This window comes from Schistocerca cancellata, chromosome 3 (genome assembly GCF_023864275.1).
Source record: "Schistocerca cancellata isolate TAMUIC-IGC-003103 chromosome 3, iqSchCanc2.1, whole genome shotgun sequence".
NCBI classification, from domain to species: Eukaryota; Metazoa; Arthropoda; class Insecta; order Orthoptera; family Acrididae; genus Schistocerca; species Schistocerca cancellata.
Window position 1 is genome coordinate 253339596 of NC_064628.1, and position 72089 is coordinate 253411684.

At 39.2% G+C, this 72089-nt stretch overlaps 1 protein-coding gene across 1 annotated transcript; it reads left to right on the forward strand.

Annotated features, from left to right (window-relative positions):
* The first annotated feature begins 739 nt into the window (after positions 1-739).
* Positions 740-59288, forward strand: LOC126174899 (E3 ubiquitin-protein ligase parkin). Its single transcript, XM_049921323.1, has 10 exons — positions 740-1220; positions 24698-24869; positions 25858-26048; positions 26161-26309; positions 31986-32184; positions 39487-39624; positions 52944-53069; positions 57997-58081; positions 58463-58583; positions 58741-59288. The coding sequence occupies exons 1-9, from the start codon at positions 963-965 to the stop codon at positions 58570-58572; spliced, it is 1428 nt and encodes a 475-aa protein (XP_049777280.1). The 5' UTR covers positions 740-962; the 3' UTR covers positions 58573-58583; positions 58741-59288.
* Positions 59289-72089: the final 12801 nt, after the last annotated feature.

A 72089-nucleotide genomic window follows, 5' to 3' on the forward strand; every position in this document is an offset into this window, starting at 1 on the left:
ATAAGCCCTGAAGTAGATAAAATGCGACCCCTGGTGTGTATGTCAGATTTAGCTGAAACATTTTTCGATGCTTGGTTTTAACAGATGGAAGAACCAGCTAGGACATTGTAATGTTCATCGCACAAAGACAAGGCATAGAGAGAAAGAGAAAAATAATATATGTACGAAAATTAAATCGGAGGAAAGCTCAAGTGTATAGGGCAGTGAGTGGTGCGATGCAAGAGGTACAAGCTATTTCTTTTGAAGAACTTGAATTTATTCTTTGCTCTATGTGGCGCAGAGCTGGGTTTTTTTCTCTTTTTAAAAAAATCATTTTTCTGCTAACCTCAGTAAAAAAGATCTTTAGTATTTCGAGAGCCAGTAATATGCAATAAAAAGAGGCTTCGTGTTACTCAATTTTGAAATAAGCTTTCTCACTAGCAGGGAACAAGTATTTAATGTATTATACGTAATAGGTGAGTCCCTTTTTAAAAATGCGTTTAATTTTACTGCGTTTATATATTCTTCTAATGATAATGCAGTGTAGTAGTCGGATATAAAAATCCTGCATGTTGGCCGCCACTCAAAGATTCGTGTTTCCCGGGCAAGTTCTATCGCTTCTTGAGCCGTAGTTGCACACACGAGCTAGACACAAGTGTTATCTTAATCTGCATAGTGCATAAACATCTCTGTGACATCATGAAGCATTGCAATCGTGTTAAACAGTGCTTTTTCCGTAGATTCCTTCGCAGTTTTAGAAACACGATTACAACATTTGTACATTTGTGCGGTGTGTTAAGTACTCATTTTTCCGTAAATACTATGTGTTCATGTGATATAGCTGCAACCAAATAGTTTTTCCCCGGTTTATCGTTTAATTTTTTTTGAAAGACGTGTGATGTGAGGTTGTATGCGCGATCTTTGTATCTGGACGCCAACAGCAATAACAATATCTTTGCCGTGTTATTGTTTTTCTCTTTACTATGAGTTTTATATTTGCTTTTTTAAAACGTATTTTGCAAAGCATGATACAGCTTCTGACTTTTGGCAAGCGTGCAGTAACAAACACGCTAAATATATATATTAAAACAAATACTGGAAACACGCTGTCAATCGATTTGGACCCGAAATGGGAAATAAAGAACGTGAAAGAAATTGTTGCAACCGAGTTAGGACTGACACCAGAAGAAGTAAAGATAATATTTGCTGGGAAGGAACTGGATGATTCTATTGTAATAGAGGTATGTTCCCAATAATATATTTTCAAAAGAACCGTTGATTATCATTGATGATGTAAGAGACCTTTAATTCATATAATATTATTGTTTGTGTGTCATCAGAGGGCATTGTCAGTACATGTGGTAAAGCAGTCTTTCAGTTGAGTGCCGTGTTTTTATATACAAGTGACTCATATAGTGCAATCCCTGTTATCACCCACAGTATCAGTGTGATTTTTCTTGGTGTTTCGGTACTGATGTGACTGAGTTGTGGAATGATGGAATATTTACAAATGGAAATTTCTTACTTTGGACGCAGATTTCAGTACTTGTTAAAGAATTGTATCTCTTTGTGATCATTGTTGTGATAGGCAACAGTAATGCTTAGCTTTGTTTTTTAAGGAAAGCAGTCAGTTGTGTTGATTTGTTGCCATCGTTAACAAGTAACAAAATTCTATAGAAAGCATCTTACTGGCTTTTATAGTATAAAAAGTATAAACTATGTTGGATGTATAGTTTAAGATTAGTAAATTTAATTTGTAAAATATCCATTGTTGGTAACCAATCTTTATTCAAGAGTACAACCTCCCACATACTTGTCTAATCATAGTTAGTGTTCAGTATCTTAAGAACACCTTGTAACATGACATTACATTCTAACTTACATTCTTTCCTGTGAAGCTTGTCACTGGTCCATCTTCAGCTCTTCCAAATTTCGCAGAAGCCTTCCCCCCTTTTACATATAGATAAAAGAAACAGCAGAGACTTTGATTTTGTCGTATATTCAGGATTAATACTATAATGACATGACTTACGGTTTGACAGAGCAGCCTATCTGATGTGTTTAATGTATGTCACTAAATTGTAAGTTGGTCTGTTTGTGTTTCTCTGGAAGTGTAAAAAACAGCACAAGGGAGGGAGAAAGACATAGTGAATTGTTACCTTTATTCCTTTCAGTATTTGTTTACGTTAAATACCATGTCAAGTGCAACAGACAGTTAAAAAATAAAGTTATGACGTAGGTACACTGAGTGAAATGACAGAAACTAAACTTACTTACAGGCCAAATACATTATCTCACTGAAATATTTGCTCCATATAATTAGTAATATCAATGGAAACACTTATAGTAGGAAATAGTAATCCTAACTTTGAAATTCAGTAGTTGTTCCTCAGAGAGGAAAGAGAGATTTGATGGGGAATGTTGGAAAGAGATTCAGAACTTCGACTTAGAGTGGCCACAGTTGTAAAGAAAAAAAGGGAAGATCACATGAAAGAGAGACAGTAAAAAGTTAAAACTATTATACTTGTAAACACTTCATCAGCTTCAGGTCACAAATGATCAAGAGTAAAACAATGCAAGGTATATGGTTCAAAGAAAGAGAAATGGAAAACGCAGAGAATAATGAAATTAAGAAATAGGAGAAAAGCTAAAGAAGAATGTAAATAAATAATTAAATTCTACCATGTACCAAAGAGAGGAAAGTAGAGGACGATTGTTAACAGACTGTATGTATTTCCAGGAGGGTAACAACGTAATGGAATATGTTGGAGAGCAAATTCCCATCTCAGGATTCAAGCAAGATAGTAATGGGAGAGGAATCTTAACTGGTTTTGTGGACAGCAACCATTCAGTTCTGTTGATGTAGATCATGATCTGCAGCTTAGTTCCAGATGTTCCTCTTGTGTAGCCACTAATTTACACCCTCTACTTGACTCCAGACCAAAACGCCCCAGCGAGTTCCCAGAACGTTCTAGAAATTACCATCTGAGTTGCGATTCTACAAATGAGCCTAGTGGTCTTAATCACTTCGGACATTCCCTGGAAGCATGTGAGAAGAGTCTTGGATCCCAGGTGATAGATATTGTCAATGTCATTCTGAGTAATGATTTGCAACTGATTATGAGCTTTGCTTTGGTCGACAGAAGCGTCCGATCCCACGCGTCGGCTTTGACCCGTGACGACATGACGCGCGGAGTTTGGTTTGTGAGTGTGGCGTGTTTGTAGATGATGTCGTGTTGTGGTTTCTGGTGGTATGTTCAGGATTTTTGTTTGTGTGGTGTAATGGGCTCAGTTTGCTTTTGCTCATTATCCAGAATTGTTCGAGTGTCGGCTGTGTTTGTAGTGGAATTCGTTTCAGTAGGTTAACGATTTTGTGTGAAGGTTAATTTAGTGTTGTTCACTGTACATTGTGTGGTAATTTTAGTAAACTTAATAGATTGTTGTTTTTGTTCAGGAATGGATACGACAGATAAAATTAACAGTGTGCAGGTCAAATGAAGTGTTCGATACCAATGTGTGGCTGTGTATGTTGATATTGGTATCGGGAGATGTTTTTGAGCTATATAGGCCAAGGGAAGTATTGGATCCTAATTTATGGGATCGGGAGCTGCTGTTGAGCTATATAGGTCAAGGGAAGTGTCAGATTCCAGATGATATTGTGTTTAGTGGTATTTGGGGAGTTTTGTGAAGTCGGTTTTTTCGTTGTTGTGTGTGGTTTTGTATGGGGGTGGGTGTCTAAATTTGTTTATATTTAGTTTGCCCCCACCCCAAAACACCCCATTATCCGCCCTTGGCCCGTTAGTGTCATTAGGCTTTTTGTGGAAAGTGTGTGTGTTTGTTTTTCGATGTATTTTCGTCCTTATAACGTGTACGTACCGACTTTATGTGCACCATATTGGAATCGTGGTTTATGGTCGTTTCCGCCATATTTGTGACGTCATGGGTCAAAGCAGACGAGTGGGATCGGACACTTCTGTGTTTCCTGTTTACATAACAGGGTTTACTGCATTCTTAAAGATTGAATCATCCATAGGTAGTAACCTCTTTCCCCTCAATTTCTGCCCAGCATTGATAGAAGAGAGTTTGTAGCTGAAGCAGGGAAACTTTTAACCATTAAAAATTTGTGGCTGGTTGCTGTCCTAACACCATCAACATTAAAAAGTGTACTTTATGGATCCTATGCAGTGGCTTATTTTAACATAATTTCTGGAATGGAACCCTCTTGGAACATTTTTCCATCACAGTCTAACCTGAGGAAGATAAAGAGATACAAATTGGGTTGCAAAACCACACGTTCTTTGAAACACTACATTGACCTTGTACTACTTTGCTGCAGAATATGCGTCTTCTGTGTAGAATAGATCAACCAATGGTAAGAATGTGAATGAAGCTTGCATATTAATCACTGGATGCCTAAAACCCACACATGTTGATAATGTGTCCTGTCTTGCTGGCTATGCACCTCCAATTACTCTTCGAGAAGTTACTGGTGATACAGAATGACTGAAATTTGGAAACACTGAAGATCGTCCACTGATTGGCCATTGATAGTCTCAATCTAGATTGAAATCGAGGAAAATTTTCCTCCAGGCACCAAAGCCTTTGGAAGCACCCCTGGATAAGGCAAGACTTTCATTATATAAATCTAAGCACCAAAACTGCATGGATCCATGTGAACATCTACCATAAACTACAGTGTGGACTACGGTGTTTGGAGGTGCCTTAACTGAATGAGAACTAATGTTGGCAGGGCTAAGTCATTGCTTAAGTCAAGGGGCTTCACAACAGAGGACAGCAAGCCAGAAGAATAATGCCCTCTCTGTCCAGTTTCATGCTCAGAACAAGATTTATTGCTTACCAGTGACAGTGCACTAGGTTAAGCTCTGTTTTGGAGAAGTTTGACCTGAATGTAGGTTTGATCAGTTACTTTATCTAGTTAATTTTTTAAATCTGGGTACAATAACTATTATCGTTATGTAATCATGTATGTATTTAGTTATTTATATATTTAGCATTCTTGTGATGCAGTGGGAAAAAACATGTACTCCAGGGAAGTTGTTCAGCAGTCTCCCTCTCCAGATTTAATCATTTGACAGTGAGACTTATGCCAAACTGAAACTATCTGCACCATAGAAAAGCTCATGTGAATAAGTTTTTTGCAACCTCATGAACTGATAAAGAATTTTTAAAAAATATTAGTTGGCACTAAAAAAAATTCAATCTCCACAGCCATACACATTATGAAGTAACTAAGTAGCGGGTGTTGAGAGCTGATAAACATAGTGGGATCTGCACATTTGAGACTTTGTGAACATGTTCTACTATTTGCTACAAATAATGATAATATTGATTAGGTTTGTTATCAGAAGGAATGTGAAAAAAGCTTATGCATTCAAGTTGTAAAACACAGACAGATAATCCCAAGGGTTCAAAACTCGAAAACGCTTATACCTGTATGCAGCTGTACTTTTTTCTTGCATTATTACTCCTGTTCTGAATTATTACTCCTGTTCTGAATTCTAATTTCACTTCCTTCATTACATCTTCAGCTTGAAACTAAATCCATAAAGACAAGAAAATCCTGTTTTTCTTCATTCACTTTGTTGTACCTATTTTTCTTTTGTGACCTTACATTCCCAATGTCCTCCCCTAGTTGCTTGTGGCATTCCAAATAATTTTGTTGCCTAATACGTTAGATTTTTATTTTTTCTGTCTTGTATTGTTTACCCAACATTTTAATAAAAGAGGGTGGCGAACTGGTCCCGCATTTACAAAGTGTCAAGTTCAAATGCCATCCTGCCATCCAGAAATAGGTTTAATGACATTTTTGTAAATTGATTAAGGTTCATGTTGGGATGGTTCCTTTAGAAAAAAATGCAGTTGATGTCTTTGTCCGATCAGAGTTCGTATTACACCATGAATGACCTTGTCAACAACACATGAAACCCTAATCTATTGCCATCACTGTTTTTGAGTGTGGTATCAACTTGATAATGTAAAACAGTTTATCTGCTCACTCCGTCTTTGGCAATATTAGAAAAATTAATTTCTAGTAATTACAGTGACCCTAAATATATCTTCTTATTTTAGTTTTTTCCTCGTTCAGTGGAAAATATGCATATTATCTCAACCTGATGCAGAACATGCTGAGTTAATATGTAAGCTACTTCTTTTAAGCATTTCTGTGGTTACATAGTGCTCTTTTATATAGTTGTCCTAAAAGCTTTTTGCTGTATGATTAATATAAAAGCCCTTAGTTATTGGCTTAACAGTGCAAAATGGAGGGGGAGGGAACCAGAGACAGAGACTCTTATGCACAGTAATATATGTGATAGATTTTGATGTTTAAGGAGTCATATGTTGATTTGTTGCCCCTTAGACTCTTCACATCATTCGGCAGATTATCAAAAATTTGTATAGCCCCGCAGTTCTTTTTTTCCACCTGTATCATTGTTAAGGCTGGTTAATGGACACTGCATCTTCCATTACTGTATTTAGCAAAGTTAATGTTTTTAAACTGTAAATTACTATAGTGGGTACTAGGATTGAAATCACAAATATAGCTTGTTGATTTATACTTTACTTGCTTTCCTTGAACTACTAGAGGTGAATGCCGGAATAATTACATAGATCAGGCCATAGCTGACTTCCTTTGTATTCTTGTGAAATCCAAGATTGTGGTCTGTCTGTAAAGGCATCATAAACAGGATAGATCTTACTGCCTTGTTGAAGTGTAAGTCAATCAGTAATCTGTCAAATGCAAGGGTTGTAGGTTAATTTCATTTTTATGTAGTCTTTATAATTTTCTCTTTTTGTTGTTTTTTGTTCATCGTTGTATTCTTTTTTCCATTTATTTAGTATAACTTTATTTGTCCCACCCCTTTACAACCATCCGATTTATTGTAATATGTCCCATTCTTCTTCAGATGAACATCTTATTCAAGAGCTTTTGTTGGTCATGGCATGAAATATTTTTATGTAGTACTTTCTTTGTATGTTGTCTCTTCATGGTTCCTACACTGAACTTAGTTACATTCTTTATCATAAGTGGATCATGATTCATGCTGATATATGGGCTTGATAAAGTGTTATTTGTATTTTAGTTAACATTCACTGCAATGCTGCTGCATGATCATTGAACAAGTTCCAATATTAAATGGATAATAAGTCAATTCATTGAATATGTAAATGAATTAATAATAATAATAGTATTGCTGTTATTGGGCCATCAGATATTCAGGAACTTGCAGAAATTCCACTATATATGGATGACTTCAAAGTGTACAAAAACTAATGCATGTTAAAAACAGTTTTGTTGACAGAACAATCTCCGCATACCGCCACGGGGGCTAAGGGAGAAACGTGTGTTGACTTGTGCAGATTTGCCCAAGAGTAATACAGGGTGATTATAATTAAACTTCCAAAACGCTGTAGAAATAACACCACTGATCAGAATGACGACAAATTCCAACAGAATATTATCAGAGAAGAGGGAAAATGTATGGCAGAAGAAGAAAAAAGTGTGAAAATTGATCAATAGATGGTGCTGTATCTGTCAGAATACGTCAATGAAAACACTTTTTATGCGCACGACCCGTTGAAGTTAGTATAAACATGCCGGGTACATGGTTTTTCCTCCTTTTGCGTCTGTAACGTTTGCCATGACTGTCTCAATGCAGGATCGCGCTCTGTTTGTAAAGCTGGTGATTGTGCACATGTTGCGGAAGTTCCAGACACTAAAGGGTTTGAAAAAAAGGCGTTGGTCCGATGACTGCCGTGGGTCTGGAGAAAATGATTCGGAAATTCTAAAAGACTGGTTCTTTTAGTGTGCAACTCGGTAGACGGAGGAAACGAATTGATTCAATGTCAGTGGAAGCAGTGGCAGCAGCAGTGCAGGAGGAGGCGAGTGTTGGTGTGCAAATGTATAGTGCACGGAGAAGTGCCCAAACATTGCACATACCCATGAGCACAGTTCGTAAAATCCTACAAAACATCCTTCTTCGTTATCCATTAAAAATTACTCATGTACACAAGTTGCTTCCTGTTCACCTGCCAGCAAGAGAGACCTTTGCTTCAGAATTTCTTGTGCCCGTGGAAGTGGACAATGATGGGCAGTGGAAGATTTTGTGGATAGACGAAGCCCACTTCCATCTGACAGGAAATGTCAATACACAAAATTGATGAATATGAGTAATGGAAAATCCACACGCAAATCGACCAGTACCACTTCATCCCGAAAAGGTCACTGTGTGATGCGAGTTTACAGCATCATTTATCATAGAGCCGTATTTTTTCAAAGAGACAAATGCTTCTGGCCCTGTTACCTGTACTGTCACTGGTAATCGCCATGACTGTCTTATGTGCAACCATGTTATTCCAGCTCTCCAACAGTGTGAATGTGTGGATTGGATCATTTTTATGCAAGCACATTGCAAATCCGGTTAAGCAGCTGCTGAAGTGCCATTTTGGAAATGCTAGAATTACCAGTCGCCATTTCTCTACAGCCTGGCCATCCCTATCACCTGATCTTAATTCGTGTGACTTCTGGCTGTGGGGCTGTCTGAAAGAGGCTGTGTTCAATGTTCTGATTGCAAACTTAGCTGCCTTTAAGGCTCACATTGCGCAACACATTCTGAACATGACGCCGGAAACACTTCGATCAGTTGTGGAACATGCTGTTTCTCAATTTTAACTTGTTGCAGTGATTGATGCTTTTTATGCGGATTTGACCTCAAGACAATTAAAAACTGATTTTTCCCATCCAATGGGATATGACCTTGCCATGGTGAATGGGCTTACGTAAGTAACAGTATCACACCTGTACACCCATGCCCACTGAGTTGTACAGTTTGTTTAACATCTAACATACACCTTAGGCATTGTTATATGATTCTTTTCTCGTTTGTAATCGAGCGCTATTAAATAATGATGCTTACAGTGCCATCTATTTCTATATTTTGTAACTATTTATTTTTCTTCTGCTGTATGTTTTCCCCATTCTTCGATAATATTCTGTTACAATTTGACATCATTCTGACCAGTGGTGTTATTTCTATTGCGGTTTGAAAGTTTAATTATAATCACCCTGTATTATAACAGCTGAAAGAGCTGCTGTACTTTCACCCAGGCAGGATACTGATAATGTTATCTTACGGGGACATGAGCAATGTAACGATTGTGTAGACAAGCAGAATTAAATTCAAAAGAATCTGTGTTTACTGTCTGATCCACCATATCACACACTCGTTGCTGATCCAGCAAAAAGGGGTTGAGAGGAAAACTAACTACCTCCTGAAGAAAAATGCTGCATTGCAGGAGAATATCAAGATCCTTAACACTTGACGTGCTGTCCCTTCTAGTTGTGTGGCATTCCATAGATCCACAAGGCCTGTGGTCAGTAACATTTTGGCATATTGTGTTGCAAAATACCCAGTTACCGGTACTCTGTTGAACCCACTAGTAGATCAGTGTGTATATCACATTAGAAACTCTGTGCATTTCTGACATCATTTAGAATTATTCGATTTGAATGACTCTGATGTTTTAGTAAGTTTTGATCTGATCTCTCTCTTCACTCGCTTTCATCTGTCGGATTTGTTTTGGTTCATTTAGATTAGCTTTGGTGTTTAATTAACTAATCTGTTTCGACACATGTTGACTTCCATTTATTTTTTATTAAGAGATTAGCTGTATGGGCAGGTACATGGAATTGTGATGGGGAACCCTTTGTCACCTATTACTGTCAATCTGTTTATGGAAGATTCTGTTGAATGTTCCCTGGAATTGGTGGCATTTAAACCTGCCTGCTTTATCAGATATGTGGACGGTACTGTTGTTTGGCCTCATGGCAGTGAAAATTTGTGTAGCATTTTAGAACACCTGAAGTCATTCCACCCAAATATTCGCATCCTTATAGAGGTGAAAAAGGATGGCTATCTTCCCTTCCTTGATGTACTTGTTAGAAGGGAGGTTGATGGTATGTTTGGACGGCTCAAGAGGAATATTTGATACTATTTGTTCGCTTTGACCAGTGATGTAATGTTAATGGCTGCTGTGACATCACTGTTCAGAGCCAATGATTACCATCAAATATTCCTCATCGTCTGAGAGTTGCCACCATCTGGCTCAGCATAAAGGGGTACTGTAAACTTTAGTTCATAGTGCCCATGTCACCTCAGACATTGAAAGTTTGTCAGCTGAGTTAACCTACCCAAAATCACTGTTGACTGAATGATTATGGTGAAACAGATGAGAAGTGTGTTGTGCTGTCAGCTAACTGTGAACCTGGTGAATGATGAAAATAACTTGGTGGTACCTACGTCAGCGGCCTTTTTGACATCAGCAGATAGTATTTCCAACAGGATTGGTCACATTCTATAGAAACACTGTGTGAAGTATGTTTTTCGGCAACCACTTAAGGTTACAGCCCTTTTAGGGTCTGTAAATGATCTTGGTTTGTGTAAAGTGATTGTTTACTGTTCCCCTTATCCCATGCAGTTGAGGTCTGTCGTACATTGATCAGAACATCAAGGCTGTGGAAGACTGTTGTATAGAACACAAGTATCACACACGCTTACTACTGCCAAATGAATCTGTTCTTTCAGAACATTACCTTGATACCAGTCATCACATGGAATATAAGAGCACAGAGATTCTGGTGCGCACTTCCAAGTGTTAGGACGTGTTATTAAGGAAACAAGTAAGTGATCTTATAAGAAGGGATGGAGATTTTTGCTTAAATTCTGTGTGGAATTCTACTTCTTCCTTGGTTAAACAGCAGAGAGACAGAGTTAATGCCACTTACTTACACTCTGGTAATTAATAAGCACTATTGATAGCTTCTCACATTGATCATCTTTCGTTGTTTGGTGGCATTAGTGTATATGGTGTTTGTGTATTTTTTTCTGAATATGCTATATTATAGATCTTGATCAGTGTAGCCCTCTCCCTACCCACTCCTCCAAACCAAGGGTTTAAATTTCCTCACACACCACTCTCTTGTTGCATTTGTGCCTTGAAAATGGCGAGGTGTTCACCTTATGAAATGTTGGCGGTTGTCAGAGATGTCACCCAGCTACATTCTCGCAATGGAGCGAGGAGGTGCAGTGGTTAGCATACTGGACTTGCAGGACTTGCCTTCGTGATGACGATGGTTCAAACTTGCATCCAGCCCTCCTGATATAGGTTTTCCATGATTTCTCTAAATCGCTTCAGGCAGATACCAGGATGGTACCTTTGAAAGGACAGCCGATTTCCTTTCCCCATCCTCCCCTAATCCGAGTTTGTGCTCTGTCTCTAATGACCTCACTGTTGATGGGACATTAAACACTAATCTCCACAGGGGACTGATGACCTCAGAAGTTCAGCCCCATAGTGCTCAGAGCCATTTGAACTAATCTCCACATTCTTGTAAGTTGTTTGAACATTTTATGCACCAGTAGAAACTCCAGTTTGACGCCATCCACAGAGTTGGATCGAGTTTTAAAGGCATTGTAAAAGACGGCAGCATCGTCTAGACCATGAATACCTTGGCTATACCTTAGGTCAGATGGACTGTTATAATTGAGAAGCTTGACATAAGCAGAGCTTGTGTAGGAGAACATGAAAACTCATTTTGATTTATCATTGATGTAGATATGTTGCATTTGCCCAGAAAACATGGTCAGAGAGAACTTTTGGCAGGCAGATGAAGAAGGAAAAACACACATTAGCAGACTATTAAAGAAAGTGAGTAACCTCTCTGATGGAAGTCAACACCCAAAAGCTGTTGAAAATACAACTAAGCATCAGTATCAGAAAACAGCTACACAAACTTAATAGAACGATGAAACAGGAATGAGAAGCGCAGGAATTAGCCATGACATCAACTGCTATCAAAGCCAGAGAAATCAGCAGAAGATCTAAGGTATGGACTTTGTAAGCAACATGTCCGGAGCTGTTTTATAAAGAATGCAATTGCAAATTACAAGCAGGGACAGTGATAGACTTCAAATGATACATTAGAACTAATGCCAGAAATACTATCTGTCATTGGCAAAGATCTGGTGGGATCATAAGCCAGAAAAAATAGACAACACCGAAGAAGCCAAACTGATTTGAGATTTCCAAATTCACACTCACAGAACACTGGAACACTTGCCAGACATCACAATTGTGGAGAAAAATAAAGTGTGATTTATTGACACTGATATACCCAGCAACAGCAGAGTTGACGAAAAATGTTTGCCAAACCTTACAAGATATGAAAACCAGAAAATCAATCGTCATTGGCTCTGGTATAACCCAGGTAATAAAAGTAGTCCTAATGTTTTTACAACACTTGGTGCAGCGCTCTACATAAAGCACTTGACAGGCACATACATGCATTATTCGTCAATACATCAGCCAGTCATAGGTGATTAAAAAGTGCGTGGCACGTGATCAGATATGATATCCAGTATTGTACTCATTTGATGTGTCTTTTGTGTCAATAATAATGATGGTGATGATGGTGAATGATGATACTAGTAGTAGTATAATAATAATAATAATAATAATAATAATAATAATAGTAATAATAATCTGTAATTATGAGATGTTTGTTTTAAATTGCTAATAAGTTACAGGGCATATGGGGCATGAAATTTACTGTTTGCCTTCTAACTTATATCAACCAAGCAGATATTCTCTTTTATTATAAAGTCAATTACAGATCTCAGTCTGCAGTTTTTTAGCCAGCGAGTTTATCATAGTTAGCTGAAAATAATTATAGAATTAAAAGAAAAATAATATTACTTGCCAACATTTTCTTCTCACCGCTTATATTCTCTCCATTTTTGTACCCATAACTATTCCAAATTATTCAGAGAGTTCAGATAGTGAAGGGAGACGAAAATTTAATAGTCATGGGTGACTGGAATTCGATAGTAGGAAAAGGAAGAGAAGGAAACATAGTAGGTGAATATGGAATTGGGTTAAGGAATGAAAGAGGAAGCCGCCGGGTAGAATTTTCCACACAGCATAATTTAATCATAGCTAACACTTGGTTCAAGAATCATAAACGGAGGTTGTATACATGGAAGAAGCCTGGAGATACTGGAAGGTCTCAGACAGATTATATAATGGTAAGATAGAGATTCAGGAACCAGGTTTTAAATTGTAAGACATTTCTAGGGGCAGATGTGCACTGTGACCACAATCTACTGGTTATGAACTGTAGATTAAAACTGAAGAAACTGCAAAAAGGTGGGAATTTGAGGAGATGGGTCCTGGACAAATTGAAAGAACTAGAGGTTGTGCACAGCTTAGAGAGAGCATTAGGGAACGATTGACAAGAATGGGGGAAAGAAATACAGTAGAAGAAGAATGGGTAGCTTTAAGAGATGAAATAGTGAAGGTAGCAGAGGATCAAGTAGGTAAAAAGGGGAGGGCTAATAGAAATCCTTGGGTAACAGAAGAGATACTGAATTTAACTGATGAAAGGAGAAAATATAAAAATGCAGTAAATGAAGCAGGCAAAAGGAATACAAACGTCTCAAAAATGAGATCGACATGAAGTGCAAAATGGCTAAGCAGGGATGGCTTGAGGACAAATGTAAATGTAGAGGCGCATGTCACTAGGGGTAAGATAGATACTGCCTACAGGAAAATTAAAGAGTCCTTTGCAGAAAAGAGAACCACTTGCATGAATATCAAGAGCTCAGATGGAAATCCAGTTCTAAGCAAAGAAGGGAAAGCAGAAAGGTGGAAGGAGTATATAGAGGGTCTATGCAACAGCAATGTTCGTGAGAACAATATTATAGAAATGGTAGAGAATGTAGATGAAGATGAAATAGGAGATATGATACTGCATGAAGAGTTTGACAGAGCACTGAAAGACCTTAGTCGAAACAAGGCCCCGAGAGTGGACAGCATTCCATTACAACTACTGATAGCCTTGGGAGAGCCAGCCCTGACAAACCTCTACCATCTGATGAGCAAGATGTATGAGACAGGCGAAATACCCTCAGACTTCAAGAAGAATATAATAATTCCAATCCCAAAGAAAGCAGGGGTTGACAGATGTGAAAATTACCGAACTATCAGTTTAATAAGCCACAGCTGCAAAATACTAACATGAATTCTTTACAGACAAATGGAAAAACTGGTAGAAGCCGACCTCGGGGAAGATCAGTTTGGATTCCGTAGAAATTTTGGAACACGTGAAGCAATACTGTCCCTACGATTTATCGTAGAAAATAGATTAAGGAAAGGCAAACCTATGTTTCTAGCATTTGTAGACTTAGAAAAAGCTTTTGACAGTGTTGACTGGAATACTCTCTTTCAAATTATGAAGGTGGCAGGTGTAAAATACAGGGAGCGAAAGGCTATTTACAATTTGTACAGAAACCAGATGGCAGTTATAAGAGTCGAGGGGCATGAAAGGGAAGCAGTGGTTGTGAAGTGACTGAGCCTATCCCCAATGTTATTCAATCTGTATATTGAGCAAGCAGTAAAGGAAACAAAAGAAAAATTTGGAGTAGGAATTAAAATCCATGGAGAAGAAATAAAAACTTTGAGGTTCGTCGATGACCTTGTAATTCTGTCAGAGACAACAAAGGACCTGGAAGAGCAGCTGAACGGAATGGACAGTGTCTTGAAAGGAGGATGAACATCAACAAAAGCAAAATGAGGATAATGGAATGTAGTCGAATTAAGTCGGGTGATGCTGCGGGAATTTGATTAGGAAATGACCCGCTTAAAGTAGTAAATGAGTTTTGCTTTTTGGGGAGCAAAATAACTGATGATGGTCAAAGCAGAGACGATATAAAAGGCAAGGAAAGCGTTTCTGAAGAAGAGATATTTGTTAACTTTGAGTAGTGTCAGGAAGTCATTTCTGAAAGTATTTGTATGGAGTGTAGCCATGTATGGAATTGAAATGTGGACGATAAATAGTTTAGACAAGAAGAGAATAGAAGCTTTTGAAATGTGGTGCTACAGAAGAATGCTGAAGATTAGATGAGTGGATCACATAACTAATGAGGAGGTTGTTGTTGTTGTGGTCTTCAGTCCTGAGACTGGTTTGATGCAGCTCTCCATGCTACTCTATCCTGTGCAAGCTTCTTCATCTCCCCGTACCTACTGCAACCTACATCCTTCTGAATATGCGTAGTGTATTCATCTCTTGGTCTCCCTCTACAATTTTTACCCTCCACGCTGCCCTCCAATATTAAATTGGTGATCCCTTGATGCCTCAGAACATGTCCTACCAACCGATCCCTTCTTCTGGTCAAGTTGTGCCACAAACTTGTTTTCTCCCCAATCCTATTCAATACTTCCTCATTAGTTATGTGATCTACCCATCTAATCTTCAGCATTCTTCTGTAGCACCACATTTCGAAAGCATCTTTTCTCTTCTCTTCTCTTCTTGTCCAAACTATTTATCGTCCATGTTTCACTTCCATACATGGCTATACTCCATACAATTCTTTCAGAAATGACTTCCTGATACTTAAATCTATACTCGATGTTAACAAATTTCTCCTCTTCAGAAACGCTTTCCTTCTCATTGCCAGTCTACATTTTATATCCTCTCTACTTCAACCATCACCAGTTACTTTGCTCCCCAAATAGCAAAACTCCTTTACTACTTTAAGTGTCTCATTTCCTAATCTAATTCCCTCAGCATCTCCCGACTTAATTCGACTACATTCCATTATCCTCGTTTTACTTTTGTTGATGTTCATCTTATATCCTCCTTTCAAGACACTATCCATCCGTTCAACTGTTCTTCCAAGCCCTTTGCTGCCTCTGACAGAATTACAATGTCATCGGCGAACCTCAAAGTTTTTATTTCTTCTCCATGGATTTTAATACCTACTCCGAATTTTTCTTTTGTTTCCTTCACTGCTTGCTCAATATACAGATTGAATAACATCGGGGAGAGACTACAACCCTGTCTCACTCCCTTCCCAACCACTGCTTCCCTTTCATGCCCCTCGACTCTTATAACTGCCATCTGGTTTCTGTACAAATTCTAAATAGTCTTTCGCTCCCTGTATTGAATAGAATTGGAGAGAAGAGAAATTTGTGGCACAACTTGAATAGAAGAAGGGATCGGTTGGTAAGACATATTCTGAGGCATCAAGGGATCACCAATTTACTATTGGAGGGCAGCGTGGAGGGTAAAAATCATAGAGGGAGACCAAGAGAGTACACTAAACAGATTCAGAAGGATGTAGGTTGCAGTTGGTACTGGGAGATGAAGAAGCTTGCACAGAATAGAGTAGCATGGAGAGCTGCATCAAACCAGTCTCTGGACTGAAGACCACACACACAACTATCCCAAATACATTTTGGAGCATCTGCAGACAAGGTACTTGTTATCCAAAAGTTATTGAGTATCCTCTTTCCCTTTTCATTACATATCATGAATCTGTTCAGTTCAGGATTTTTTGTGTTGTTTCAAATTGTAAACACCTGTGCTAGAAATTGGAGGTTTACAATGTTCAGCCCTCTTGTTCTTATGACTCCTTAAGCAATTTCTACCTGGAACTCAAATTGAAACAGTTGTTTATTGTACCTCCAGTTGTTTTTTCTGGAATAGTATTGGTATTAATTAAAAAATTTCAAGAATTTTAGCATTTCTGTGATTTTATATCTCAATACATTTATTTATTTATTTATTTTATTGCTTTCGCAGTATTAGTCTGACCACAGGAAATCACTACCGTGAAACATAGTAAGGAGGAATAACTATTTGCTCTGTCATCGCTCCTAATAAAAATACTACTTTCTTCCTTCTGTTACCTAAACTATATGCAGTATATACAGGGTGATTATAATTAAAGTTAATCTTTCAAACCACTGTAGAAGTAGAAATAACATCACTGGTCAGAATGACATCAAATTGCAATGGAATATTGTCGGAGAAGGGGGAAAACAAGGCAGAAGAAAAATAGTTACAAAATGTAGCACTAGACGACACTGTACGCATCATAATTTAATAGTGGTCTGCTACAAATGACAAATGAATCAAACAATATTGTCTAAGGTGTACGTTTGACACTAAACAAACTGTACAACTCAGTGTGCATGGGTGTATATGTGTGATACTGTTAGTTAGTAAGCCCATTCACCAAGCCAAGGTCATATCACATTCGATGGGAAAAATCAGTTTTTAAATGTCCTGAGGCCAAAAACCGCAAAAAAAGCACCAATGAAAATCAAATCGGATTGTTAATTTCCATGTAACTGGCGCAAAACATGTTCATTATGCTGTCCACCATTTTCTGCAACAACTTGAAATCGAGAAACATCATGTTCCACAATTGATCGAAGTGTTTCAAGGATCATGTTCAGAATGTGTTGCGCAATGCATGCCTTCAATGCAGCTAAGTTTGCAATCGGAATACTCAACATGACATCTTTCACGTAGTCCCACAGCCAGAAGCCACATGGATTACGATCAGGTGATCGAGACGGCAAGGGCTGTAGGGAAATGGTGGCTGATAATTCTAGCATTTTTGAAATGGCACTTCAGCAGCTGCTTAACTGGATTTGCAATATGCAGAGGTGCACCATCTTGCATAAAAATGATTCCATCCACACTGCTGTGAGCTGAAATGACATGGTTGCTCAAAAGACAATCATAGCGCTTACCAGTGATGGTACAGGTAACAGGACCGGAAGCACCTGTCTCTTTGAAAAAATATGGCCCCTATGATAAATGATGCTGTAAACCTGCATCACACAGTCATCTTTTAACGATAAAGTGGTATCAGTTGAATAGAATGTGGATTTTCCATTGTCCATGTTCGACAATTCTGTGTATTGATCTATCCTGTCAGATGGGAGTGGGCTTTGTCCACAAAATCTTCCATGGCCAATCATTGTACTTCCATGTGGGCAAGAAATTCTAAAGCAAAGGTCTCTCTTGCTGGCAGGTCAACAGGAAGCAACTGGTGCACATGGGTAATTTTGAATGGATAACAAAGAAGGATGTCTTGTAGGATGTTCGGGCAATTCTTCATGCACTACACATCTGCACACCACCACTCATCTCCTCCCACCCTGCTATGGCCACTGCTTCCACTGACATTGAATCAATTTGTTTCCTCCCTCTACCAGGTTGCACACCAAAAGAACCCGTCTTTTCGAATTTCCGAATAATTTTCTCCAGACCCACAGCAGTCATCAGATCAATGCCTTTTTTCAAACCCTTCAGTGTCCACAACTTCTGCAGAGCAACATGTGCACACTCATCATTCTTGTAATACTGCTTTACAAGCAGAGCGCAGTCCTGCATTGAGACACTCATGGCAAACGTCGCAGACGTGAAAGGAAGAAAAGCTGTGTACCTGGCGTGTTTATACTTACTTCAGTGGGTTGTGCGCATGACAGGTGTTTTCATTTACATATTCTGACAGATACAACACCATCTATTGATCAATTTTCACACTTTTTTTATTTTTCTTCTGCCATATGTTTTCCTCCTCTTCAGATAGTATTCCATTGCAATTTGACGTCATTCTGACAAGTGCTGTTATTTCTACAGCGTTTTGTAAGTTTAACTTTAATTATCACCCTGTACATCGAACATGAAAATTCTTATACAGTATGCATATTTTTAATCCTTGTTATTTCAAGTGAACTGAAGTGTGACTGACTGAGGACAGATTATAAATATTGTGAATAAAAACATATCAGTTACATAAATAATCAAAATTTGCAAATCTAAAACTGCAACTCTTCTAATAAGTGTGTGGTAGACCTTTCAGAAATCCAATATACCACTTTGTATCCCTGCTTTTTCACTGTCTAACAATGTATTCTATTACTGAGAAAATAAGTTATTTAATGGACTATTTGAAACACAGAATTTTTGTTTCTACAGTAATCTTAGTGGGCTTTAATGGAACATGGCAGAGATCAGTTGTCCTAAAAATCTGATCGTAAAATTAGAACTCAATGTCAAAGCCATTTAAAGAATGCACACCCTACAGTTAATCAAAATAACTTAATTTACCAGTGTGTGTCAGTATTATTGCAATTCCAGTATTTTATGTCATTATTCAATGTGTGATTTATGTATGTTGTAATGTTTTACAAGAACTTTCCTAAGCGAGTCGTAGATAGGTACTTTGGGTAAGGCCAGAGTCAGTCGCTGTTAAGCCACAGTCAGAGTAAGTCACCAGAAGGCAATAATCATTTAGTATGAAACATTTACAGTTAGTCAGCACTATGCCACAGTCAAGCTAGATCTTCGATGAGATTCATTGATTCGTGTTCAGAATTACTGGTAAGCTACTGTCAGAGTTAGTCTCCACTTCCTCTTCATATTGTTAATAGTGGGAACCACAGCCATTAGTTTTTTGAATGAAGGCACTGTTTTCCCGTATAGGCTGAATATTTGTTGAAGCTCTTCTTAGTTACACAACCATTCTCAAGTGTTTACCCAGAGCAAGGTGTCGTAGACAAATGTCAGCGATCCCACATGAAATCCTTCTGTTCGTATTGGTTTACAAACTATAGTAGAAGTGCTACTGAACATATTTTAAGAAACTGAGCACCACAGCCATTAGTTTGTTGAATGAAGGCAACATTTCCCCACATAGGCTGAATATATGTCGGAGCTCTTCTTAGTTACATAACCATTCTCAAACGTTTACCTGGAGCAAGATGCCTTAGTCACGAAAATGGCGGTGAACTCATATGAAATGCTTCTGTTCGTGTTGGTTTACAAACTGTAGTAGAAATGCAGTTGGAGATATTGTTAAGAAAGCCAGTGTTAATACTACCACTTGTATAAGTAGAGTAGATTCAGTGGAGTGTATGTAAACTAAAGACCTTATTTTGAATAAGCAGTGGATCTTGAGAAATGCAAACTAAGCATCATGAGTATATGTTTAGGGAAGTGAATATAAATTAACTGCCATTTAAATATTTCCAGTGCTTCCCTGTTCTTTGAAAGTCATTGCCATTCTCTGTTTGTACACTGAAGTAGAGAAGGTACTGTACAAGGCACTTAAAGGACACAAATTTTGCAACCTGGGTAACAGAGTTAGAAATGAACATGCATGCTTGGTACAGATGAGTAGAGTGCACTGTGTTTCTAATTGTATATGGGATGGTGCAGCTTTGGTATACTGTTGACTTTGTCAACATGCCTTCTTTCAAGCTTAGACCGTATAAGCATTGTCACTTCATGGCTAGAAGGATTGTCTGCATGGGAAGCTTCCCACTGAGTAGATGCAGCAGTTAATGACTGCTGTGTGCAATTTACGCATGAGATGGAGCAACACAGTATTGAATATTACTCAACAGCAGATTTTGATTTCACGTAAGTGCACCTTCGAAAAGACTGCCATTGTTTTGGTTATTGTTTCATTTTTGTTTCACAGCTAGCTGAGTACCCAGCATTGCCCAGGTGTGTATTTATTTCAATTCTAGTTGTCCATATCCTCCTTCCTCCTCTCTGCCCATCTTCTTCTCTTCCTTCTCTCTGTCAACCTCTTCCACCCCCCACCCTCCACACTCTGTCCATCTCCTCCTATCCCTCTCTGTCCATCTGCTGTTTCCTCCTCCTCTCTTTGTCCATCTTGTCATCTCCCTCTCTTTGTCTCTCTCCTCCTATCACTCTCTCTGTCCAACTCCTCTTTCCTTTCTCCGTCCATCTCCAGTCCCCTTCCCATCCATCTCCTCCTATTCCCTTTCTCTGGTCATCTCTTGCTCCCCCTCTCTCCGTGTCATACATTGATATAATTTTATAAGTACATTCACCGGTATATGTGGGTACTATCTGTTATATGTGTTGCCAGTAGAGCTAGTAGCAAAGAAGTAATAAATTTAAACATCATGACAATCATGCATAATGTGACTGTTTCACTGCATAAATAGTGAAAATGTAGTAGGCAATAACTTTTTTTTTTTTTTGGGGGGGGGGGGGGGGGGGTTGTAAGTGAGAAAATATTTTGTAAAAGTTTGAAGTTATGTGTAAAGTTTGTTGCACATCACTAAGTGCTCCCAATCTCAGATACTGGATAGCGCACATAGTAGCTACACATTATGCATTGTGCACATTATAGAGCAAATAATTTGGAAATATGGATTAAACACATTGAAAATTGTATAAGAATTGTATACATTACTTTGAATCATATGAAGTACCAAATATCAACCAATAAAAGCATTTACACAAATATGATAAGTTCAAAAGCCAAAGAGTAAACAGCTGTTGTAAAGAGCAAATATTTTCCCTGATTTTCATAATATTCTCCACGTCAATAAATATCTTGTATGACACACTTTCTAAAGTAGCCTGTGTTCTTATTGAAGCCGTGTCATTACCAAATTCCATTGAATTTGGTTCAGAGAGTTAGCAATAAACTGTGTGAGTCACTAGAAGGATGTCTGTGAATGCACAGTAAAGCACAGGATTATTCTGCGGCAACGAGTGCACAGACAGGCTGCATTACTCTGTGATTTTTATGAGTATTCTTTGTACTGACTTAGATTTTTCAGTGGATTCGTGTGTGAGCTTAAAGAAATAAAATGTTATTGCCTGACTGCTTCGTTGGATCTCTGTAGCAGACAGAGATGAGGTGTAGTTGGCCAAAAATCAGTTTAAATATTGTACCTGTTGTAGCAGTTTTTCATGCATCTCAATACTTATGATGTCGTATACACTGAACTGTGTGTTGTACATTGATATATATTTTTGCAGGTACATTTAGTGGTATAAGGGAACACTGGCTGCAAAATGAGTCACAAATGCAGTCAGTAATAAAGAAGTCATAAATTAAAAAGTCATGCCTGTTGTGAAAATGAACAGCAAAAATGTAGTATGCAGAAAACTTCCTTTTTTCCTTTTGTCATTTGTGTTGGTTGTCAGTGTAAAATAGTTTTGTTAAGGTTTGAAATTATATGTAAAGTCTGTTGCATGTCACTAAGTGCTCGCATTCTCGAATACTGGATGAATAAAATCTGGGTATTCAGGTGTTGTGGCCAACATGCCTTTTTACTTGTACCCAAACCCTTTGACAGCAATTCTTTCCAACCCTCCAACCCCACAGCAATTCCTTTCAGACAGTGAGTGATATGTGTACCAAGGTTGCTTGAAATCAGTGCAGTGGTTCCGGAGGAAATGCAGACTATACATCGATACATTTTTATTATATGTAAGGACACTTTTTTCTTTTCACGATCTGATTTTGATGAAATAAGGTCTGTACAGTGCCAAGAAGCTGTACTCAAATTATCTGCGAAATCCCCAAGAAAATTTGGCCAGTAGTTTTGGAGATTAGCATTTTCAGACAGGCAGACAAGAAAATTTGAGTACAACTTTAAATTACGATATCTTTTTTTTTTTTTTCTATGATCCTATTTTTATGAAGCGCTGAAGTTAGCAGTGAGAATCCCAAAGAAATCTGTCCATTAGTTTTGGCAATTAAGGTGTTCAAAGACAGACAACAGTTTTACAGTTTTATTATTAGAACAGATAAAGTACTTTTAAGATGTATTCATTCAGTTCCTCCTCCTCCTCTTAAATCCACACACAACTTCAGCTTAGCAGTCAATGCAGCACTTATTTTTGAGCAGTTCATAAATTACAGTCAGTGCTTTCTGCTTGCTGATAAATTTTGTAAAGAAATTGACTTTCATACCAGTTTCTAAGCTTCTTCTTTACTCTTTGGAAATTTCTGTGTGTTTTATTGGCTGGTGGCAAAGGTAGTGTTTGAGAAATTAACAAACTTTGACATGCTTATTAGACAATAGGCCATGGCATAATTCCCGAGTGCTGAGGTGACACTTATGAAAGGCTAAATATTGGTTTCAGGGATGCTACAGTAAATATCAGCACAGTTTAGATGCTTGCTTTGTTGTTGATAGTTACAGTTACACTGTCTTTGCTGACTGTAGAGGGAAAGTTGACAAAGTTATTGCGAGCATTTCAGTCCTTAAGACAGTGGGGGTTACTATTGTTGTTAAATGGTTTATGTAAAAGCTGTTGTAACGTGGATACTGTAAGAACAGATTGACCATAGTAGAAACATATGGTAAACAATAGCCACCAACCACTGCACAGAATTAAAAAAATAGAAAAGGTAAACATTTTGAAATATAGGTTCACTTCTTTGAACCTGAATTGAAAAGGAAAAAAAATCTTAAAAACAAGCAATATGCAGGAAATGTGATTGCAAGTATATTTTGGGATCATTTGGATGTGATCCCCTCAAATATTAACAAAAAAAGAAGAAGAGTCAGTTTCGTGCAGTATGCCAGCATCCTGAAGAAACTTAAAGCTCATCTTCACCCACCAAAACTGCTGCAAACTACTGGCAAGAGTGCAAAACTTAGATGGGAATTCTCGATTCAGTCACTCTGAAAGTACTATACTATTTTTTCACAGTATTAAACATGATTTATATGTTTTGATGTATTTTGTAACCATGAATTTCTGACTTTTAACATTCCCTTGTAAATTAATATATTTCAGTGAAAATTATGAGTGTAAGTCAATAAATAAGTCATAAAACGGCATAGAGGCAGTAGTAATAAACATAAGTTCCCGAAATTTATTTCACTTTTTTACATATTCACTTGTACATTCAGACGTGTGTTGCAGTCAACATGTAACATCTTTGGCCATGAAAAATGAGATTTTATAGGCCCAAACAGATGAAAGTCACTGGAGGCTAAGTCAAGACTGTAAGGATAGGTGTTCCAAGCATTCTCAATGAAATATTCATAAAAACATCTTGTTTGTTTTTGTGTGTAAGGACGGGCATTGTTGACTGAAAGACCACTCCCTTTGTCAAGAGGTCACATCATTTGTGGTGAATGGCCTGTTAAAGTTCCTGCAGAGTGGTACAGTACAATGAGAGGCATTCACTGTCTCACTGTGAGGCTGGAATTTCGTTAGTATGTCCCCTTGCATGACACAAAACATGATGAGAAGAACCTTGCGGGTGGAATGGTCTTGGACCTTTTCATTGTTGGGAACATGGAATGTTTCCATCCTGTGGACAGTCATTTGGTTTCTATTTGGAATGTTTCCATCCTGTGGACAGTCATTTGGTTTCTATTTCAAAGTATTGAACCCAAGACTCATCCCTGGTAACAATTCATGCCATGAAATCCTTTCCTTCTTCAGAGAACCAAATGAGGTTCTGGAAAGACAGACTCATTCTCTTCATTTTATGTTCATCGGTCAACATTCAGGGCATTCACCATGCACAGACTTCCCCACTGCCACAAGACAAAAAGGATGTTCTTGATCTCTGATGTATGCCTTTCCTTGTTAACTCCTGGATCCAGTTGGATATAACTTTGAATGATAAACAGGTGTCACCATACATGGGGCACATTTCTTGACACACTTCTTGTGCAGAGAGTCCTTTGGCCCACAAAAACCACACAATCACATACTGTTCTACTTGGGTACACTCATTGAGCACAACTGCCATCTCACACTGGCTGCCATGTGATGTCCTGCAGACTCTACTACGGACATACATATGCTGCTATCTGCTGTCAGAATATGCATGTGGAATTTAAACATTCTAATAGAGAAACTGATGTGTGCAACTTATTTATTGACTTACCCATATATCTCTACATTTCTAGGAGTTTTTGTAGCTATTTGTGGAAAACCTGATTTGCCCTCAACACCTTAGCATACATGATATAGCCCGAAACATCCTGCATTCGTCCTCCTGTTGTAAATAACGTATGTAATATGGTCTTTCATTTCTTGAAGGAATGTGATTTGGGAGAACAAAGCATCTTGCATGCTGTGAAAATACAGCCATCTCCCAGAGCTGATGGTAGCAAAGGAAGGTCGCACAGCTTGGCAGCTAAGCCGCTAAACGAAACTTTAGTGGATCTTCAACTTAGTGGCAAAGACCGCCAAGAAATGGTGTCTGAAGAAGGTATCAATAATAATAATAATAATAATAGTAATAATAATAAAATTAATATTTATCCTTCACCCAGGTGATTTCTATACTTCCTAGATAGATTATTTTCGTTCAGTTTGAGCTACACGAATAATGTAGAGTTGTAGTTTTAAAAATTATCTTGTTGGAAAATAGATCACGGTAGTTCCAAAGGACAGAAAGTGAACAAATACTTTTCCACTTCAAGAAATCTCTTTTTTCAGTTTGTGATGTACAATATTTAAAAAATGACCAATACAGTATTTTTATCTTTCTTTATTTCTAATTCTCTGTATTTGTAAAAATGGCTCTGCTTCATGTATCATATTTAATTGTTTCTCACCATATAGAGGAGGCATTGAGTTGCAGATAGGCACATTGCAAAAAACTGCCTCAGCTCCCAAAGAGAAAGAGAGAGACAGAGAGAGAGAGAGACAGAGAGAAAGCTTAATTTAAAGGACCACTATTCTTTTCCCCCTCCTGGCATCTTATCTTCCTTTAGCAGCTTCTTGATTGTAACTAGTTCACTGACCCAAAACTTAAGGTTGCTAATCAATTTAGAGTTTTTAATGTGCAGGAGGAATGAAGAAACTTACTCAGTGCAACCAAGTGATGAGTATACTAAAAAATCAAAAACCAGATTATGCTTTATCTGATATTACAGCACATTATTGCATGAGTCCCTCAAATGGAGATTCCCCCTCCTTTCCACAAAATGTTCCATCTAATAATCACCTAGATAGTTTCTTTTATAGTTATAAGACCTCCATTCCTGTTAATGTTGATGTCAACAGGATGTGAAATACCAAAGAAAAGGAAGGAAAAAAGAAGAGGGAAAAAAATAAGGATCTTGTTACTAACTGTTCCTGTGATTTATCTAGATTTGTGTCTAATCTACAGTTGTAACAGACATTTATAGATAAAATCAATGCTAATACTATTTTTTATCCATTCAATTATTTATATATGTTTCTGTTTATAGATCATGAAAAGAGACGAGCACATTTCTATGTGTATTGTTCATCTCCTTGTAAAATGATGAAACCCGGGAAATTGCGGGTGCGCTGTGCATCATGTAAAGGTGGAGCTTTCACTGTGGACAGAGATCCTCAGTGCTGGCAGGATGTACTGGATAAAAATAGGATAACAGGCATTTGTGAAACTGATGGCTGTGTGAGTAGTTAATTGAAAGAGGGAATATCATATGAATGTGGAAGAAATAGCTATAATGATAAATTTTGATCTTCATAGATAACCCAGTTGCTAATGTATATTTATTTTTCAGACAGGTGGTGATGAAGGGTTCACATTTGCACAGTTCTATTTCAAGTGTGCTGAACATCCATCTCAAGGTGAAGATGATGAGGCTGTTCCTTTGTATCTTATCAAATCAAACATACATGACGTTCCATGCCTAGCTTGCACCGATGTTAAGTATGTATTTCTCCAGGGAATTAAACACTTTTCTTAACTGCCATGTTATTATACAGATGATGCATGTTTTTCTTTCTTTCATTACTATCACGTAGCAAATGCGCTGTTTGGTTTTATGCTTACTTCTTGATTTTTATTCTTCATTTTGCTCTTATTCATCCCATGTACAACATTATTACATGTGTTGATGTAAAGGTAATTGTAAACAGTATTATTTTCAAATGTTTGGAAACGTTGTTAACATTATAATCTCCAAAAAAAATACAAGTATGTGAGTATTTCGTTGTTAGTATGAAGATTATTATTATTATTATTATTATTATTATTATATTATTGCTACTTTTTATTTCTTCTACTGTCTATCTAATCATTGTCTTCAATCACCATAAGTATAGAAACACATTACCTTATGCCGTGACGTCATTGTTAATTTCTATTACTTTCTTTTTGGTGTGTTGGGTGTACATCAGTGTAGTGTTACTGAAATTGATTTTCAGCCTACATTTAAGTTTCTTCGTTTGCTGTTGAAGTTTTATATACCTGAGGCAAAAATTACATCATCAGCAGCAGCGGAAAAACAATGGTATCTCATTGATATACATTCCTTCACTGCAAACAAAGTGGTAAAATCATATTCATTAGCCTGTTCTGTAATTTCTTTGAGATCTAGTAAACAGTCAGGTGTGGAATATGTGCTTCAAAAGTCACCTTTTTCCTTACCGAATTAAAATTCAATGTTTCTTCTGTAGAGTCGGTGGTAATTTTTGTGCGTATCTTGTATATTAAAGAGAAAAGACTGATAGTTCTGTAGTTGCATATTTCTTGTCTGCTTCCTTTATTCTGAAGTATAGTAATTAGAATATTATTCCAGTGTTGGGGAATTGTCTTTCTGCGTAGACATTCTGTAAACAATTTAGCAAGTTCCTTTTGCATTATTTATTTCTTGACTTGTACAATCATACTTCTACAGTTTTCTCTGTTGTTGGTTGCTATGCCCTCTTAACTGATGAGGTGTGATGTACCTCCAAGGCATGGACTGCCACTATATATTTCTCCATCAAGGCTATGACTTTCAAAAGTGAAGCCCTGAAATCAGATCCTCATTCCCAGATATCCTACACACACACCATCCACTGCCACCTGCAGTTGCCCTCCTAACCTCTGCAACATTCTTGTCAAGCCACATTTCTACCTTTAGGTTCCTACTCCAAAATCATGCATACTCTGTATACCTGCCTTACGCACCCACTCACTGTCATCTACTCCAGCCCCAAAATTGGTAAATCCTACACTATCAAAGTCAGAGCAACTTCAAAAATCATGTATGTGTTTTATCAAATAATGATCATAATTTAGCTGTCAAAGTACATGAATGGGTGTAGAAGAACTGTCTGCCTTGAGACACCCATTATCCAGTTGCTGAACACACTCTGTAGCATGACCCAAAGGACGTGAATGCATTCTATGCCAAACAGGCTATTTATAATCTCACACCTGATACTAGTTTCCCTGAACTCCAGAGGTGTGAACTTGACATCCAACATACCCTCCTGGACTTAACCTCCATTAACTCATCTACCCCCCCCCCCCCTCTCTCTCTCTCTCTCTTTCATAATGTTTTTTATTATTATTATTATTATTATCAGATTTCATTATTTTTATTATTATGTTTACTTTTTAGAGTTCTGTGCCTCAGTTGTTAAAAATGGAACCCTTATAGGATCAATTTCTTGTCAGTCTGTCTGTGTGTCTGTCTGATCGTTAAAAATCATTGTTCTCAGAAACAGGTAGGCGTATTAAGTTGAAATTTATGTCACATACTGAGGTCTATATTCCTTTGATGGTATAATATCATTAGATCCAAATCAATGCAGTCAAAAGATATGGCTATTTATGACACATATTTTGATAACTCATCAAAACCTATAGGGTACTTTAGTTTATCACTTTGATGAAACTTGGCAAGAAGCAAGATTTCACAGTACAAGTAAAGGAAAGAAATCTGAAAATTGTTAATTTGTAATTATATCCCACGAAAAGTATTTCTTTTTTCATTTGTTACATGATGTCAAACTTGAAATTAAAACAATCAGTAGTTCTGCACTCAGGCTGATTTTGTCGCTGCACTCAGGCTGATTTTGTCGCAGTGGTAAAAATCAAATCTCAGGTGAGAAATGACTTAATTGTGTGTATGACGCATTTCGGAATTTATCCACCATCATGTAGCCAGGAGCTGTTACTGCACGTAAATATGACACAGAATAGTCTTCAAATGTTTGTTTCACAGACAACTTGATGTTTCACAGACAACTTTAAATGACATATCTATGTGCAGTATTCGCTCCTGGATATTTGATGATGGATTAATTCCAAAACATGTCATATGAGCAATAAAATCATTACTTGCCTGATGTTTAACTTTTACCTTTGTGTCCCTGTCAGCCACAATGGATAACTGCTGACTACAATAATAGTGGTCAGCTGCCTCCTACATGACTTTAATGTGACATTTATATTATTGAAAGTCAAACATTCTCTGACAACTTGGAATCCCCAGAACCAGTGCCTTGCCAGTATCAGTGTTGATAACCGGTTAAAATGCTCGAGATTGTCAATTCCCAGAATGGATGAACTGTCATTATACATAATTAAGTTTGTATGAAACCCTCAGTGTGCAAGTCCTTCTCGCATCTAGTCAATTTCTTACCTTCCTTCTCTTCCCTCCCTTCTCTCTTCTTATATTTGTGTTGATACAACCTTCATTTTTTAATGTGGTAAACTAGTTTTGTGATTTAATATGGTGTACCCTTATTCATCGTGTTCATAAATACTAGGGCTGCTGAAAAGCAATGCCTCTGAATTTTTTATGCTGTTCTCCATACTAGGTGAGGTATTGCATGTCATTATTATATGTCTGCTACTTGGTCAGTATTACCCGTTCAATGACCCAAGTTGCAACCCTCTGCTGCTATAAGGCTCCAAATTGTAGCATGTAACATGGCAGTGTTTGATGTAATTATTTTGGTGTGTGAGAAACAGCATGCTATAATTGAGTTTTTAACTTGTAAAAACTTGCCTCCAATTGAAACCCATTGAAGTTTGAAGTCTTTTTACGGTGATGATTGTTTCGACATCAGTACTGTACGACATTGAGTTATTCATGCTGATAATGAAGGAAACGGTGGTACTAACCTCAATGTGTGTGATACAACTCAGATTGGACGACTGCTTATGACAGCCAACAAGACTCATTGTAATGGTGTTGATGAACTCATCAGAGAATGTCATTGATCATTCCCAATACAGTCTTGACTTGGTCCCATCAAATTTTCATCTGTTTCAAAAGTTAAAGAATGTCTTTGATGACATCACTTTGACATTGATGAAGCACTTTGAACAGAATTAAGGTTGTGGCTCCATCAACAAAGTCAAACATTCTACATTGACAGTTTCAAGAAATTATGCTGAGAAGTAAGTATTTAGACATGAAGAATAAAGATGTAGAACCTTAATAAAGTTCATTTTATTTTGAGTGTTTTTGCATAAAAAATTTGGAGCCATTACTTTTCAACATATGCTCATAAATTCATTCTTATCATCTACATTTCAGATTTCGGTTTTTGAGTCTTTTTTAGTTTCATGTGTATATTTACTTTGCATGCTACAAGTACATGAGCACTTAAAACTTCATACTGTTGTAATATGTCTCACCCTGCACCATTTCTTTATTGTTTGTTAAAATGCTTCAGTTTCGCTTTTAGTTCCATTTGGCTTGCCTTCCATGCAACGGCAGTTCTATGCCAGAAATGTTTGTCATAGATTCTCAATTCCAGACCACACAGTGTTCTGCTATACATCTCACTCCAAAGAAATCTCGTTGATCCCTGATGATTTATTGATCCTTACTATATATTTTTCACTTTTGAATACATTATGGGAGTAACAGTGATCAGTGTGTTACAAATACTTATTATCAAATAATGTGAAAGGAAAAATCAAATAATGTGAAAGGAAAAATATATATTTATTATCAAAAACAATCTTGATCACAATTTATTTATTACAGTGACCGGTTTCGACCACTATTGTGGTCATCTTCAGACCAATGAGTAATATAATATAAAAATATAATGGAATAGATGATAATAAAATGTGTGGCTTTTTAAAATGTATTGAATTAATGAGATTAATTTTTCAGCATGAATGACAAGCACAATAAGCTGAGCTATGCCTGGAAATTCGTATTAGTTCATATTATTTTGCAGGGCGAAGTAGTTTCTTTCTCCGCTGTAGATTTGTGCTTACCATTCTTTATAATGCTACGTTTGGTCGCCGTGTTCACCTTTGAAGTCTTGACCGTGTTCCCATTAAGCTTATCGGATCTTCGTAATTTTCCAAAGTACACAGGTGGGCTTCAGTTCTTGTAATTATTGTACTATTTGAAATAACAACTCACACGACCTTTCTGTTAATAAAACAATACTGTATTTTTCTAAACGGTGCACATATGAAATACATACTCCTCACTTATTCATAGCGACCCCAAAATGACGGTCTACAATTACTCGCTAAAAATGGCATGCTTCTCACTCGTTCACTAGCTGAGCGCAAATCCTTCCTTCCTCCTACTGGTACCAGAAAAAATCCTCTGTTTTTTAACAACTGAAAGTCAAAAAATACATGACGGTAGACATAGGCTCTATGATGGGCTACTGCTTCATCTTCTCTCTTTGCCTTTAAAGAAGACGAAAACATGAAGGAAATTCAAAAGGTTTGTCACAGTAAGAACCTCTTTCTGCTGGAGAATCTCCTTCTTGTCTTATCTTAGTATGTGCTGTGTTTGTTATGAAGTCATCTACATCTGCATGACTACTCTGAAATTCACACTTAAGTGCCTGGCAGATGGTTCATTAAGCCACTTTCACTCTGTTTCTATAGTGTTCCACACTCAAACAGCATGTGAGAAAAACACCTTAAGCTTTTCCGTACGAACCATGATTACTTTTATTTCATTGATCACTTCTCCCAATGTAGGTGGCTGTCAACAAAATATTTTCCCATTCAGAGGAGAAAGTTGGATGATTGAAATGGCATCAAAAGATCTCACCACAATGAAAAACACCTTTGTTTTAATGATTGCCACTCCAACTTGCATATCGTATCTGTTTCCCTAAGTCATCCAGAGAATTGCTAAAATGATGGTTAACAAGAACATGCAGTTCCTGTACCCCATACTTCATTAGTCCACCTCTTGTCTGCCTTTTACCAACTATTTACGATCTCTTCAAACCATAGTAGCACGCTGTCATGATATATCTGTTGAGGCTTGGGTCAGATTTTCCAGTTCAAGCATTAATGCCTTAGTGCATTGATGAAATTAATATTTGGCCCAACCTAATGGCTATTTCAAAAAACAAATAGTACAAGTGCTATACTGTAGTTTACATCACTGATCAAAACATGTTTTTTGTTGTTGTTGTTGTTATTCCCACCCCCCCCACCCCCACCCCCCCGGCCCTCAATGTCTTTCAATAGCACCACTATCCTTTGAAATGGCTACTACTTTTCATTTAGTTTGTTTATAATTAAGTCATTTTGTTCATAACCTATATGAAAGTACAATATATTTGAATGCTGAACATTGCTTTGATAGTTTACGATGTGTCTGAATTCCAGGGACCCAGTTCTTGTGTTCCCTTGTGATGCAAGTCATGTGACTTGTCTGGAATGTTTCCAAACATATTGTGCATCTAGACTGCGTGATCGTCAGTTTTGGTCACATCCTGAGTACGGATACACTCTACCTTGCCCAGCTGGTTGTCCAAATTCCCTTATCACTGAAGTTCATCACTTCCACTTACTTACACCCCAGCAGGCAAGTAAAAAAAAGTTTCTGCCTTTATAAAAAAATATATATAAAACCTAGTGTCACATGTTTTATACATTGTCACAATAAAAAAGATTATTTTTCTGCATGTAACAGACCTGATGGAGCATCACTTTTTCAAAGCAGTGACAGGTTCAACATGCTATTTCGTGCTACGTGGAATAAATATGCTTTGAATAAGATAGAAATATTTGAAAATGACTGTGGAAGGGTAAATCTCCATAATCAGGTGTCTTTAATATCCTAATTACATGGTGGTGGTGTGACATTAAGTTTTTACTTTTTGCATACTTTTAGCCATGTGCCAATTTCGACCAGACAGTGTAATTTTGAGGAAACTTATAAGCATGTGAGTAACTTTCTCATGCATTTTGTGTGGAGGTGAAATATTTTTCGGATTGTCTATTTACTCTTAGTTGATACAGTTTCCTAAGAAGCGGTCATACCACTTTTGTAATCACTTAATTGATCAATAGAGGCCCCTTCATTCCTTCTGATATACCACTAATTTTTCAGAAACTCTCAGATGCATTTGTTTACATTATGTCGTATGTTATTCAAACAACATTACTTCAAACAACTGATCGTGCTTTGGTCAACAGCAGCATTTAGTGTAATGTTCATACTGATGAGCTACATTTTAAGTTTTCAAGACTGCCATCCTGTAGCTACCTGTAGAAAAATAGCAAGGTTTCACTCTCAGTATAATCAAATTCCGGGAGGAGAATATGTTTAGTATTGATTGATTCTGTTAAGTCTGCATATTCACAACTCTGTCAAAATTCATTTGTTCCCGTTCTCTGAGCAAAACATCCACATCATACTTTGCGGAGCTACTTTACGTGTATGCTGATACTGTCTATTGATAATGAGGATTTGGTTATCAATTTCCTCCTACTTTGATGTACATGTGTAATTAAAATTGCAATATCATTTCGAAAGCTGCTGCATGGAGTAAAACAATATCTTCGTAACAGAAATACCATACTTGTTAGGCAGTTGTAAGGTTTCCTGGAAGTATTTTGTGAAAGCAGTAATCAAGGAGAGTTACTATGCAGTGCTTGCAATATTCTTCTTTTTCTTGGGATGTATTATGGCTCAAAAAACTAAAAATCCCCCCCACCCCACCCCATTATTAATGAACAGGTCAGGTCAGAGGGAGGCAAGGACATAACTTCCTCCAATTGGGCTTTGTCTGTTAAATCATAGTGCTTTGTGGTGCAGACTGAAAATAGTTTTATGTTAAGTTCAGATACTACCTTTAAACCAAGTCCTCCTGCAGAAAACCAATTTCAGGTTGGAGGAAGGTAGTTCTGTAAGAGGCAATCAAAAAGTTTCTGTTTGAGGGCACTGCTGCATCATATATTCTGCAGCATGTACAGGGTGATTCGCAAAGATTTGAAAATATTTTAATATGTTATTCCACAAGTAAAACTAAACAAAAAAGTTCACATAAACATAGATCCGCAAATGTTTAGTTACGGAGTTACGGCTAATATAAGATTTTGCCTGAAATTTAGCAACTTCGCTAATATTAAGCAATCGAAAAACTGTATGAGGTTAAAGTAAAGCATGATTTCCATTTATTTTGTTGTTCTTGATCTGGTGAATCTAATAAACCATGTCCCAGATATGTATCTGCAGTAGTTTCCAGAACATCCACAGAAGCAAAGACGTAATTCTGTAAAAAATTTATTTTATTAAGTACTTCGTCCAATTTGTTTTTTAAATTCCAAACAACTGCACAAAGTTTTCAACAGAAGCTGTAGAGAATTTAATTTTGGAAAAATGATGGTAATAATGTTAACAGAAACTGTATAAATGTGTCAAATAATCTGCTTTTATTAATGTTATACCACAGGTAAATTCTTGTTACTATGTGGTTTCACTTAAATACACTGTTGTTGTTATGTTCTTTCAATGAACAAAACAGAAAACTAACTTGTTTCAAGGTTAGGAAACAACTGAAACAACTGACTAACAGTTGGCAACAATGACATACACGTTTCTACATTCTTAATGGAAAGTAAACACATTTACTTATATAATAATCTTTGCTGCTCAGGATGTTCTGGAAAAAATTGGTTTTTCTCCTGGTAATTCACATTCTGCTTGCACGACATCTTGATAACGTAACTAGCAATCTTTATCCGGTGCTCCCTCTCTCTGAATCCAGTGTGGAATGGGTCCAGTATTTATGCCTGTGCGGAGCCTTAATCTTGGTTGATGAGCAAAAAATACTGTGACATTATATTTGAGAAGAATTCTGCTGATTTTATCAGATACCAGTCCAGCATGTGGCAAAAAAGCAACCTTCTCTGCTTCTTCGTGTACTTCTGACCATCTGGCAGAGAAGCAGGGTGCAGTGCATTCTGAATATCAATGTGGTATTACATATATCGATCAGACCAACAGGATCATTGACATCACGTATAAGGAGCACCAACACTATGCCAGACTCAAACAGGCTTCCAGACCAGCTATAGCCAAACATTGTTTGGAACTAAATCATTTTATGTATTAAGATGATGTGAAGATACAGACACCTAGATACTGGGTTGTGTTATTAAAGATCCATTTAAATAAAGGTCACATGGGATATCATCTTAGCTGTCCCTGGAATGCAGCACTCAATCTCCTAAAGATGGATTGGAGGCAACAGCCAAACACTGGAGGAAATAACTTAGGAAATGGTGACAGAGCAAATAACCCAGCACAACCAACACATGGTGCACAGCTGGTGATACTTCAGACAGCAAACCAAATACAGTAGGACAGTCATTTCAAGAACAAACGGCAGTTTGACACCAGTGCCAGAAAATAATGTGACAGCTACACCTAGTGGGCACAGACCTCGGAATAATCACCTGACATGGCCGGCTGCAGTAGTAGAACAACAGTCAACTGGAAAGTCTAAATGATGGCAATCAGAAGACTAAACATCCAGTCCTAACTTGGAGAGGGAACAGAATGACAGATTACAAAATTACCAACCAGCAACAGCCAAAAAGTACACACACAGCAGTCATAACAGCTACGTCTAGAAGGTTGCTGCTACTGACCACACGTACCTCATACAGAGCAGTGGGTATGGTGCAGACCAATGACAGAGTGCCTAGCCCCACATAGGCATAAATACTGAACCCGTTACACACTGGATTTGGTCTCAGGGAGCACCTTATGAAGACTGCAAGTTACATGATCGAAATATCATGCAAGTAAAATGCAGATTACTGGCAGAAAATCCGATTTTCCAAGTTGACAAAGCCTCACCGGGAGAGCCTGCTAGACCTACAGAAACAGTGTTGTTATAATAATTGTGGTGTATTTTCATTTAATTAGGGGCCTTAATTTATCTGTTTACTTCAGCACAAGATATACACAGCATATACAGATGATGAGAGAAATCTGGGATGAAACTTCCCTGTGACTTGTCTCATGCATAACCTGGACTGTGATTAGGGAACTGTGACTGTGCGTGGTATCTGTAGCAAATAATTAGCACAGGCAGCAGCAGGCGCTTAAAACAGGAGCCACTTCCTGGCAATGGTAGGTACAGTCTTTAGTGCTAAGAAGTGTTAACATATCAATGAGTAATCATATGCAGCAGTCTGAAAGCCTGGGAAAATGTAATATATGCAAAAATAGGTGTTTGTACAGTATAAAATTTAACCCCCATGTAACACATAATTTTCTGGCCACACCGTTGGTTAGTGGTGGTCACTGTTGTGAATGCCAGTGCAGGTTTTCTCTTTTCTGGGGAATGGAGGCTGTTCTGCAGCCTGGAGATAATGAACTGGTCTTCCCTTAATCTGACTAAATAGGTGATGGTCTGGGCTGACCATGCTGTTGTCAAAGGCGGTTGATTTCCATAGGAGGGTCAGTGTTTCTGTAACACCGTTTGCGAAACAAATTTCTGAGAGAGTTGGCAGGAAGAAGCAACTCACAGCAAGTGTTATGAGCGTTGGCAGTAGATGACCATTTGGATTTTATACATTCTGCTCCGGAGGCTCATTGGCCAAAAGGTCTACTGTCAAAATTATTTTGTGTAACAGTTTTGCACTTACGAAATAGGGATTCAGCCAGCAGCCCATGCAAGGGCAGGACAGAATCTTAGGCCATGGCAGGTGGAACTGTGATTTTAAAAGTGTTCCATGTAATAAGTTGGATCTTTCAGTGGTTAGTAAAGATGTTATACTGTTATGGAAAACTGAAAGAGTTGGCAAGTGCGGTTCCCATGTGTGGATGTGACAAATTCACTGTTTTTTGTTTTTGTGTTTAATGAATGAACACTTGCTCAGTGGACAGAAGTCTCATATCAGAATATGGAGACATCAGTAGCTGCATGTAGTCTTCTGTGACAATGAGGCGAACTTGACGAGGTCCAATAGATTACGGTAAATGCTTTTGTTCCATTGTAAACTTCAGTTGTGCATTCTTTTGTTTTTTTCCTTTTTGACTGTAGGGTGTCATCCTGTGTTGTGTTACGGAGGAGATGCTAGAAAGTGGTTGAAGATGGAGTAAAGAGGGTTTGCGGTGCTTGTTTTCCAATTCAGTGTTTAGATCTGAGAACCTTTTCAAAGTAGCTGGATTGCTAAGCTGCATTGTCTAGCTAAGTAGGAGTAACAATTTTAACTTTGTTATATGTGTAAAAATGCACAGAATTAATTTGGGTGAAAAGTTTTTAAGGAAGTCTATGGAGCAATATGTCACATATAATTTGCCTCACGTGCCACACATCATCAAGAATATGTCAATTCTGCCTGTGGCCACAGATGTTACCGTATTTACTCGAATCTAAGCCGCACCTGAAAAATGAGACTCGAAATCAAGGAAAAAAAATTTTCCCGAATCTAAGCCGCACCTGAAATATGAGACTCGAAATTCAAGGGGAGAGTAAAGTTTTAGGCCGCACCTCCAAATCGAAACAAAGTTGGTCCATTGTAATATGAGACACAATTTAGGTCGAATGAATGATGATACAGCTACAGTAGCTTGGTTCGCGTAGTAAGCTAAGCAGTTAGGCTTTACCAGGTAGCCATAGCTATGTGTCAGGCGCTCCGTCCATAATTATACGGATACCCTTCCTTTTTCACGTGCTTCGTCTGGTTTGGATCGATTGCTTATTTTTCTTTGATCTTATAAGTGCCGTACTCTTTGTTATAGGTGTTTACGTCACTCTAAGCTGAAAATGCATTACTGTACTGTGTCATGCACTGTTTGTCGCATTCTGATAATCAGTGTTTACGGCCTGTCGCCGCTCGCGGCGTGGCTTGCTTTTGTGCGCACTACCGCCGCTTACAATTAAAAAAAGAAAAAGAGAGAAATCGTCTCATTAGCGAAACAATGGCAAGAGACTGCTATTTGTTGTTACTAACACTGCTGCTTTCTTTGACGATCAACAAGAACCAAATAATAGACTGCGTATGATAGAAGATGTTCTGAACGAGAGTTTAGCGAAAATTTTTCTGTTTGAAAATCTTTGCAGACGTCTCTTTAGTACATAACATTCTGCACAGAAATTAGTCATCTTAGATTTAAAAATCTAGTCAATTGACGTGCTTCATTTCTGACTATCACTATTAGGCATAAGAATAATACGAATATAAACATGAAATGATATGTATATTCTTCGGCGTTTGCTGTTGTCTCACTCTAGTTTCGTAGTTTATTAAGCGGACAGGATTTAAACGAGATAGCAGCAAACACGAAAGAATACATGGTAAAATGTTTATATACATATTATTCTTATGGTGAAGAGAATACTGCATGTGATTCACAATTCATAAAAGTTCCTATTAGTAACCATCTCTTCTCATAGGTAGAAAAAATTCAGAACGTAGAGTTGGCCATATTGACAAACATCCCAAACAGTCTTGCCAGTCGGATTTTCGTAGTACAGTACATTGAAATGTTGCTACATTGGAAGACTAACAATACGGAATTTGTATTTACTTCGTTGGATAATGTATGAAAATGCAGTGGTCGAAACTCGGGGCGGAGAAAAAATTTTGTCTTCCATCGTTTTTTTTTTTTTTAATGACGCAGAGGTTTTGGCGCCAGTATTTATCTTTGTGCCTGAAAAGCATGCATGTGAATCGCTACATATATTAGACGGCAGAAGTTAGTTGTGGCGGCACCTACCAACATTTTTCAGAACTTCCGCTTACTTTGCACTCGATTCTAAGCCACAGGCGGTTTTTTGGATTACAAAAACCGGAAAAAAAGTGTGGCTTAGATTCGAGTAAATACGGTACTTCACACAATACCAAGGAAGCTCCTTGGACTAGACAGAAAGAATGTTACACCCATCTGCAACTGAAGAAATTTCTTCGGAATTGAGCTGCTTTTAAAACCACTTTTATATCTTTATTAGCATATTGAAAATTATTCTCAGATTCTTGCACATTATCTCAGTTACTTGTTTTTCACTGTCTACACTTCTCCCAGCAAGTTAGCAGCAGTAGAAATCAAGCTCTGAATTATGCCTACAGTAACAGCACTGCATATGAGTTCATACTCACAAACCTACTCCTGCAAAAATTTCGCTTTTTATTGGGAACTGACAGTATCTCATATGTTTTTGGAACTAATTTTCCCTTGCAGCTTCTCTCGATAGTGAGATCATACTATACACCTTATATGAAATAATAACTACAGTAATAATTGTACTGGTATATCAAATTCTGAAGTATACCGCATACTGGGAGTCAACTGTACTCACAGTCCATTCTTTGAGATTCCAGAAAGGAACAGTTAATATACTGCCATTTTATTTCAGAAAATTGTGCTAAGATATTGTGTTTATGGTAGAACTTTAATTCATTGAGGCCACAAACATAATTTTTGTTGTACACAGTCTATAATGCAAAAATCACCAAAAACAGCATCTCACCTTCAGAATATTGATATGAATTATGCCATGTATACAATTTGTACTACATTAGCTTATCTCAACACAGTGGTAATGACATGTCTTTTGTCAGAAGTGATTAGTAATGAAAGTAACAAATAACAAATATTTAGTAATGGATAAATAGCTCTGTAGTACCAACACTGATAATACAAAATTTTGTCATCACTTAACCGTAATTATAAGTTCATGTTTCAGCTTTTTGAACTTCACAGCAGTGATCTTGTGCAATCAAATATCCATAACACAAAGTAGGGCTGCTCAGTAAATTTAACGAATTTTAATTTTTCGTTTTCTGATTAATGTGCTTCAGGAACCTGAATATGTAGGTAATCAGTTCTGTTTTCTAAATTCCTGTGTATGTATGTTTTTTTCAGTATGCACAGTATCAGCGCTTTGCTGCTGAAGAGTATGTGCTGCAAGCAGGCGGTATCTTGTGCCCCCAGCCAGGTTGTGGTATGGGCATATTGGCTGATCCTGACTGCAGACGTATAACGTGCACCGGTGGTTGTGGGGTGTGTTCCTTAATTTTATACAATATTTTTATTGTCACTCTGTCCATTTCTTTCTATACAAAACCAGGGAATGAGCTATAATGACAAGATAAAATAAACAAATAAATAGTTTTCTGAAAGCAGAAACAGAGAGGGAACTCGGTGTACTCCATGAAGACATAGAAGCAGGACAGACATGATAACTATTGTAAAACATTTTAAGAATTTGAACTACAAGAATTGGGACCTTCATAATTGATAACAATAACTAAATCATGAGTGAAAATGAAATGTATCCCAGAAATATGCATCTAAAAACTTGTCAAATAAATAAAAGGGATGCAGTTACCCACCTAATCCAAAACTCAATTTGATACCACTTTGGAAACTTGCTAAAGATTTGGAACATGGATTTATTGTTGCAGGTAATTGATACTGCAAAATTCAAATTCCTTCCTAATCAGTCTTGCTGTTAATGCATTGTGGATTGGAGAATTGTTTGTTATTGGTTCCTTGCATCTTATTTATGATAAATATTGTTATACAGAATATATGACGTGTTCCAGCTGGTTGTAATTACAGTGTGGTGACTCAGGAAGATCCAGCGTGGGCTGGAATTATCATATGGCAGTTAAGCTTAGTAGATATGCTAACGATTTAATGTGGAACCAATTTACACTGGAAGAAAATTAGTTCAAATTTTGACCACCGGATACAAATCTGGCACTGTCGAGATTCTTGTCGACACCTCCGGTGCTCGTATTGAACTAACTGTGTAAGCAGCAATATCTAGATGTTGGTTGGGCGGCTACCCCTTGTTACAGATGTTGGATGTCGTAGGCTGGGCAGACAGGTAAAACAGGACAGGCGGTGAAATGTCATTGAGCTAACATCAGACTTTACTCCTGGACAGAGTACAAATGTGTCTGAACCCACACACTGCACCGAACACTCATAATGGTAGGCCTCCACAACTGACGACTCTGCATGTGCCAATGTTAATACCACGAGATCTGCAACTGCGACTGAAATTGGCATGGGGCCATCGGCACTGGACATTGACGCAGTGGCAGAACGTTGCATGGTCTGATGGACCTTGATACCTTCATCATCATTCCAATGGCAGGGTGCGAATCTGTCGTATTACAGGGAAAGCTCCTTGACACCTGTACTGTGAGACAGCAAGCTGGCGGCGGGTCGGTTATGTTCTGGGGAACATTCACATGGGCATCCATGGGTGCAGTGGAGTTCGTGCGAGACACCTTGATGGCCAAGGACTATCGTACACTGGTGGTTGCAGATTACGTATACCCCTTCTTGACGATCATGTTTTCTGATGGCAGTGGCATTTTTCAGCAAAATAATGCGCCATGTCATAAGACCAGGATTGTGATAGAGTGGTTCAAGGAAAACAGTGGCGAGTTCCAATGTGCTGGTCCCCTCAACTTGCCAGATCTGAACCTGATCTGTCACATCTGGGATGTTATTGGACATGGCGTCAGAGCTCATCGCCCCCTCCCTGGAATTTACGGGGATTAGGTGACTCGTGTGTGCAGATGTGGTGCCAATACCCTCCAACCTACCAAGGCCTCATTGCTTCCATGCTACAATGCATTGCTGCTGTTATCTTTGCCAAACATGGACATACCGATTTTAGGTAGGTAGTCATAATGTTCAGGCTGATCAGTGTATGCATCTTTGTTGCATTCACAGCCCCAGATTTGCACCTGGTGGCCAAAATTTGAACTAAGTTTTTTCCAGAAGCATAAATAGCTTCCACATTAATGCATTAAAGTATGTATCAAGTTTTGCTGCTGTATGATAATTACAGCCCATGCTGAACCTCTGTTAGTATCTGCACTTTAATTATAACCACCTGCTATCATTTCTAACATGTTTCATTAACGTCAACATATGGGTAAATTTGGATCTTTTACGGATACATGATCAGTTATTTATTTTGTTCAGGAGTTTGCTTATGATGTAGAAATGTTTTATGTGATGAGTGAGGAAAGGCAAGCACTCACCTATAGATAGGAGGGATGGAAAGGGCTGGACCAACTAGGATAAGGTGGGGTATGTGGAGCAATGAGAGGTAAGAGACACGGAGGCAGATAGCTTTCAGCATTCAGTTAACAATTATGATTCAGTGGAGAGATCTTATGACATATGAGCAATTGGGGGGGGGGGGGGGGGGGTGCAAAGTTGCTACTCAAAAAGAGTGAGGTGGAACATGAGAGAGGAAAGTGTGAGCAAGGGACGAGACAATCGGTAACTAGTGGGAAAGACATGACTGAGCATCTGAGCATGGTAGCTAGCAGAAATAGAGGCCACAGGAATTGGAAGAATTGAGGGTATAATGGAGGGAAAGTTACCTCCTGTGCATTCCAATGCAGGTGGTGTTTATTTTTAGCAAACGATGGACAACTGTGTTCTTAGGCATAATTTTGCAGTTGTATTTATCTGATGGATAGCTATTTAGTGTGAGTGTGGCTTCAGCTGCCAGAGACTGTAGTCATGTGTGTATGTGTGTGTGTGTGTGTGTGTGTGTGTGTGTGTGTGTCATCTATTTTCGATAAAGGCTTTGGCCTTGTTGGCCAAAAGATTATATTGTGACAGTCTCTTTGTTGTGCCCTCTGCGACTCAGCATCTTTGCTATATGGTGTGTGGCAACTTTCCTTTTCATAATATTGTCACATTCCATCCTGGATTTTCCATTCTTTGATAGCTGTTTAGTTGTCACACTCACACGGAAGACTTTGCAGTACTTTGAGCACAGCTGGTACTAGACGTAGCTGTTTTCTTGTGTGGTAATGTCTTTGATTGAATAGGAATTAACTCTGAGTGGAATGCAGTTGGAGATGCTGGATGTTTCGTGTAGAGCAAATCGAGCGCTTGCTTGTCCACTGGAGAATGACCTATGGAATGCAGGGTTAGGAGTAGCAGTGGTGTAAACATTGACGAGGCGATGTATCTTATAGCAAGAAGGAGTAATGATCCAGAAACAGTGAAACATTATAAAAACTATTGCACTGTATTAAGAAAAGTTATTAAAAAGTCCAGAAGTATGTGCATTACGCCTGAGATTAGTGCTTCTGATAATAAAATTAAAACAATTTGGAATATTGTTTAAAGGAAAGAGAGCAACTGAAAGCACAGGAAGATTGTATTTCTATCAAACTCAATGGAAAGTTTGTCAATAGAAAGTCAGAAGTAGAAAACATTTTAATAATAATTTTTAAGTGTTGTAGAGAAAATATGATCCAGCTATTCATTAGAAAATGCAAGGCAGCACACGAAGAGGCAATACCTATACAATTGGATAAAACTGAAATTCAACCCACCTCTCCTACTGAAATTAGGAAGAGGATAAATTCATTCAAAAGGAAAAGCTTGCATGGAATTGATGGGATTTCTGACAGAGTACTAAAAACTTGTTCCCAGCAGATAAGTAGGATTCTCAGCCACATATGTAATGGCTCACTGAAACAGGGCATTTTGCCAGACAGATTGCAATATGCTATTGTTAAACCAGTGCATGAAAAAGGGAATAGGTCCGATGCTAACAACTTTGCCCAATTTCACTTCGGACAGTTTTATCCAAAATGTTTGAAAACGTAATGTATTCCAAGACTGGCATCACATATTTGTAAAGTTGGAGTTCTAACAAAATGTCAGTTACGTTTTCAGAAAGGCTTTTCAACAGAAAATGCTCTCTGTGCTTTTACTGATCTAGCATTAAATGCTCTGAATAACTGAACATTGGGGTATTTTGTGATCTCTCAAAAGGTTTTCGACTGTGTGAATCATGAAATTCTTCTAGATAAGCTTAAGTATTGTGGTGTGAGTGGGACAGTGTATAAATGGTTTAATTCATATTTAACTGGAAGAATGTTGAAGGTTGAAATTAACAGTACAGACATTCTGCAAAACTCAGCAGAGTCCTCTAACTGGGTAGGTATCAAGAATGGTGTCCCACAGGGTTCAGTCTTGGGGTCCCGTATTGTTCTTAATGTATATTAGTGACTTGCTACTCTATATTCAGGAAGATGCAAAGCTAGTTATTTTTGCTGATGATACAAGTATAGTAATCATACACAACAAATAAGAATCAGCTGAGGAAATTGTAAATAATGTCTTTCATAAAATTTTTAAGTGCTTCTTTGCAAATAGACTCTCACTAAATTTTGAGAAAACACAGTACATACAATTCTGTACAGTAAATGGCATAACACCATTGATAAATACAGACTTTGATTAGAAATCTGTTACTGAGGCAGAATATTCCAAATTACAGTGTGTGCATTTATGAGAAATTGAATTGGAAGAAACACATTGATGATCTGCTGAAATGGTTAGGTTCAGCTACTTATGCTATTAGGGTTATTGCAAATTTTGGTGATAAACTTACCAGTAAATTAGCCTACTATTCCTATTTTCATTCTCTGCTTTCATATGGCTTCATATTTTGGTGTAATTCATCATTAAGAGAAAAAAGTATTCATTACACAGAAGCATGTAATCAGGATAATAGTTAGCCTACCCAAGATCACGTTGCAGACATTTATTTGAGGAACTTGGGGCATTCACGATACCTTTGCAATAAATATATTCACTCATGAAATTTATTATTAACAACCTACCCCAATCCAAACATGATAGCAAGGTGCTTAGCTACAACACTAGAAGAAAGGATGATCTTCACTATTCTGGGTTAAATCTGACTTTGGCTTAGAAAGGGGTGGATTATGCTGCCACAAAAATCTTTGGTCTTTTGCCAAATAGCATTAAAAGTCTGACAGATAGCCAACCAGCATTTAAAAACAAATTAAAAGAATTTCTTAATGTCAACTCCTTCGACTCAAAATATGAATTTTTAGATACGAAGTAGCAACTGTAAAAAAAAAAAATTGTTATTATATTGTGTAAAGAAAACTTATGTTAAACTGACCCGTTCTACATCATTACAAAATGTAATATTCATGATCTATTGAACAAGTACTCGTGTAACATAATGTAATTGATTACAGCTCAGGGGATGGGGGTACGGTGTTGGGTGTGTTACTTCTCATCTTATTTTGTGGCATGATAAAAAGTTGCACAGAAGCCTTTTTGAAATACACTGATGAGTCAAAACATTATAACTGCCTGCTTAACAGCTTGTTTGTCCATTTTTGGAATGAAATACACCAATGATTCTGTGTATCAGGGGTCCATCAGAGTGCTAGTACATTTATGGAGGTATGCGGCATAAGATGTCTGTGCACAGATTATGTAATTTGCCTGAATAATGGGCCACTGATATGCGTATGCCATGATGGCATCTGTTTGCGACCCAGATAGCGCAAATTTGGTCGCCAAGACATCAATGTGAGTTCAGTATAATGCTCCTCAAACCACTGTAGCATGGTTCTGGCTCCAAGACATGAACAATTATACTTCCAAAAGATGACATCGCCATCAGGGAAAACCTCTAGTGTGAAGGGATGCAGCTGTCAGCTTGTCTTTGATTACTACCACAGGTCCCATGCAAGCACAGAAGAATGTCTTCTGTAACATAACACTGCTTCCACCACCCTGCATCTGTGGCGTGCTGCATGTTTTGAGCCACCATTCACCTCGATGACGGCGTTTATGGAGATGACTATCGATCTAGTACAGCAAAAAATGTGATTCATCCGAAAAGCCGACACGTTTCCATTGATCAGCGGTCGAATCCTGATGGTCCCATGCCCACTGCAGTCATAATTGATGTCCTCAGGGGCTCAGCAATCATTTGCTGGGTACGGGCTTGGCGACCTCAGGATTCCTGAGCTGGGGACTGGTAAACTCCGCCAGTCCCTTGTCACCATAAGCTCTAGGCGTGCTTCAGTGACCACCGTGCGCCATGACAGTGGAACATTGTGTTTCAGGGAACGGAGATCTTGGCTTGGCCACCTGGATTGCGAGGACTGAGTAAACCTCTATAAAAGAAAACCTCAGTCGCAAGGTGTGCTGCACGCTGATGGGATGCATGGCTGTTGAGGTGGAACAGTCGTTAGTGGACAACCTCTGGGGAACCTGCCAAACCTCTGTTGCATAAGGCTTAGTCAGGCATGCGGGGCTCTGTCCAAGTGGACCCTTATTTCCGTAGCTGTTCATGGGACCGAAATGGATCCTCTGCAGTCTTCCTTTACTCCTCCCAGTGGAAACTGTAGGCCGCTGGAAGGTACTAACGTCCCAACTAATAAGTGGGCTTGGGTAGATACGAGAATAAGGCAGCACACAGCAGTGAAGAGTAACAGAACACAGGCTAATAATCAGGATGTGTTTTTAGTGATAAAAAGGAAAGAAGGAAGTTTTGAGAAAGTCTTGCCTTTTTACGTCCAGAAAGGCTTAGAAGAAATTGCCGGGACTTTAAAATCTGTAAAGCGGTTGCAAAAGGAGATGTTGTTGGTTGAAGCATCCAGTTCCCAATAAGTAACCAACAGAGTGCTAAGTGCCAGGATGAGTATGCCATCGATACAAAGCTCCACAGCACTTTGAACTTCAGCAAACGTGTTGTATCATGCAGGGACCTTGTTGATCTACTGAATTGGAGAGTGAGTGGGCTCCAGAGGTAATTATGGATGTTCAGAACATTATGAAAAGGGTGGATGGAAAACTGGTAAAATCTGACTCCTTCATTCTTACCTTCAACACCCGCAAACTCCCAGATAATATCAAGGTAGGCTTCCTTTGCCTAAACATACAGCTGTATGTCCCAAACCCAATGCACTGCTTAAAATGCCTGCATTTTGGGCATACTACCATAGGGCGTAAAGGACAAGCGACATATGGCAACTGCGGTAAGGCTGCTCACGAAGGAGTTGGTTGCTCATCTCCAGCCAAATGTATCAGTTGCTCTGGGCACCACCCTGTTTGGAGTAGGGACTGCAGAATCTTTCTAGAGGAATACAAAGTACAGGAAATAAAAACAGCCAGCCCTGTGGTGAGATCAAAAAGTCCATGCAGCCTCCCACATTTGTTACATCTTTTGCATCAAGTGTCAATGCTTCAGAAGTCTACTGTGAAAGCTGATGCCTCTACGCGAACAGGAATGGCAAGTGTTGGCACTAACACCTGGATGTGTCAGTGCACTTGCAAGGCAGCAAGTGTTCCAGAGCCTGTAGCCTCCCACCCCCCTACAACTGAAGGAAAACGTACAGTGGCCAATGTGGCTGAGCCCCAGGCACCTCTAATGGCTGAGGCTGTTCAGAAGCCCAGCACGGCCATTACCACTCCTACTCCAGCTCCAGCAAAGCCCACAAAACTGTGACAAGCTACTGTAAAGCAACAACAGCAGGTAAAATCAAGTCATGAACCATCCGACCATGTTGATGTGATTCTACCTGATGTTTCATCTGACTCTTCCCCAGAGCTGATGGAGTATGAGGTCTGTGTGGAGCAATCATCTTGCCCCACAACTGAACCTCCACCCACTGCAGTCTGCACACACCGGTGGAGAGACAGGATGAAGGTGCTACCCCCATGATAGATGGCTCCCATACTTCAGTGGAATTTGCAGGGGGTTCAGGATGCATGTGGAGGAACATCATCTATTGCCCTAGGGTACACCACTGTGCCTGTGTCTCCAGGAGACTAATTTCCATACATCATACACCCAGAGCCTCAGGGCTACGTTCTCCACAAAAAGTAAGACCTGAGTGAAGAGAGAGAGCTAGAGGAGGAGTAGGTATTTTCGTCAGTACCGACTACCACTCCTCACCTCTCTCCCTTACAATGACTTTACGAGCATTGGCCATATCAGTGTACATGCATCATCCATTGACAATATGTTGCCTGTACTTACTGCTGCATGATGTGCTTGACGAAGAGGCACTAAACGACCTTCATACACAGCTAACCCACCCCTTTATCTTCTGTGGTGATTGGGGCTCTGCAAATACCTGTCCCAGGGGTAGAGCATTTCATAGGCATCTCATGTCATCGTGTGCTAAATAAGAGACAGAGCACGCATTTCTACACTGCAACAGGGTCATTCTCTGCCATCAGTCTCTTGCTTTGCTCTCCAGCCATTGCTCACATGGCTCATGGGAAGTGTTCAACACCTTGCACGGCAGTGATCACTTCCCGATCTGGATCCACTTGCCAGATAGGGTGGAACCCAAAAGGAAACTGCCATGATGGGTGCTCAGTAGAGCACATTGGACACTTTACAGGCAGCTAGCCCAGTTCTAACATTCTGCCAAAGTCGAAGCATTGGTGGAACATTTTACCAAAATGATCCACCATGCTGCTGCAGCATCCATTCCACAGTTCATGGGGCAACAGAAGAGGCAACCTGTCCCTTGGTGTAGTGACAAATGCCGCTCGGCAATCAGACTAGGTGTGCAGCTCTGCATAAGTTCAAGTGTCAGCCAACTGTAGAGAATATTGGGGCCATTCAGGTGGTGAGGGCAAAGTGTTGCCAGATTATTCGAGAGAGCACAAAGAGGTCATGGCAATGGTTCCTGAGCACTATGAATCATTCCACAAAGAGTTCTGTTGTATGGGAGACCATCAGGAGAATTTCTGGAAGAGGAGATAGCTGCTCCATGGCTGCTGTTGTGGGGAATGGCACTTGCCAAACCAATCCATGAGACATTGCCCAGACGGTGGTGGCCTATTTTTCTACAGTTGCTGCAACCGCCAGTCAGGATCCAGGTTTTCAGCACCATAGAGTGGTTGCTGAGAGGAACCATTTGGATTTCTGGTCCACCTCTGATGAAGATTACAACTGCCCATTTTCTGTGTGGGAGCTGGATTCTGCATTGTCTGCAGCTCGTGACACATCCCCAGGTCATGACAGAATCCATTACAGTATGGTGCAGCACCTCACCAGATGACACAAAGATATCCTCCTCTTACTTTTCAATGCCATTTGGGCATCAAGTCACTTTCCCAACTTGTGGTGTGAGGCCATTTTGATTCCTCTTTTAAAACCTGGGAAAGACCAAACATGCCCGAGTAATTATCATAGTGTTGCTCTCACTAGCTGCAAGGGAAAGACCTTGGAGCAGATGGTCAACTGCCACCTTGTCTGGATCTTAGAATCCGGGCAACTCCGTAGACACTTTCAGTGTGGGTTTAGGAGGTGTCGCTCCACTTTTGATAACCTGGCCCTCCTGGAGGTGGCTATACTACAGGCTTTCCTGCACCAGCATCACCTAGGTATATTTTTTGACATTAAGAAGGCCTACAATATTACAGCATTTTATCCTGGAGCAACTTTATGAATGAGTTTTTTGTGGTTATCTTCTCATTTTTATTTGGTCCTTTATCTTGCTGTGGTATGTTTGATACCGAGTCGGTGATGTCCTGTCTGATCGCTGTGAGTAGGATAATGGTGTCCCTCGTGGTAGTGTTTTAGGTGTGAATGTCTTTGCCATAGCTATTAATAGTATTACATTAGTAGTGCAAAGTCCTGTCCATTGTCCGTTGTTTGTGGATGACTTCTCTGTATTTTGCTCTTCTTCCAGCCTTGCAAGGACAACACTTAAGTTGCAACCAACTCTTCAATGTTTGGATGGATGGGTGCAGAAGACTGGATTTAAGTTTTCAACCAAGAAGTCTGTGTGTGTTCTTTTTAACTGTTCTCATTCCATTCTAAACTTTCCTGAGTTGTGGATGAAGGACACTGTTCTTAATTTTAAAGACACAGTGAGGTTTCTGGGTCTCATATTTGACTGTAAACATGGTTGGCACGTCTTAAGAACCTAAAGAAACAGTCATTTAAGGCTCTCTGTATTTTAAAATGTCTTAGCCACAGTAAATGTGGAGCCAATAGGACTTGTCTGCTCCAGTTTTACAGGGCATTTGTGCAATCTCAGCTTGATTATGGGTGCATGTTGTATTGGTCTGCGATGGCATGGTGCACCATGAAGGGATTCGGTTGGCCACTGGGGCATTCAGAACAAGCCCCATATCAACTATCTGTGCAAAGGCTGGTGAACCACTACTTCATGTCAGGTGACAGCTACTCGTGCCAAGTATATAAAACACTGTTCATACCATATACACCTGCATACCATACCTATTCTCGGCTTCTACTGGCAGGGCTTTTTCATAACTGGCAACGAGCAATGAGGCCCTATGGGATTCACGCACAGGATTGCCTTTTAGAAATGGGTGTGGCTGGTCTTAATGTTTTACGTCGAGGTTGGAACAGATTTCCACCTTGGCTCCTCCAGAAACCCAGACTTATTTTAGATTTTACCAATTTTAAGAAAGATAGTATGCTGGATTTTACATACCAATCTCTGTTGTTTGATGTTTTAGATAAGCATCACAGTTTCACGGTAGTTTAAAACTGATGGCTCCAAACAAGAGAATTCCCCTGGCTGTTTTGCAGGGTTCCCTGACCATGTCACAAGGTTTGCCTTCCTGAAGAGTATACCATTTTCACAATGGAGCTCCACACAATCCTGAAGGCACTGAAGCTGATGCGTCATATTCGGGGCAACCGGTTTCTCATCTGCTCCTGTTCTCTTAGTGCCTTACAATCCTTAAGCAACCTGTACCCTGTTGAGGAGTTGGTCCAGCTGATATATGACCAACTATACTTGCTCCAACAGCATAGTAAGCAGGTGACAGGTCAAGTAGGGATACAGGGAAATGAACAGTCTAATCGGACTGCAAAGGAGGCCTATAGAAGACAGAATGTGGCACAGTATCCTATTTCGTTGCAGGCTGTCATTTCTGCACTACACAAGAAGTGTATGCAGTTCTGGGATGAGGAATGGCTGGCAGTGATGGCCAGTAAGCTGCGGTTGGTGAGGTCAACACCTGCCATTTGCTCGGGCGGGATGAAGTGACCCTCATTTGTCTTAGAATTGGGCACTGCCCTTTCACACACAGCTTTTTACTCTGGCAAGAGATCCCCCATTTTGCAATGCTTGTGGCACGCACATCTCTATCCGCCATATTTTAACAGAGTGCATTTTATACCGTGATGCAAGGGCAGAAGCAACTATTGGTGGGGATCTGCCCTCTATTTTAGCTGATGGCGAGACAAGTGTGACTAAGGCTTTAAAGTTTTTTTTATTGTCTGGACTCTGGCCTAAACCTTTAGGCTGAAGGTTTTAGTGTGTTGCAGAGTGGCTGGCTCCTCCTTTCTTAATCTTGAAGTCAGCCAGCCACATCCATCTGACATATTATTTTAGCTCCTTATACCAGTTTCTTTCTGTCTAATGTTTTGATGCTAACGCACTACTTCGGTCCTTGCTTCTGTGCGGGTACACACATAGTTTTCCAACTTTTGTTACCTGTGTTTTACATGCTGTTTTGTCTTCCTGTTTTGTGTATTTTACTGACACTTGTCTCAATCAGTTTTCACATGGATGCTGAAGACCTTCCTGTCATTCACCCATACAAACATCTCCATCCATCCATAATTTATTATGTCCTTGGGTCAACATGTGAACACGGAGGGGTGGTCTGCTGCAGAGCTCCATGTTCAGCAATGTACAATGAATGGTGTGCTTTGAAACACTTGTACGTGCACCAGCATTGTGCTCTTTTGGTAGAGATGCCACCGATCACCATCTATCCTCCTTTACAGAACAGACAAACATTTGAACCTCACATTCTGCCAGCAGTTGTGGATGCCAACCATTTAGTGCCTAGTGGTAGTTTCACTGTCCTCCTACCTTGTTCCTTTTTTCAGTAGCACATGAACATGCGACCGGCTTCACCATTTTCGAGATATTCATTCACAGGCTCTGGTAATAATAATTTGCATTTTGTCAAAATCACTTATATCAACGGATTTCCACATTTGCAGCCCATATCTTTGCTAGGTGATCCCCCATCTGTGTCTGCTCTGTGTACTTACTTTTGTTACCTCATGTGCCCCCAGCGCCGCCAGGCAGCATCCAACGTCTTGGTAGGCAGTGATCATAATGTTGTGGCTGATCAGTGTAAGTTACTGATTTGAAAAGATGTTGCTTTGCAGTGTCATGGGTTTGTTAGTGTCACTGGAAGAAATAGCATGGGAAAACTCTTTTTGGACTGGTTGGAGGAGATACTGTCCATCTGTAAAGACCACGGAAATGTTGTTAGCATATTGAGGTAATTTCTGTTTCCTATCTCACCTGGGTAGGGACATTTGGCATGAAGTGTGTACCAGTTAACAAATTTGAGGGACTGTTTCATATCAACAGACGATTTTGTGAAATTCCAGAAGTTAAAAATCAACATCCAGGATAGTAGCTCATTGAACTGAGGAGACCCAAACGAAGTGGATTTGTGACTAGAGTTGAGGTTCTGGCAAAAAAACACCTGTTTGCCAGGCAGTTTATATTTCGGACTAGATTATCATTGATTTATATAGGTTTGTCCTTCACGTCTTTCATAGCCCAAAGTTAGATTTGGTAAAAGATAGAGGTGATCATTTTCTTCCTATTGCCATATTTTTTATTGCTACTGTTGAATTGACATTGATTGCTGACAGTTTAACCATAGAAGAAGTGTATTGTGGGACTGTTCAAAATATTACAAAGTGTTCAATATATGCATGAGACATAGGGTTCTATCAAAGTATTACATGATCATTTAAGACTTAAGACATAAATTGGCAGTTGTGTGATATGTGTAGAAAGGTAACAAAACTAAAACAAGAGCGTATAAAATAAATATATGCTAAGCACTTTGTGTTCATGCTGTACACAGTGCCTAACACTGGATGATGTATCTTGGTAAACTGTAGGGTTACAGTACTGTTGATACAACCTTACCAGGTTGGAATGTGGGAGACTGCAGCTTGAAATTACATATGCAGTTATAGAATACCTTCGCACATGTGGAATTATGTCCTGTTTTGTATCCCATGCAGAACATGAAGGCCCAAATGAAAATTTTTCCAAAAGTGTTTAAAACAGTATTGAAATTTCTGGGAAAACTGTGTGTTTGTTAACAAAGAACATGTCTTTCAAAACATGAGTTTCTGTCTTCTTAGTGAATGAATGTAGTTTTGCACTTTTGAACAAACTTCATATTTTCCTGAAATACCTCCTAGTAAAGAATTAATACATTTTAAAGTTGAAATATCAACATTATATAATTAAAGCTCTCAGATATTTGTTTCAAATTGATATGACTTCACATGTTTCAGAAATACCTACCAGCAAGGAATGAACACATGCAAAAGCTAAAACATCAAGTCTTTACAGTTAACACTCAGTGATATTAGTCTCCTTTTGAAGTACTAAAGTGCCCTCTTACAAATGTTACAAATTTGTGTGTTGCACAGTTTAAATATAATATTACAGTATATGATTCAATGATATTTTGTTGATGTTAACATAATGCCTCTTTTCCAGTTTGTCTTCTGCCGTCAGTGCTTGCAAGGTTACCATATTGGTGATTGTGTCATAGATGGCGAGAGTGGAAATGCAGGCAACAGTGGTGATTGTCATTATAATGTGGATCCAACTAGAGCTGCTCAGGTACATGATATTCTGTATTTTGGAGTTGTGAAAGAAAATTGCTGCAGCACTGTTTATTATCATATTCACTGCCTGTAATAATTACAAACTATAATTATATGAGAAACAAACCACTTGATCTCATGACTAGTATTATCTTGGACAGTGTAATGTTAATGCACGTTCTGTTGTTTGGGTGTCGTATTATTGTGGACTATGTAGGCTACAATTTTTGTGGTTGCTGCTGGCAGACTCTGTTCTCAAAGGTGTCGGGTCGATGCCAGCTGAAAATCTCAAAATACCAGTCACTAAGAAGTAAATTCATGTTCTGCTTCTCTATCGCATATGTATTTCACCTCCTTTATATACATTCCATGTTAGATTTTACTATAGCATATGACTTGAACAAAGCTCACAATACATATATGCCTTTGTCATTTAGCTCTGTTTGTCTTCTACGAGTCTCCCTTGAAAACTGACTACTTGACCATTATCTTGTGCAGTGAGGTACTGTGGTTCACAGCGAATCTCCGAGATGAGGCGGCTTTTTCATAGAATGACTGTTCCGGTGAGCAAGTATCTCCAAGTGCAGGAATCCAAGTGCCCATTGCCTCCGCCTTGCAGATATGCTGCCTCCACTTTCACTCTAATGGCATGCACAAAATAAAAAAAAAATTCCTACGCAATATACAGGCCAAAACAAACACGTACTTACTAAAATAGAAATGCTTGCTCAAGGTCACAACTACCTTATGCTGGAGGGAGGGAGGGGGGGGGGGGGAATAACACATCACTTTCTTCAAAGTGATGTGCTACCCCTCTTAAGCACCCCCCCTCACCCCCCACTCCACACACACACACACACACACACACACACACACACACACACACACACACACGACAAGAATGTCATGACAAGTCAATTATCCAAACAACTAAAAATGTTTTTAACTATTTTACAAGTGATAGACAATAATTGTTTCTCTGCGATACTTGTAACTACTTTTTTAAAAAATAAATTTGCAGTATATCATTTTTAGTGTTTTAGAGCTCATTTCAAAAGAAGAACATAGCTCAAACTAAATCGATTTCAATGCTTCGTTAAGTAACAGGTGGTGTTTGGTGAAATTCACATTTATAGCCGGCGGCCGTGCGGTTCTGGGCGCTACAGTCTGGAGCCGGGCGACCGCTACAGTCGCAGGTTCGAATCCTGCCTCGGGCATGGATGTGCGTGATGTCCTTAGGTTAGTTAGGTTTAATTAGTTCTAAGTTCTAGGCGATTGATGACCTCAGAAGTTAAGTCGCATAGTGCTCAGAGCCATTTGAACCACATTTATACTTTAGTAATACAAAAATATGCAGCATACTTGTTGCTGCACATCAAAGATCTTTCCAAAACTTTTTGCCCCCCTGAGTTTCATTTTCTAAAGTGCGGTGAAAATCTACACCAATGTATAAAACCACAGCCATTCAAAGGATTATTCCGGAGGAAAATATACTGTCACTTAACAAGGAAAAAGTGTATTTTCAGCCGGGAGTAAGTGTATTTATAACTGGGGAAAATCTAAGAATTCTTTTTTCTTTGTCCGTGTATACCCTGTGTTTAGATTACCTTAAGACATAGGAGGCAAGATCACATGTTACAGGCATGATGCCCCAAACCATCACACTTAGCGTTTGTCAACAATGCAGCTCAACAATACAGTTTGCCTGATGGCATTCACCATTGCGGCTTCAAACGCATGTGCGCCAATCACTGTAGAGCAAGTTGAAGTGGGATTCATCTGAAAATACTACCTCTTGCCACTCAGCATGTTCACATGCCCATTGCACTCTGTAACATTAGTGGGTTTTGGTTAATGGAAGCCGACATAATGGCATGTGTGCCACCAGGGCTGCCTGCAGAAGACAGCATCAAACCATTGATACAGACACACCCACACCCATTGCGGTGCTCCAGCATCGCACCAATGCTGCGGATGAAGTTGTTCTGTCCATTAGGGCCAAGCAGACACGATGGCAGTCATCTCGCACTGCAGTCACATTGTGGTGTCAGCACTGTGTACAGCCCTCTTTCTGCAATGGTTCCATGTATGTCTCACAGTTGAAGCAGCATTCCCTGTACAATCCCCAGTGTCATGGAATGACAGACCTGCCTACCGAAGGCCAGTCATTCTGCCCCATTTGAATGCTTTCACATGTCAATGTTTCACCCTTTGGTGACAGTGAGGTATGGTTGCACTTGGTTACACATTTCCATTTCATATGATAGCTCTGCACTAACAGTATGTTGCATAACGCTGACCTGTCTAGTCCATGTCATTTTAATCACTTATTATGGTTCCACTGTTCTACACACCCTCGTATCATGGTGTGTTGCAGAACACTGCTTCTGAGTGATCTTTCTTTCTTTCGCCCCCCTCCCCCTTCCTCTCCTCCCCCCTCCCCCGCTATCGTCACATGCTCCTTTGTTAGTTTCAGACACACACATCGTACTAACACACATAAATCCACCTAATGACGCAGTTTTAAACCATTGAAATGCGTTGTGGATATAACTAAACAGTGACCAGTAACAGTAAACTCGTTGTTTCTTTCAATATCAATAATAGTCACACTAAAGCCTGAACTAAATTATTCACATTTAAAATTGTTGTTATTTTTGTTGTCAGCTTAATTCTAAAAAAACTGGTTGTATACAGCTCTTCAAGCTAGGGGCGCTGATGAGAGCACAGTTAAGCACCCACAAACTGAACATCATCTTCAAGCTAGTCTATTCTGTGCAGTTGTTTTCTTATTTCCATAACTAATGAACCTGCATACATGTAATAAAATTGTGCATAAATTTCCTTACTCTGTGATTTCTCACTGAGCGAGGAGGTGCAGTAGCTAGCGCACTGGACTCGCATTTGGGAGGACGACTGTTCAATCCTACATCTGGCCATGCTGATTTAGGTTTTCCGTGATTTCCCTAAATTGCTTCAGGCAAATGCCGGGATGGTTCCTTTGAAAGGGCACGGCCGACTTCCTTCCCTGTCCTTCCCTAATCCAATGAGACTGATGACCTCACTGTCTGGTCTCTCCTTCCCAAAACAACCCAATCATCTGTGATTTCTTTCAGAACATCTTCATTAGCTATCCAATCTACCCATCTGATTGTAAGAATTCTTCTGTAGCACCATATTTTAGTAACTTGTATTAACTTCTTATCTGTATGATTTAACTTAGATGTTTCCCTTCCATATAACTCTACACTCCAGATAAAAAATTTTCAGTATAGACTTCTGAAATTTACGTTCCCTGTAATGTCTCTTTCTTTCTAGATTGTCCACTGCTGCCTTCACTAATTCGTCTGTTAATGTATTACGTTCACTTGATTCAGTCAGTCGTTGCGTAATGCTGCCTTTGAAATTCTCAATAACATCTGGTTGTATCAACTTATGCATTCCCCTGCCTCTGTGCAATTTCTTCAGCTTTGATATGCAGTTCATCACCAATATATTATTGGCAAACTCATCATCTAAATATCTCTCTGGTGATAATGTAATCTGTCTGAAACCTTCAAATGTCTCTAGGTGTCTTCCATTTGTACAAGATTATTTCATGATTCTTAAACCAAATGTTAGCAACGATTAAATTCTGCACAGTGCAAAATTCTGTCATGCAGCTTCCCCATTCCTTTCACCTTGTTCATGTTCTCCTGCTATTTTTACTTCTCTTCCTTGTCCTAGTATTGAATTCCAGTCCCCAGTCACAACTGAATTTTCACCTCAGTTAACACACTGAATCATGTATCTTATTTTCAGAGTGAGGGCATATACACTTGTGCTACTGTGCCTGCCTTGACTCATCTTACAGTATGCTGTTCATAATTGATTACACTCATCCCTATTTTCTTCTTACAGTATGCTGTTCATAATTACTTTCCCTCATTTCTATTTTCTTGAATATTATTAAACATGCCTCTGCATTACCTTTATTGGATTTTGTGTTGATACCCCTGTACTCACCTGACCAAAAATCTTCCTGCCAGTCCCGTTCACTAATTCCCACAACATCTAACATCAGTCAATCCATTAATATTTTCAAGTTATGTAACATACCTACAAGATTAGTGTAAGCAATATTCCATCCTACCAACCCTTAGAACATCAGATGTGGTTTTTTTTTTTCTAATGTCAATATCATTCAGAATAAAACCCACTCAGAGATTTGAATAGGGAATTATTTTACCTCCGGAGTAGTTTATCCAGAATAATGCCCATACAGTAGAATTGCACGCCCCCAGAAAATGTAAAAGCTGTAGCTTCCTTTTACTTTCAGCTAGATGAGTTAGTGAATGGAAAGAGTCAGTGAAATGCACTGTAGAAAGAATTACAGTGCTTAATATAGTCACTGACTAGATACATGTATTGTAAGAAGAACCATGGCTATACCCATGGTAGCAATGTTTGCATGCGTAAATGATACAGATTTGTGTACAATAGATGCAACCCCATTGGAGGGGTATCTTTTTAAAGTCCAGATTAAGATATTAAAGGCCAGACTAAGATATAGTGCCTCAATACGGGGGAGCAGCCATTTAAAAAAAGTAGTTGCAGTGAAATAGTCAGGGCGATTGATTGATGTGGCCTCTTATAGTTAGTTACCTGGTCTCTTATAGTTAGTTGCCTGGTCTCTTATAGTTAGTTGCGTGGTCTCTTATAGTTAGTTACCTGGCCTCTTATAGTTAGTTACCTGGCCTCTTATAGTTAGTTACCTGGCCTCTTATAGTCAGTTACCAGGGCTTGGTATTTTTCAGTGGAGCCGGACTGAGGTAAAGTGCTATGTACTGACCAAGGACTAGTTGACTTGAAATGATAACAATCCAAACAGTTTCTTTTTCAAAATGTTTTCTGTAAACTATTTTAAGTATTTCAATGCATTAACATGAGCATGCTGTTCACAGGCAAGGTGGGATGAAGCAAGCAAAGTTGTTATAAAAGTGTCAACAAAACCTTGCCCAAAATGTCGTACACCTACTGAGAGAGATGGTATGTACCCTTTTTGTCTTATTTTAGCCAAGGTATTTTTAATTTTTAAATTAAATATATTGTTATATAAATATGTTTGTTCATTTGTGACATGTAAGTCTTTGCATTGATTCATCATTTCCAAGAAATTAAAACATTTTAATATATGTCCTGCACTGTATATAAGAGATAGTTATTTGGTATTTTCTCAACAAAGAGAGAGAGAGAGAGAGAGAGAGAGAGAGAAATGATAATTTTCAACTTAAGTATGAGTTCGTTCGTGTTTAATTAAGTAATTGAAATTACCTAAGGATGTTGATCATATATCTGACATGTCCACATTTTGTTAGTGATTTTACTGGGGTCAGTTTCAGAAAAATTCATTTCAAAACTATGTTTTAGGAGGCTGCATGCACATGGTTTGCACCAGGCCAAATTGTGGCTTTCACTGGTGCTGGATCTGCCAAACTCCATGGTCAAGAGAGTGTATGGGAAACCATTGGTTTGGATAGCACTTCAACAGGTATATTTTTGCATTTTAATGTAATTCAGTAGAATGCTGGTTAGTTTAATTGACTTAGCAAATACTTTTGAGAGCCTTTTACAATTTTAATCACCTGAATAACTCTATATGTACTTACTTTATGGGCGCACATGCTTTATAATTATTTTATTTTCAGGTGCCATATAGTGCTTACGGTGCATATCCTTAGTGTGTCTTCAGTTGTGATTGTCAAACATATTTTAACCCTCTCTCAGAGATGGACAGAAGTTATTATATGACTGGAAAGTTGCATTTAATTTTATTGACTTCTTTGGTAGAAGTCAAAGTACTATCTGTATCAGAAAAATATAGATACCCAGTACACAAATATTTATATTATTGTACTACTCTGAAGAAATTAAAATAACGGTAAAACTGTTTGTCGTTGTATCTCTTTTTCAACTTCTACATTAACAAAAATGTGGTGTCAATGTTAATGTACCATTAAAACAAAATATTTGTAATTTTCCTGTGATAATTGCAAGACTGACAACTCTTTCATTAAAGAGGAGCTGAAAATAAAATGTGATATTTACTAAATATCTGCATGTCTGTAGCTTTACATGAAATGTAACAAAAAATCTTACACATTGAACTAACACGTGAGTTTATCTTTAAAGTGATTATTGTCACTTTAACAATTCATTATTTGCTTTCCTTACATGATAAAAATGAAAGTTCAGAATACCAAGAAATTATTTTTATTTATTGTGGTCATTGCTTTATTTATGGTAGCCCTTAATTTCTTCCAGTTTACTCCTCTACTTTCACCAGTGTCAAGTGTTCTGTGTCAGAATGAAAGGCTAATGGTGAAACAGAATTTGTATGTATAAATAGATGTGTTATTTTTGTGAGGAAGGTGTAGTACTGACCACCATGTCAAATGAGGTATTGGAATTAAGATTGCATTTACCATATTTGATATCGTTATTAAATTTATTTCTTCTATACAGAAAATGAGACCATGATCCTGAAATGAGAGAAGTTAGGTTTATACCCATGTATCACCCATGACTGGAACAGGACATGGAAACTTACATTGTGTAATGCTGTCAACAGTGCTGGGTAGCATCGATCCCAGTGGTGCATAATAGTGAACAGGAGTAGACTTGTCAGGGCAGTGGTTATGACTCATTCACCCCAAGCAAGTGTTTTCTTTAATGGGAGCCAAGCACATTGAGTCACTGTTAGGTTTATTTCTCAGGTACAGAAGAGATCAGAGAGCCAATTAATTCCCAGACAGGGTGGATGTTGTACCCGTGGTCCTTAGTGGCAGCGTGTAATATCCTCACCTGCAGCCAGCTTGGCTCAGAATGGCCCAAAAGCAGAATGACCTTGTGAGGTACACATTCCTGACCAGTGGTAGAGCTAAGTAAGGTGCTGACATTGCAGGCCAGCACAGAAATGCCACTTGCACGAAGCAGCTATTGGCGAGAAGACCTGTAGCATCCAGGAAGCAAACCCTGGCCTGATGTCTGGCTAGCTGCACCTGGCAATGGTAGACACTGAGCAGGTCGGTGACTAGAAGGGTCCTTGTTTGATTTTTTGCCCATCAGAGTTGATGTTGGTCCATATGGAGGGCAGCCCCAATGGATGACAAATGATGAAAGCTGCACCAGCGGACGGTGGTAGAGCAGTGATGCTTCTCTGGGCCACATGACAGTTGACCGCTATGCAGCAGCCACCAGTTTGATGCCTCTTGCAGGTTGTATGGCCACAACTTGTACCCGCCAGAGTGAGGTGTGTTGACATGAAGCTACACCAGACACTGCATTACTCCCCTGACAGTGTTACAGGAGTATTGTGGATTTTTGTAACACACCTGACTGCTAACCAAGTGGTCATAACAATGTGTCAAGGCCAGCAGTGATGGCAGAATGTGGCACCAGCTGATAACTGTGGTCACTGTGGCTACATGTTGGTGGCCCGTGGTAGCCGCAGCACTGCGACAATTGCTGCATTATATACCCTGCTGCACATAGTGCATGGTGGGTTTCAGAGTCCAGATTGTTTATAAATGCAGATGATTCAACAACATATTTACTCTGATATCATAAGAGACAGTGCTTTAGTTCTATTAGACATGGATGCAGGACCATATCAATCATGGCATGTCAACAGAGATCCTGGGTACAGTATATAGTGTGACCTGGCGAAGATTGCATCAGCATCAAAGCATACTAGTGTTGAGTTTATATCTGTTCTTGGGCGCCATGACCGACCTCATTTGAACTCGTCTGTCAAGAGAGTTAATTTGGAGCTGGAACAGCTGCTTATGTCGGGTGCAGGATCACACATTGGTGTGGTTCCTGTTGATTCTCTCAGTAGGTGGGATTATACTAGGCATGGCCTTCACCTCAACAGGAAGGGGAAGGGTAAATTGGCTGGGGAAATAGCAGGAAAGTTAAAGGGGCGAGGCACTGTCATGAGTGGTAAAATACCAGTGGTTGTAGGATTCAGAAAAGACCCTTTTTTAGGGTAGGGAGGACAGAAAGAAAGCAAATTTTAAGAGAGGTTAGAACTGAGACAAACCTTCAGTTTGAGAAAGAAATCAATAAATATAATTCCAGCTTATTACATCAGCATAAACAGCTATTGGTTAAGAATTTCCAACAGTCAGCAGATATTTTAACTCTGCCCAATTTTAACTTAGTCAATGTGAAATGTCAGCTATCTTTATTGCATCAAAATAGTCGAGGACTGAGAAATAAAATTAATGAATTAACTATCTGCATAGATGAATTAGAGTCTTCAAACCCAGCTGACATAATCTGCCTCTCTGAACATCATGTGACCACTGGTATAGAACTTTTAAGTCTTACAGGGTTTAGGTTAGCATCTCACTTTTGTAGATCAGAAATGGAGAAAGGAGGAGTTGCCACATTCATCAGGAACTGTCATAAATTTAAGAACATATACATTCATAAATTTTGCCTAGAACAGCATATGGAAGCATGTGCAACAGAATTAGAATTTCACAAAAAATCCTTCATAATATTAAGCGTATATCGAGCACCTGCAGGTAACTTTAATCTGTTTGTAAACCACCTTGAAGCTGTACTGACCCATTTAACAACCAAAAACAAAGAAATAGTGGTTGCTGGTGATTTCAATGTAGATTTCCTTAAAGACTCTCCCAATAAGAACTTATTTGAGTTAGTAACACTATCATTCAACTTAATTCCCACTGTTAAGTTCCCCACTAGGGTAGCCACTTGCTCACAAACAGCCATTGATAATATCTTTATAGAAAAGTCCAATGAACAAAATTATATTACAAAACCAATAGTCAAAGGCCTCTCAGACCATGACATGCAGTTCCTTCTATTAAGTGTTAATACTGAACAGGATATAAAATCTGTTAAATCTGAGCTCAAGAGGGTAATCAATAAGCCAAAAATTGATTATTTTAGGACACTCCTCTGAGACATTCAATGGACTGATGTTTACAGTGCTCATGGCATGAATGAAAAATATAACACTTTTGCTGATAAAGTGCTTACCTTATTCGAACACTGTTTTCCCCCAAAACTTACCAAGGTTAGAGCAAAGTCTACAAAGAAGCCATGGATTACTCGAGGAATAGGGGTATCTTGTGAAACAAAAAGAAAACTGTATCTGTCAATCCGAAACAGTTCCAATGTTGATGCTATAGCACATTACAAGAAATACTGCAAAATATTAAAGACTGTAATACAGATGTCAAAGCAAATATATTACAAGGGAAAGATAGTCATATCAGATAACAAAATAAAGACAATATGGGATATAGTGAAGGAGGAGACCGGTAGAACCAGACATGAAGAGGAACAAATAGCATTAAGAGTAAATGATACATTGGTGACAGATGTGTTTAGTTGTTTCTGAAAAGATGGGGTTGTCAGATTTGGTAGATGCTGCTATGGAATACCTCAGACCAGACATTTCAAGTAACTTCCATAATATGAATTTGACCCTCACTACCCCAACAGAAATAATGTCCATCATAAAATTTTTAAAATCAAAAACATCTAGTGGGTATGATGAAATATCAACAAAGTTAATTAAAGAATGTGATTCTGAGCTAAGTAACATATTAAGCTATCTGTGTAACCAGTCGTTTATCAGTGGAATATTTCCTGAAAGGCTGAAATATGCTGAAGTTAAGCCACTGTTTAAGAAGGGAGATAAAGAAATAGCATCAAATTTCCGTCCAACTTCACTGTTGCCAGCATTCTCAAAAATTTTCGAAAAAGTAATGTACAGTTGGCTTTATAACCATCTTATCTCAAATAACATACTGTCAGAGTCACAGTTTGGATTTCTAAAAGGTTCTGATATAGAGAAGGCTATCTACACTTACAGTGAAAATGTGCTTAATTCATTAGACAAAAAATTGCAGGCTATTGGTATATTTTGTGATCTGTCAAAGGCATTTGACTGTGTAAATCACAATATCCTTTTAAGTAAATTAGAATATTATAGTGTAATAGGAAATGCTGCAAAATGGTTCAAATCTTATATCTCTGGCAGGAAACAAAGGGTGTTATTAGGAAAGAGACATGTATCAAGCTATCAGGCATCATCGAACTGGGATCCAATTACATGTGGGGTCCCACAATTTTCCATTTTGGGGGCCATTACTTTTTCTTGTGTATATCAATGACCTTTCATCAGTAACATTACCAGATGCCAAGTTCGTTTTGTTTGCCGATGATACAAACATTGCAATAAATAGCAAATCAAGTGTAGTCTTAGAAAGATCAGCTAATAAAATATTTGTGGACATTAATCACTGGTTTCTAGCCAGTTCTTTGTCACTAAACTTTGAAAAAACACACTACATGCAGTTCAGAACTTGTAAGGGGTGTCCCATGAGTATATGTCTAACATAAGATGACAAGAAGATAGAAGAAGTGGACAGTGTTAAATTCTTGGGATTACAGCTTGATAATAAATTCAACTGGGAGGAGCAAACCACAGAACTGCTGAAGCGTCTTAACAAATCTCTGTTTGCAATGCGAATTTTGTCAGACATAGGGGATGTAAAAATGAAAAAGCTGTCATATTATGCTTACTTTCATTTCATAATGTCATATGGGATTATTTTTTGGGGTAATTCATCAAGCCAAGCTAAAGTTTTCCGGGCACAAAAACGTGCAGTAAGAGTTATATGTGGTGTGAACTCAAGAACATCCTGCAGAAGCCAGTTTAGGGAACTAGGTATACTAACTACTGCTTCTCAATATATTTATTCCTTAATGAAATTTGTCATTAAAAATATATCACTTTTTCAAACCAACAGCTCAATTCATGGAATCAATACTAGAAATAAGAATAATCTTCACAAGGATTTAAAGTCATTTAGTCTTGTACAAAAAGGTGTGCATTATTCAGAAACACACATTTTCAATAACTTGCCAGCAGCCATAAAAAGCTTAACAACCAATGAAATTCAGTTTAAGAGAAGCCTAAAGGATTTATTGGTGGTCAACTCCTCCTACTCCATTGATGAATTTCTCAGTAAAACCAACTATCCTTAATAAAAGTCCTCAATCTTTCCTCTCCCACATCCACACCGGCTATTCGGAGCATCCTCCTACAGGCCAACCGCAAATTAGAACAGCATGCCACCCTTCACCTCAAAAAACTATCCAATCTCCTGGTTTCCCACCTCCGGAAAGGCAACTCACTCACCCTTCACAACCTTTCCAGCAAACCTCAACCACCTCTCATTGCACACAAACCCAGTCTCTCCCATCTACTCAATCTCCCACTTCCAGCTCCACTCCCTCCAAAACCTCAAAATTCCAATCAACACAATCTGGTACCACAACACCCTAATTCAGTAGTTAACCTTTCCTCCAAACCTCTCTCCCAATCCGAAACCTCTGTCCTATCCAAAGGCCTCACCTTCAGCCCCACTCCCAGATTCAACCAAACAGCCCTCGTCAAAGATTTACTGTCCTACACTCGTACTCTCTGCTGGAAGTATCACTTTGCCACGAAGAAAAATGATCCTAATCCTACCCCTAATGATCCAACTCCCCAAGACACTATCCAAATTGAACCCTGCCTGGAACAGTTCCATCCTCCGTCACAGCGGGACCCACCTCCTCTTCCTCAAAATCACCCTCTCCAAACCTTCCAGGAATTTCTGACTTCCAGCCTTGCCTCTCAATCCTTCTTAAAAAACCTTAATCCTACTCCCAACATCACCACTGCTGAAGCCCAGGCTATCCGTGATCTGAAGGCTGACTGGTCCATCGTCATTCTTCCGGCGGACAAGGGTTCCACGACCGTGGTACTTGATCGTCGGGAGTATGTGGCTGAGGGACTGCGTCAGCTTTCAGACAACACCACATACAAAGTTTGCCAAGGTAATCCCATTCTTGATGTCCAGGCAGAGCTTCAAGGAATCCTCAGAACCTTAGGCCCCCTACAAAACCTTTCACCTGACTCCATCAACCTCCTGACCCCACCGACACCCCGCATTTCTACCTTCTACCTTCTTCCTAAAATTCACAAACCCAATCATCCCGGCCGCCCCATTGTAGCTGGTTACCAAGCCCCCACAGAACGTATCTCTGCCTACGTAGATCAACACCTTCAACCCATTACATGCAGTCTCCCATCCTTCATCAAAGACACCAACCACTTTCTCGAACGCCTGGAAGCCTTACCCAATCCGTTGCCCCCAGAAACCATCCTTGTAACCATTGATGCCACTTCCTTATACACAAATATCCCGCACGTCCAGGGCCTCGCTGCGATGGAGCACTTCCTTTCACACCGATCACCTGCCACCCTACCTAAAACCTCTTTCCTCATTACCTTAGCCAGCTTCATCCTGACCCACAACTTCTTCACTTTTGAAGACCAGACATACCAACAATTAAAGGGAACAGCCATGGGTACCAGGATGGCCCCTTCGTACGCCAACCTATTCATGGGTCGCTTAGAGGAAGCCTTCTCGGTTACCCAGGCCTGCCAACCCAAAGTTTGGTACAGATTTATTGATGACATCTTCATGATCTGGACTCACAGTGAAGAAGAACTCCAGAATTTCCTCTCCAACCTCAACTCCTTTGGTTCCATCAGATTCACCTGGTCCTACTCCAAATCCCATGCCACTTTCCTTGATGTTGACCTTCACCTGTCCAATGGCCAGCTTCACACGTCCGTCCACATCAAACCCACCAACAAGCAACAGTACCTCCATTATGACAGCTGCCACCCATTCCACATCAAACGGTCCCTTCCCTACAGCCTAGGTCTTCGTGGCAAACGAATATGCTCCAGTCCGGAATCCCTGAAGCATTACACCAACAACCTGACAACAGCTTTCGCATCCCGCAACTACCCTGCCGACCTGGTACAGAAGCAAATAACCAGAGCCACTTCCTCATCCTCTCAAACCCAGAACCTCCCACAGAAGAACCACAAAAGTGCCCCACTGGTGACAGGATACTTTCCGGGACTGGATCAGATTCTGAATGTGGCTCTCCAGCAGGGATACGACTTCCTCAAATCCTGCCCTGAAATGAGATCCATCCTTCATGAAATCCTCCCCACTCCACCAAGAGTGTCTTTCCGCCGTCCACCTAACCTTCGTAACCTCTTAGTTCATCCCTATGAAATCCCCAAACCACCTTCCCTACCCTCTGGCTCCTACCCTTGTAACCGCCCCCGGTGTAAAACCTGTCCCATGCACCCTCCCACCACCACCTACTCCAGTCCTGTAACCCGGAAGGTGTACACAATCGAAGGCAGAGCCACGTGTGAAAGCACCCACGTGATCTACCAACTGACCTGCCTACACTGTGATGCATTCTATGTGGGAATGACCAGCAACAAACTGTCCATTCGCATGAATGGACACAGTCAGACAGTGTTTGTTGGTAATGAGGATCACCCTGTGGCTAAACATGCCTTGGTGCACGGCCAGCACATCTTGGCGCAGTGTTACACCGTCCGGGGTATCTGGATACTTCCCACCAACACCAACCTATCCGAACTCCGGAGATGGGAACTTGCTCTTCAATATATTCTCTCTTCCCGTTATCCACCAGGCCTCAATCTCCGCTAATTTAAAGTTGCCGCCGCTCATACCTCACCTGTCATTCAACAACATCTTTGCCTCTGCACTTCTGCCTCGACTGACATCTCTGCCCAAACTCTTTGTCTTTAAACATGTCTGCTTGTGTCTGTATATGTGTGGATGGATATGTGTATGTGTGCGAGTGTATACCCGTCCCTTTTTCCCCCTAAGGTAAGTCTTTCCGCTCCCGGGACTGGAATGACTCCTTACCCTCTCCCTTAAAACCCACATCCTTTCGTCTTTCCCTCTCCTTCCCTCTTTCCTGATGAGACAACAGTTTGTTGCGAAAGCTTGAATTTTGTGTGTATGTTTGTGTTCGTTTGTGTGTCTGTCGACCTGCCAGCACTTTAATTTGGTAAGTCACATCATCTTTGTTATCTGTCTCAGGTACGGATGGAAGATGGGTCTTCAAAGACTTACAAGAAATGTTAAATGTTAGATATTAAAACAGTCTAGTGACTGAATACAGCCTGTTATGAACATACTATTCACTTCAGAGCAGCAAGAAATACATCCCTAAAAATGCATAACTGACAAAGGTTGATTAGTGACAGAAGTTTAAAAGCAACTGTTGGCTGATAAAAAAAGACCTCTCTAATAGTGTCTCATTTGCTGGGAGCCTTTATGGCATTTTTAAAAATTATTTTTGGGTGTATAGTTTTTTTTCTGACTGGTATCAAGTTATGAGTAGCCTACTTAATAATTACCTTTTACTAAATACAGTGTTAACATTCATGTTTGATTTCACATAGTACAACAAGTATGAAGTGTAGATATTAGCAAAACTGTAGAGTGCCTGTTACCAGTTTACTGTTGTCACATTAATTCTATTGTTTGAAAATCAGGGTAAAAATAAGATAATGCATTGTTTATGTGTATAAAGATGTGTTTTTGCAAATGATCAAATTGTAATTGTTAGAGTCAGTCATTGATCAGGTGTTTGGGTGGAGAAAGAACAAGACTCCCCAGAAATTACACAATGGGTTGTGTGCACATTTTTGTAGTTAAATGAAATATGGGAATCAACAAATGGGGTATCAAATTGACCAGTGTGAGGTTTAGTTTTGCAAAGAAAGATTTAATTCCTTCAAAGTTATCACTATAATTAAGAAAAAGTTAATTATCCGTGGAAAAATGAAAGATTTCACAAACGGCTGCTGCCAGCTATGAAAATAAAGTGTAAAAAGATATCATATTGATGCACCTGTCTGTGACTCTTGTAATCATACAGCAGGTGAGGTGACGATTGAGAATGAAAAGTTCATGTGTAAATCAGAATCTTAGAATTTTAAAAACAACTTAGGATATGTGTCTGGTGGAGTTCTACTCAATGGTTTCATTATGTGTCTGATGTATGAAAACATCAACTGCTGTACATATTTTTGAGCATTATTTAAAGGCACGTCAAATGTTTCTGTAATCTGTTTTATTTCTTATTTTCAGAAAAATCATTTCACATAACATTTGACCTTTTTTCAAATTGTTTTTATTATTATTCATATTATTATTATTATTATTATTATTATTATTATTATTATTATTATTATCATCGTCATCATTGTTAATGCAACAGGTAGTTACACACTCCACTGTTCACTTCCTTGAAATACAGATGACAGTGGTATCCTTTATAATTAATAGGGGGCAGTTTCAATTGGCTCAGCATAAAATATTCTGTCATTATTAGCCTGTAGCGGAGAAGGGAATGTTTTCAAGTCATGAATTTTTCAAAATTTCAAAAATTTATTCATCTGAAAGCTTTAAGCATTTTCAGTGGGCTTTAGGAAATTTTCTCCATCCCATGTTGAGTGGTTTCTGAAAATTTAAAGGGAAGAAAATTATTAAAGGGCAAGGATACGAGTGGGCACAGAGCGATTTCAGTGACAGAAAACCATTTGAACTGCCTATAAAATAGTTTGAGGAAACAATGATATTTATTCGAGGACATTGCAGCTACACTACAGATTGACCTGCTGGCTGTGTCCGAAATTCTGTATGATGTCTTTTAGTCAGGAAATTTTCGATGTTACTCTGTCATAAATGAGTAAAAGGAAACCTATGTACCTATGTTAAATGGTGGAAATAAATGCTGAACAGATACCATGAAGCAAACTTTAAAAATGTTTCTGGCATAACTAGTGTTAATGAAACGTGGATTTACCAGTTTTATCAAGAACATTCAATGATACGAATCATTCCCAGGGCCAGTTCGAGACCATCTTTCCACATAAGTGACATATTAGTCCTTTTAGTCTGGTTGGGCACTGCAGCCTCGATAAATTTGAAGGAGCACATTATTCCACTGGACTGTGTAGTGCAAAATAAAGTTATTTAAAATACAGCCCAGTGGAATAATGTCCTTCAAAAGTGATGCATCGTTTGCCACCCCCGTCCTCCTCCACTCTCAACATTAGTGGTGTTTCGTTGGGTATAACTCATTTTTTTTCTCATTTTACTCATGATATTTTATTCGTGTTGTAAATATAATTATCCTCCTCAATAGCTAGATAGTAGCATTTTTTATTCGTATTGTAAATATAATTATCCCCCTCCATAGCTAAATAGTAGCATTCATGCTTTTAATTCAGTGGAGCTGTGTTTGATTACTGGTAACAGCACCAATGTAAACTGATGTGTACAAGTTATTAGTATGGTGTCAGATGAAAGTATTTGATCCAAGCTGTGAGCTTCAGAATATTTATTATTTGTTTACCCATAAACATTTAACTTTTCTTATTGGAAATAATTTGTGGATCACAATAGTAATTAATGAAATTGTTATAGGGGACTGGAATTCGTTAGTATGTGAAGGAAGAGAAGGAAGAATAGTAGATCAATATCAACTAGGGGTAAGGAATGAAAGAGGAAATTGCCAAGTAGAATTTTGTATAGAGCATAGTTTAATCATCACTAACACTTGGTTTAGGAATTGTGGAAAAAGGTTGTATGTTTGGAAGAGACATGGAGACACTGGAAGGTTTCAGATTGATTATATAATGGTAAGACAGAGATTTAGGAATCAGGTTTTAAATTGTAAGACATTTACAGGGGCACATGTGGACTCGGACCACAATTTATTAGTTATAAACTTTAGATTAAAATCGAAGAAACTGCAAAAAGGTAGGAAATTATGGAGATGGGACTTGGATAAGTTGAAAGAACCAGAGGTTATAGAGAGTTTCAGAGGAGCATTAGGGAGTGATTGACTAGAACAGGGGAAAGGAAAGGAATGCAGTAGAAGAAGAATGGGTAGCTTTGAGAGATAAAATAGTAAGGACGGCTGAGGATCAAATAGGTAGAAAGAGAAGGCCTGGTAGAAATCCTTGGGTGACACAGGAGAAACTGAAATTAGTTGATGAAAGGAGAAAATATAAAACTGCAGCAAATGAAACAGGCGAAAAGGAATACAAATGTCTAAAACATAGACTGATAAAGTGCAAAATGGCTAAGCAAGATTGGCTAAAGGACAAATGTGAGGATTTATAAGCATATCTCACTAGAGGAAAGATAGATACCACATACAGGAAAATTAAAGAGGCCCTTGGAGAAAAAAGAAGCAACAATATGAATATCAAGACTTCAAATGGAAAACCAGTCCTAAGCAAAGAAGGGAAAGTTGAAAGGTGGGAGGAGTATATAGAGGTCTGCACAAGGGAGATGAACTTGCAGGCAATATTATAGAAATGTCAAAGGAAAGGATGTAGATGAAGATGAGATTGGAGACATGATTCTGCAAAAAGAATTTGACAGAACACTGAAGGACCTAAGTCAGAACAAGGCCCCAAGAGTAGACAATATTTCATCAGACCTACTTACAGACTTGGGAGAGGCAGCGATGAAAAAACTCTTTCATCTGTTTTGCAAAATTATGAGTCAGGCAAAATACCCGCAGATTTTAAGAAGAATATAATCATTTCAATTCCAAAGAAAGCTGGTGCTGATAGGTGTAAATGTTTGCGAACTATCAGTTTGATAAGATGGTTGCAAAATACACTCCTGGAAATGGAAAAAAGAACACATTGACACCGGTGTGTCAGACCCACCATACTTGCTCCGGACACTGCGAGAGGGCTGTACAAGCAATGATCACACGCACGGCACAGTGGACACACCAGGAACCGCGGTGTTGGCCGTCGAATGGCGCTAGCTGCGCAGCATTTGTGCACCGCCGCCGTCAGTGTCAGCCAGTTTGCCGTGGCATACGGAGCTCCATCGCAGTCTTTAACACTGGTAGCATGCCGCGACAGCGTGGACGTGAACCGTATGTGCAGTTGACGGACTTTGAGCGAGGGCGTATAGTGGGCATGCGGGAGGCCGGGTGGACGTACCGCCGAATTGCTCAACATGTGGGGCGTGAGCTCTCCACAGTACATCGATGTTGTCGCCAGTGGTCGGCGGAAGGTGCACGTGCCCGTCGACCTGGGACCAGACCGCAGCGACGCACGGATGCACGCCAAGACCATAGGATCCTACGCAGTGCCGTAGGGGACCGCACCGCCACTTCCCAGCAAATTAGGGACACTGTTGCTCCTGGGGTATCGGCGAGGACCATTCGCAACCGTCTCCATGAAGCTGGGCTACGGTCCCGCACACCGTTAGGTCATCTTCCGCTCACGCCCCAACATCGTGCAGCCTGCCTCCAGTGGTGTCGCGACAGGCGTGAATGGAGGGACGAATGGAGACGTGTCGTCTTCAGCGATGAGAGTCGCTTCTGCCTTGGTGCCAATGATGGTCGTATGCGTGTTTGGCGCCGTGCAGGTGAGCACCACAATCAGGACTGCATACGACCGAGGCACACAGGGCCAACACCCGGCATCATGGTGTGGGGAGCGATCTCCTACACTGGCCGTACACCACTGGTGATCGTCGAGGGGACACTGAATAGTGCACGGTACATGCAAACCGTCATCGAACCAATCGTTCTAACATTCCTAGACTGGCAAGGGAACTTGCTGTTCCAACAGGACAATGCACGTCCGCATGTATCCCGTGCCACCCAACGTGCTCTAGAAGGTGTAAGTCAACTACCCTGGCCAGCAAGATCTCCGGATCTGTCCCCCATTGAGCATGTTTGGGACTGGATGAAGCGTCGTCTCACGCGGTCTGCACGTCCAGCACGAACGCTGCTCCAACTGAGGCGCCAGGTGCAAATGGCATGGCAAGCCGTTCCACAGGACTAAATCCAGCATCTCTACGATCGTCTCCATGGGAGAATAGCAACCTGCATTGCTGCGAAAGGTGGATATACACTGTACTAGTGCCGACATTGTGCATGCTCTGTTGCCTGTGTCTATGTGCCTGTGGTTCTGTCAGTGTGATCATGTGATGTATCTGACCCCAGGAATGTGTCAATAAAGTTTTCCCTTCCTGGGACAATGAATTCACGGTGTTCTTATTTCAATTTC

What these genes read in the sequence shown, in the direction of transcription:
- LOC126174899 (XM_049921323.1), top strand. Translation starts at nt 963, where the DNA reads ATGAGTTTTATATTTGCTTTTTTAAAACGTATTTTGCAAAGCATGATA. An exon ending in ATGATTCTATTGTAATAGAG is followed by an intron (nt 1,221 to 24,697) that starts GTATGTTCCCAA and finishes CATTTCTTGAAG; the next exon opens with GAATGTGATTTGGGAGAACA. An exon ending in AGAAATGGTGTCTGAAGAAG is followed by an intron (nt 24,870 to 25,857) that starts GTATCAATAATA and finishes TTCTGTTTATAG; the next exon opens with ATCATGAAAAGAGACGAGCA.